The 72,089-nt window shown below is 36.4% G+C and overlaps 1 long non-coding RNA gene and 1 pseudogene across 3 annotated transcripts; both read left to right on the top strand.

Annotated features, from left to right (window-relative positions):
- The first annotated feature begins 32,249 nt into the window (after positions 1-32,249).
- On the top strand, positions 32,250-54,214 carry LOC309656501. Of its 2 annotated transcripts, XR_014261409.1 has the most exons (3): positions 32,250-35,539; positions 51,427-51,590; positions 54,103-54,214. It is a non-coding gene; the product is annotated as an uncharacterized lncRNA (long non-coding RNA). The 2 variants fall into 2 exon arrangements; XR_014261410.1 differs by having other exon boundaries at positions 51,427-54,214.
- On the top strand, positions 49,843-50,718 carry LOC309656422 (NEDD8-conjugating enzyme UBE2F pseudogene; annotated as a pseudogene). The gene has a single exon. The product of its transcript is annotated as an NEDD8-conjugating enzyme UBE2F pseudogene (transcript).
- Positions 54,215-72,089: the final 17,875 nt, after the last annotated feature.

Below are 72,089 nucleotides of genomic sequence, written 5' to 3'. Positions count from 1 at the left end.
AAAGATCTTTGCTCTTTCCAATGCAATTCCTGTTGTGCTCTTGGTTTTCCTGAAAATATAAATGAAAAATTTACATTTGTGAATGAAGAATGAAGTTAATAAATATTGATAAATCTAGCTACTTTTTTTTAAACATATTTATTGAAGTATAATTGCCTTACAATGGTGTGTTAGCTTCTGCTTTATAACAAAGTGAATCAGTTATACATATACAATATGTTCCCATTTCTCTTCCCTCTTGCATCTCCCTCCCTCCCACCCTCCCCATCCCACCCCTCTAGGTGGTCACAAAGCACCGAGCTGATCTCCCTGTGCTATGCGGCTTCTTCCCACTAGTTATCTGTTTTACATTTGGTAGTGTATATATGTCCATGACACTCTCTTACCCTGTCACATCTCACCCCACCACCTCCCTATATCCTCAAGTCCATTCTCTAGTAGGTCTGTGTCTTTATTCCCGTCTTGACACTAGGTTCTTCATGGCCTTTTTTTTTTTCCTTAGATTCCGTATATATGTGTTAGCATACTGTATTTGTTTTTCTCTTTCTGACTTACTTCACTCTGTATGACAGACTCTAACTCCATCCACCTCATTACAAATACCTCCATTTCTTTCTTTTTATGGCTGAGTAATATTCCATTGTATATATGTGCCACATCTTCTTTATCCATTCATCTGTCGATGGACATTTAGGTTGCTTCCATGTCCTGGCTATTGTAAATAGAGCTACAATGAACATTTTGGTACATGACTATTTTTGACCTATGGTTTTTTCAGGGTATATGCCCAGTAGTGGGATTGCTGGGTCGTATGGTAGTTCTATTTTTAGTTTTTTAAGGAACCTCCATACTGTTCTCCATAGTGGCTGTATCAATTTACATTCCCACCAACAGTGCAAGAGTGTTCCCTTTCCTCCACACCCTCTCCAGCATTTATTGTTTCTAGATTTTTTGATGATGGCCATTCTGACCGGTGTGAGATGATATCTCATTGTAGTTTTGATTTGCATTTCTCTAATGATTAATGATGTTGAGCATTCTTTCATGTGTCTGTAGGCCATCTGTATATCTTCTTTGGAGAAATGTCTGTTTAGGTCTTCTGCCCATTTTTGGATTGGGTTGTTCGTTTTTTTGTTATTGAGCTGCATGAGCTGCTTGTAAATCTTGGAGATTAATCCTTTGTCAGTTTCTTCATTTGCAAATACTTTCTCCCATTCTGATGGTTGTCTTTTGGTCTTGTTTATGGTTTCCTTTGCTGTGCAAAAGCTTTTAAGTTTCATTAGGTCCCATTTGTTTATTTGTGTTCTTATTTCCATTTCTCTGGGAGCTGGGTCAAAAAGAATCTTGCTGTGATGTATGTCATAGAGTGTTCTGCCTATGTTTTCCTCTAAGAGTTTGATAGTGTCTGCCCTTACACTTAGGCCTTTAATGCATTTTGAGTTTATTTTTGTGCATGGTGTCAGGGAGTGTTCTAATTTCATACTTTTACATGTACCTGTCCAATTTTCCCGGCACCACTTATTGAAGAGGCTGTCTTTTCTCCACTGTATATGCTTGCCTCCTTTATCAAAGATAAGGTGACCATATGTGTGTGGGTTTATCTCTGGGCTTTCTATCCTATTCCATTGATCTATATTTCTGTTTTTGTGCCAGTACCAAACTGTCTTGATTACTGAAGCTTTGTAATATAGTCTGAAGTCAGGGAGCCTGATTCCCCCAGCTCCATTTTTCGTTCTCAAGATTGCTTTGGCTATTCGGGGTCTTTTGTGTTTCCATACAAATTGTGAAATTTTTTGTTCTAGTTCTGTGAAAAATGCCAGTGGTAGTTTGATAGGGATTGCATTGAATCTGTAGATTGCTTTGGGTAGTAGAGTCATTTTCACAATGTTGATTCTTCCAATCCAGGAACATGGTATATCTCTCCATCTATTTGTATCATCTTTAATTTCTTTCATCAGTGTCTTATAATTTTCTGCATACAGGTCTTTTGTCTCCTTAGGTAGGTTTATTCCTAGATATTTTATTCTTTTTGTTGCAATGGTAAATGGGAGTGTTTTCTTAATTTCACTTTCAGATTTTTCGTCATTAGTGTATAGAAATGCAAGAGATTTCTGTGCATTAATTTTGTATCCTGCTACTTTACCAAATTCATTGATTAGCTCTAGGAGTTTTCTGGTAGCATCTTTAGGATTCTCTATGTATAGTATCATGTCATCTGCAAATAGTGACAGCTTTACTTCTTCTTTTCCAATTTGGATTCCTTTTATTTCTTTGTCTTCTCTGATTGCTGTGGCTAACACTTCCAAAACTATGTTGAATAATAGTGGTGAGAGTGGGCAACCTTGTCTTGTTCCTGATCTTAGTGGAAATGTTTTCAGTTTTTCACCATTGAGGACAATGTTGGCTGTGGGTTTGTCATATATGGCCTTTATTATGTTGAGGAAAGTTCCCTCTATGCCTACTTTCTGCAAGGCTTTTATCATAAATGGGTGTTGAATTTTGTCGAAAGCTTTCTCTGCATCTATTGAGATGATCATATGGTTTTTCTCCTTCAACTTGTTAATATGGTGTATCACATTGATTGATTTGCGTATGTTGAGGAATCCTTGCATTCCTGGGATAAACCCCAATTGATCATGGTGTATGATCCTTTTAATGTGCTGTTGGATTCTGTTTGCTAGTATTTTGTTGAGGATTTTTGCATCTATGTTCATCAGTGATACTGGCCTGTAGTTTTCTTTCTTTGTGACATCTTTGTCTGGTTTTGGTATCAGGGTGATGGTGGCCTCGTAGAATGAGTTTGGGAGTGTTCCTCCCTCTGCAATATTTTGGAAGAGTTTGAGAAGGATAGGCGTTAGCTCTTCTCTAAATGTTTGATAGAATTCGCCTGTGAAGCCATCTGGTCCTGGGCTTTTGTTTGTTGGAAGGTTTTTAATCACAGTTTCAATTTCAGTGCTTGTGATTGGTCTGTTCATATTTTCTATTTCTTCCTGGATCAGTCTTGGCAGTTTGTGCATTTCTAAGAATCTGTCCATTTCTTCCAGGTTGTCCATTTTATTGGCATAGAGTTGCTTATAGTAATCTCTCATGATCTTTGGTATTTCTGCAGTGTCAGTGGTTACTTCTCCTTTTTCATTTCTAATTCTATTGATTTGAGTCTTCTCCCTTTTTCTCTTGATGAGTCTGGCTAATGGTTTATCAATTTTGTTTATCTTCTCAAAGAACCAGCTTTTAGTTTCATTGATTTTTGCTATTGTTTCCTTCATTTCTTTTTCATTTATTTCTGACTTGATCTTTATAATTTCTTTCCTTCTGCTGGCTTTGGGGTTTTTTTGTTCTTCTTTCTCTAATTGCTTTAGGTGCAAGGTTAGGTTGTTTATTCGAGATGTTTCCTGTTTCTTGAGGTAGGCTTGTATTGCTATAAACTTCCCTCTTAGCACTGCTTTTGCTGCGTCCCATAGGTTTTGGGTCGTCGTATCTCCATTGTCATTTGTTTCTAGGTATTTTTTGATTTCCCCTTTGATTTCTTCAGTGATCACTTCGTTATTAAGTAGTGTATTGTGTAGCCTCCATGTGTTTGTATTTTTTACAGATCTTTTCCTGTAATTGATATCTAGTCTCATAGCGTTGTGGTCGGAAAAGATACTTGATACAATTTCAATTTTCTTAAATTTACCAAGGCTTGATTTGTGACCCAAGATATGATCTATCCTGGAGAATGTTCCATGAGCACTTGAGAAAAATATGTATTCTGTTGTTTTTGGGTGGAATGTCCTATAAATATCAATTAAGTCCATCTTGTTTAATGTATCATTTAAAGCTTGTGTTTCCTTATTTATTTTCATTTTGGATGATCTGTCCATTGGTGAAAGTGGGGTGTTAAAGTCCCCTACTATGATTGTGTTGCTGTCGATTTCCCCTTTTATGGCTGTTAGTATTTGCCTTATGTATTGAGGTGCTCCTATGTTGGGTGCATAAATATTTACAATTGTTATACCTTCCTCTTGGATCGATCCCTTGATCATTATATAGTGTCCTTCTTTGTCTCTTGTAATAGTCTTTATTTTAAAGTCTATTTTGTCTGATATGAGAATTGCTACTCCAGCTTTCTTTTGATTTCCATTTGCATGGAATATCTTTTTCCATCCCCTCACTTTCAGTCTATATGTGTCTCTAGGTCTGAAGTGGGTCTCTTGTAGACAGCATATATATGGGTCTTGTTTTTGTATCCATTCAGCCAGCCTGTGTCTTTTGGTGGGAGCATTTAATCCATTTACATTCAAGGTAATTATCGATATGTGTGTTCCTATTTCCATTTTCTTAAATGTTTTGGGTTTGTTATTGTAGGTGTTTTCCTTCTCTTGTGTTTCTTGCCTAGAGAAGTTCCTTTAGCATTTGTTGTAAAGCTGGTTTGGTGGTGCTGAACTCTCTCAGCTTTTGCTTGTCTGTAAAGGTTTTAATTTCTCCATGACATCTGAATGAGATCCTTGCTGGGTAGAGTAATCTTGGTTGTAGGTTTTTCTCCTTCATCACTTTAAGTATATCCTGCCACTCCCTTCTGGCTTGCAGAGTTTCTGCTGAAAGATCAGATGTTAACCTTATGGGGACTCCCTTGTGTGTTATTTGTTGTTTTTCCCTTGCTGCCTTTAATATGTTTTCCTTATATTTAATTTTTGACAGTTTGATTAATATGTGTCTTGGCGTGTTTCTCCTTAGGTTTATCCTGTATGGGACTCTCTGTGCTTCCAGGACTTGAATAAATATTTCCTTTCCCATATTAGGGAAGTTTTCAACTATAATCTCTTCAAATATTTTCTCAGTCGCTTTCTTTTTCTCTTCTTCTTCTGGGACCCCTATAATTCGAATGTTGGTGCGTTTAATGTTGTCCCAGAGGTCTCTGAGACTGTCCTCAGTTCTTTTCATTCTTTTTTCTTTATCCTGCTCTGTTGTATTTATTTCCACCATTTTATCTTCCAGGTCACTTATCCTTTCTTCTGCCTCAGTTATTCTGCTATTGATCCCATCTAGAGTATTTTTAATTTCATTTATTGTGTTTTTCATCATTGCTTGGTTCCTCTTTAGTTCTTCTACGTCCTTGTTAAATGTTTCTTGCATTTTGTCTATTCTATTTCCAAGATTTTGGATCATCCTTACTATCATTATTCTGAATTCTTTTTCAGGTAGACTACCTATTTCCTCTTCATTTGTTAAGTCTGGTGTGTTTTGACCCTGCTCCTTCATCTGCTGTGTGTTTTTCTGTCATCTCATTTTGCTTATCTTACTGCGTTTGGGGTCTCCTTTTCATAGGCTGCAGGTTCGTAGTTCCCGTTGTTTTTGGTATCTGTCCCCAGTGGCTAAGGTTGGTTCAGTGGGTTGTGTAGGCTTCCTGGTGGAGGGAACTAGTGCCTGAGTTCTGGTGGATGAGGCTGGATCTTGTCTTTCTGGTGGGCACGTCCACGTCTGGTGGTGTATTTTGGGGTGTCTGTGGCCTTATTATGATTTTAGGCAGCCTCTCTGCTAATGGATGGGGCTGTGTTCCTGTCTTGCTAGTTGTTTGGCATAGGGTGTTCAGCACTGTAGCTTGCTGGTCATTGAGTGATGCTGGGTCTTGATGTTGAGATGGAGATCTCTGAGAGATTTTTGCCGTTTGGTATTACGTGGAGCTGGGAGGTCTCCTGTGGACCAGTGTCCTGAAGTTGGCTCTCCCACCTCAGAGGCACGGCCCTGATGCCTGGCTGGAGCACCAAGAGCCTTTCGTCCACACGGCTCAGAGTAAAAGGGAGAAAAAATAGAAAGAAAGAAAGAAAGAAAGAAAGAAAGAAAGAGGCTATAATATAGTGAAGTAAAATAAAGCTATTATAAAGCAAAGCTATACAGACAAAATCTCACCCAGAAGCATATACATATACACTCACAAAAAAAAAGGAAAAGGGGAAAAATTAATATATCCTGCTCCCAAAGTCCACCTCCTGAATTTGGGATGATTCGTTGTCTATTCAGGTATTCAACAGATGCAGGCACATCAAGTTGTTTGCGGAGTTTTAATCCGCTGCTTCTGAGGCTGCTGGGAGAGATTTCCCCTTCTCTTCTCTGTTCGCACAGCTCCTGGGGATCAGCTTTGGATTTGGACCCGCCTCTGCGTGTAGGTCGCCTGAGGGCGTCTGTTCCCCGCCCAGACAGGACAGGGTTAAAGGAGCAGCTGCTTCGGGGGCTCTGGCTCACTCAGGCCGCGGGGAGGGAGGTGTACAGAGGAGGCGGGGTGAGCCTGTGGCGGCCGAGGCCGGCGTGACGTTGCACCAGCCTGAGGCGGGCAGTGCGTTCTCCCGGGGAACTTGTCCCCGGATCACGGGACCCTGGCAGTGGCGGGCTGCACAGGCTCCCGGGAGGGGCGATGTGGAGAGTGACCTGTGCTCACACACAGGCTTTTTGGAGGCGGCAGCAGCAGCCCCAGCGTCTCACGCCCGTCTCTGGGGTCCGTGCTGATCGCCGCGGCTCGCGCCTTTCTCTGGAGTTCGTTTAGGCGGCCCTCTGAATCCCCTCTCCTTGCGCACCAGGAAACAGGGAAGAAAAAGTCTCTTGCCTCTTCGGCAGCTGCAGACTTTTTTCCGGACTGCCTCCCGGCTAGCTGTGGTGCACTAACCCCTTCAGGCTGTGTTCACGCCGCCAACCCCAGTCCTCTCCCTGGGATCCGACTGAAGCCCGAACCTCAGCTCCCAGCCCCGCCCGCCCCAGCGGCTGAGCAGACAAGCCTCTCGGGCTGGTGAGTGCTGGTCAGCGCCAAGCCTCCCTGCGGGAATCTCTCCGCTTTGCCCTCCGCACCCCTGTGGCTGCGCTCTCCTCCGTGGCTCCGAAGCTTCCCCCCTCTGCCACCCACAGTCTCTGCCCGCGAAGGGGCTTCCTAGTGCGTGGAAACCTTTCCTCCTTCACAGCTCCCTCCCAGTGGTGCAGGTGCCGTCCCTATTCTTTTGTCTCTGTTATTTCTTTTTTCTTTTGCCCTACCCAAGTACGGGGGGAGTTTCTTGCCTTTTGGAAGGTCTGACGTTTTCTGCCAGCGTTCAGTGGGTGTTCTGTAGGAGCAGTTCCACGTGTAGATGTATTTCTACTGTATCTGTGGGAAGGAAGGTGATCTCCGCGTCTTACTCTTCCGCCATCTTCTCTCCTCCCCAATCTAGCTACTTTTAAAAAAAAATTATGTACTCAGAAAACCTACTCACAACAGAAAGCATTGACCAAGAACTCTTTATACATGAGCAGAGAATAACACATTTTTGGTGGTGTAGGCTGAGAGCAGAAAAGTTGGGCTCAGCCATGCCTTTGACAGCCAAATAAGGAGAAAATTGGGGCGAGGGGGGTCAACATCCATACCTGAAGCTGTAGATTTCCTCAGGCAGATAATTTAATTTCTTAAATATAAAAATAAATAAGATGTAATCTTTGGCACTACAGAAGCTTATAACTGAGTTGAATACATGGAAGAATACAGAGTAAAATATAGTAAAAGCATATAGGTGGGAAGAGGGATGGACGATAAGTAGAGCAAAGTAGGTAGCAAGCAAGCAGGGAAAAAGGCCCCAAATTAGTACATGGCATTATGTTTTGGAAGCACGGCTTTAAATTCTGCCTCAGAAACATGGCATAGAGGATGCTGTCCATGTGCTCCTAAGATCTCCTTCACTGGACCAGTGCACCTCCCCCCAGCTTTTGACTGTTGGCTCATGATTCCTTGCCTCTGCCAGAGCATTGCCCTCACCTGAACTGGATCTGCCTCTCTGAGGAGTTTTGCACCACAGCAAGATCCCAATGACAGATGGACTCTGGGATACAAAGATAGTACCCCTGATTCTCTTGCCTCATGGTGGAACCCTTACTCTCCTCCTGAGAGCATTTCTTTAATGCATCACTTTTAAAATAAAGATCACCTAAGGCTCTGCTTTTTGGAATCCTACCTAAGGTGATGCCAAAATGCATTATTGGAAACAGATTATAAGGACAGGGTTCTTAAGGTGACTCATTTGCTAGCAGAGTGGCAATAAAACCCCTAAAAGATAGGAAAAATATCAATAGGGCCTAGGATGCTGTAATAGCGACTGCTCAGACTTTCACCAATTACCTAGAACAGGCTGTTTATGGAAGGGAGTTCTCCAGCTGGTGCAATATTTCTAACATTTCAGAGGTAAAAAGTAAATAGTAATTATAAGAACTGTGGAACTTGATAGCTGTTGCTAAGTGTCATTGATGTACTGAAGAGAGAAAATTAGATCAATCTTGGGAGGGTCAGAAAGCTTTCTGGGCAGCTGTTTTGGACACTCCTATTGCCCACAGCCAGAGGGAAGAACAGAGACAAAGACCAGGTACAGGACCAAATTGTAAGACTGGGAGATCTGTAAAGAAGATAGAATTTTAGTCTAGACAAGTGTCCAAGGCCAAAAACATAGCCTTAATAAGAAAGGAGTGATCCTGAGACTTTAGACAGGATATCTAGGCTGATGCGCTTGAGAACCTGGAGCCCTCAATTCACCTCATAGCCTCAGTACCAGCCTGCTCTACCTCTCACCTATGGAGAGGCCTCAAATGAGTCAGATGTCTTACAAAACATTGCTTGCCCTCCTAGGGATCTGCCCCGCCTACCTTGTTCCTCACGCATAATTAGAGAATAATGTGCCACTCTTTCAGGTGAAATCATTTTCCAGTTAGAGAAACATTTGGGCAAAAATAATAATTTGAGTAAATAGCATTTCTTCTTAAAATGCAAAAATCACTGTGGGAAAGCTGACTCTTATTTATTTTACTTAGTATGAGCCATGCTAATCAGGCCATCATTAAGCAAGCCTGACTGTAAAAGAGCTTGGCCTTCTATGAGAGGAGATGAATTATACGCCAAATGAGCTGCAAGATCTGGCTAACATGTATCAGCAGGAAAAAGGAAAATATGCTCAGGAGTGTATTCTGAGAGTGCTGGAACAAAGAAAATAGACAAGAGACTGAAAAATGGAATTTTTTTTGATATGAGAATATTTTCTCATGATACAGGATTTAACATCCTGGCAAGGGGCTTGGAAAGTATTCCTAATACACTGTTGGGTTGGCCCTTAAATTCTTGGAAAATTAAATGGCCCACACTAATTGAAAAAGGGAAGCTAGAAATCTGACAGACTGGCATAAAGGATAAAAAACTCAAAGAATTGTTCATACTAGGTTGAGTCCACCATAAAAGATTGAAAACCTACAAGATGACGATTTGTCAAGATGAAAAGAAATGTGCTCGTAAGGAGGACACCAGCATCGCTGAGAACCCAGCAGTGGTCATCCTTTGTCCACAGGGCTGAGGAGGACATGCTCCCTTGTATCAGTGGGATGATAGGAACCCCGCATAGCAAAAGCCAGGTGGCGGCACTTCAGTGCCAGAAGAAATGTGGATGTAATTACTAAAATGAGCAGCAAGGTCAGAATAGCAGCCAGGGGCACCTGGCTTGCCGTGATCTGTGGAAATGCTAGTAGAACATGACGTTCTCAGGTCAAAATAGATGGCTGCCAGCAAAAGAACTGAATATAAACAGGTTCCCCCCACTACTGGAAAGTAGAGGGTGCCTTTGAAAACTTTCCTAAGCTGAAATGGCATATAGTGAAGAAGCAATCACCTTGGGGCACATCTTGCTAATGAATGCGCAGAATAAATTGAGATAAAGCACAAATGCTCACACAGTTCAAAGCTCTGTCAGTGTGGTTTCGGGGAAGGAACTTGGTGGTGCCACTCTTGCTGCTCAGGGTGCACTGCCTCTATAACAGCTCCCTGCAAAACAAACACAACGCTATTTTTGCTTTTCACCTTTTTTCGTAAAAGTGAAAATCCTCTTCAGATTTCTTTTGGTTAGTGAAAACAGGTACTAATGTCAGTCTTTTGTAAAAGTGAAGTGTCATAAAGCAAACTTTCAAAAAGTAGGAGATACCTGTATATATAAACAAAGAATAGGTAGAATGTTGCCCAATGTAGAGTAAAAATCCTTTGCCTAGTTTCTAGAATTGAGCCTGTGTTCAGATATAGAACTATTTGACTAAAGGAGAGGTTGTGTCTCCATGAAGAAAGACCTTGCAACAAGAGGCGGATGACAATGTATGCTGTTGGTACCCCTTTACTGGGCCAGTGTACTGTTTCCCCAGATGTAGGGAGTAGTGGTTTCTAAGGGCTCACAGATGCCCCTTGTACAACATGTTGGCTTTGAGGGAATGGGAGCTGTATTGCTCAGGAGATAATGTGCCCCCTGATCTCCAACTCCTGAGGCTGTCAGAGGCTACCGACTGGCTGACACAGGGTACAAAGGGCTGGCCCCCTTGCCTCGATCGGGACCAACTGTGTGGTGCAATTGATGCTCCAGGATGAAGGTGATCACCAGCTGAGACCACATCGCTGCTTAACTTTCTTACCCTGCCCTACCTTGCTTCCCTCTCTCCCTTACTCCTAAAAGTACTCCCTCAATAAATACCTTCACAAGTGATTTCACGAAAGTCACTAGTTCAGACTCTTCTTTCAGAGAACCCAACTTTAGAAACATGCTGACAGTGAAAATCCTGTCTGTTCTGGAGGCAGGAGAAGAGGCCTGATGGCATACTGTTGTACCCTGTGGGTCCCTCTCAGTGTTTAGTCCACAGCTGAGGGACAGTAAAAGTAATCCTGGCTCTCCCAGTTGATAAGAGTATGCAAGTGGTAGCTCCTCTACATACACCTTGGTTCCATCATCTGTAAAATTAAACTATTAATAATGTTTTTGGAATATTATATCCATGAAATATACTCATTACAAGACCTGGCTCAGAATAAGTGTTCAATACATGGTAGCTACTTTAATTATTTATTTTGTAATAGCTTTTACGTGCTATTTCTTCATAAGACACCCTATAAGATTTAATATTAATAATAATTATAAACATTAAATGAAAGCTTATCTATGTGTTAGGCACTGTCTTAAAGCATTTTACTTGCATCCATGTAATCGTTTCAGTTACTCTGTGAGATTAGCAATATGCATATTTATGTTTTGCATATGAGGAAGCTGAGGAATATATGGACACATGGCTAGACCAAGTTCTCACAACTGGTGACCAGTGGAAAGGGGATAATAAGCACAGACTCTGATTCCAGAGCCCATACTCTCAACCATATACTTTGCTGCTTCACTGTCACTGATCCTAATGGTGACAAAAAATTTAAGAACTAATTTGAAGGTAGATAGCATTTTTTAATAAAGAAAATACAAATATTGTGTCTCCCTTAATGCCATCATCATTTTCCTTTCAATGCTTTTTTGGGAGTATTTAATCATTTGGATAGACTACATCTGCAGCACAAAAAAATCCCAGTAAATACCTTTTATTTTTACCGTTTGGTTCCTATTGTGATGCTAAAGTGGTTTGGATGGGAAATATGTGACTATTATGTTTTATCAGAGGAAATTTGGAAACAGCTTGGCACTAAATCTGCTTATATAAGTCATATTTTGTTCTATATAGAACTTGAAACTTTACAAATTCTTTCCTATGTGAAGATTAGCTTTTCAGAACTATTTTGTATTTTGATTTGGAGGAAATTCTTTAAATAATACAGGAAAGAAAATGCCTTCTTCGCTTTCTGCATCTTTTAAAAATTTCTTTTGATGATAGAAGCTAGGAAGCTGATGGTTAAAATTATATGATACATTTGTGGTCAATTTCATATAATCAACACATTTTCCTAGTTCTAAGTATACTATTGAAGGCATAGTTGTAATAGTAACTTAGTGTATGTGCCTGCCATTATGCTAAGCAGCTAATCTGTATAGTAATACTATGAAGTAAGTATTATGACCCTCATTTTATAATGAGGAAACTAGGGGCTCTGGGGGTGCAAGGAAACCACCACAGTCACAGGGACTATGACACATCAAAGCCCATTTTCATTTTAATCAATATGTTATGCTATTTCCCTGAAGAAAAAGGCAGAATCACTCAATTTTTAAGAAATGTAGGACATGCAGTAGACATATGGAGAAGTAGTGGGTAGGAGAAGAAATACTGTATATTTTCTGGTAATTGACTGACAGGACTAAAATAATTCAGATACATGCTTGTGATGTTTGAGCAAGTTACTTTCCATTGATTTGTTAAACGATGCAACTTTAAATGCTCAAACATATAGTCAATTCAATTAAGAAAAATCAGTCAAATTGTTTGTTTTGGGGGTCGGTTTATCAGAAGGTATAGAGGTGTATTCAAAGAGCATTGCATGGAATCAAACACCTGGATTTGAATTGTGGCTTTTCTCCTTGTGATAATTCCTAACCTACTTGTGCCCCATTTTTGTCTTCTATAAAAGGAGGATAATGTTGCCTAACACTTATGGTTGTGGAGGAAATTAAAGATCTTGCATTTGGTACATGATAATTATTGCTACCATCATTATTAGACAGATTTTATATAGATTTTATGACAACCATGATTCAAGAGTTCAGTGGGGTTCTTTTTCCTATATTAATGACATTATGCCACATAGAATCCAATCATTATGATCACCAAGGTAAGTGCATTAAAGTAACTATTTAAAATAGTCTTTGTTACTTTAGTACCTAGAAAGATCTTTGTATTAGTTTCCTAGTATTGCTGTACAAGTACCACAAACTACGTGGCTTAAAACAGCAGAAATTTATTCTCTTCTAGTTCTGGAGGCCAGAAGTCTGAAATCGAGGTGTTGGCATAACGATGCTCCTTCCAGAGATTCTGGAGGAGGAGCCTCCTTGCCCCCTCCGGCTTCTGGTTGGCTTGCAGGTGCATCACTCCAGTCTCATACCTCCAACATCCCACGGCTATTTTCTATGTCCATGTCTACATTTTCCTCTTTTCATAAAAACATCAATCATGTTGGATTAAGGGCCCACCTGACTCCAGGACTCATTTTTACTTAACTAATTACAGCTGCGACGACTCTGTTCCCATATAAAGTCACATTCACAGGTATCAGGGGTTAGGACTTCATCATAACATTTGGGGGCACACAATTCAACCTGTAACAGTACTTAAGGAAAGTAAGTAACTTTTAAAAATTGTCAGTGGCTCTATTTCAGTGAATCTAGCATACTCCCTAGTCCTACGAGTCCTTGATTCAACCTGACATGAAATCAATCCCACCATTTTCACTTCCCCTCACCCCCAGACTCCCTTGGTTGTTACCAGTATGGCTGTGGGCTTCCCTCAGACCATATAGTCTTCCAGTTGCTACCTTGCATCACATACTCCCTGGATGATTCCTTTGTTTGGCATCTACTAGGATATTTTTGCCCAAATTATTACTTGGTTGTAAGAATCACTAACACAGTTGTCATGTTGTGTCATTTGCCAATGTCTGAGAATAGATTATATCTGGAGAAATTTTTATTCATCATCAAAATGATGATTTACATACCCTTAGATGATATGAAAATTTATCAATTTCCTGACATATATAAAATGCTCCACCATAGTCATATTTATATAGTTTGGAATATTATGCACTCACATGCATACTGTAGGGGATATTATTGGTAAAACCAGAGATCAGTAAATCACCATGCTGCTACAGAGCAATGTCTTTATCCATAAAGTTTCTTGTCCTTCCTTCTGTGATATCATTTTCTTATTCACTATTTGTATATGTTGTGGAATAGATGTATATTTATTTACAGCTCCCATAAACTTGCCATATTTATATAACTTTAGTACAGACTGCCTTATCAGTGGCTCAGATAATTTTTTATACTAAAAAAAGTAAATTTCAAAACTAATTCTGGAGTAATTAAAGATTATTGTCTCATGAAAATAAATTATTTAGAAATAAATTCTTTATTTTTATGTTCAAAATATATTTTTGGTCTCTCAAGCATTTTCAGTGCCAAGTGAACTATTGTTTTAGTAAACTCATCAAACAGATATCTGTACCAGCACCATGGCAAGCATTTGAGAGTTACACAGACATGTAAGTCAGGGTCTTGACCTCAAGGAGATAAGATTCTATGAGGGGAGAATATGATGATATGAACTACCAATAGCTACATACTACAAGACAGAATGAAACCAGTGCTATAGAGAGATGTGAGATGTTATAAGTGAAACAGAAAAAGTGGTTGTATGATTCAGACAGAGGCTTCAAGTAGGAGAAAACTTTGAGGGTCTTTGCAAGATAAATGGAATTTCTGAAGGGGAGAACACTTCAGGAGAAGGCACCAGCATGAACTCAAGTATTCATTAAATTCATCAAATATCTATGAAATGGATTCTCTGGGCAGTAATCTTTGTTTAGTACTGAGGTAGCTACTTAGATGAATTAGAAAAATAACTTGCTCTTAATGAATATGTAGTCTTTACAAATATGAAATTCAGCTGAAATAAATGAGAAAAAAATCTTCTAGGGGCTGGATATATATTCAGTTTGACCAAAAAGATTGAATTCACAAAATCTTAGTGCAATTTCCCACTTCATTTGCCTATCATATTGCAGCCTAGGTAGGATATTTTATAATGAAAATTATTTGTTTCAGTTTATAATGATGCTAAAGAATAATGATTCATTACCCCAAAACAGACTGTTTGCTTTATTTCTATTTATTGTTCAGTTATGTTTCAAACATGGCTCACTGTGGTGTGTTTCTTTAACTTTTGTAGTTTTTCTCTTTCTTGTCTTCATTTTCAAGTCAGAGCTAAACCATTATCCCTCAACCCCACTGTATAGTTTATTTATGTCTGTAAATCACTTTCTTCACAAATCTGTATTATTAGACATTTATTACTTTTTATATCAGTCCTTATTAGATGGTGATTTCTTGTAAGACACATATTTAGTTTCATTTGATAAGAATATTTTTCAAAAAGTAAAATATGACCCTCCTACAAATGAAAAGTGAACATGTATGAAATATTTTTATTTAACTCATTAGTTAATGAGGGAACCAGTTAAAGTTAAAACTGGTTCAAAGGGGACTCCAAAGTACAGACATACATATAGGCCATTGAAATATGAAAATGAATTTGCCAATAGGTGCAAAACTGATCAATATCCACTGGGTGGAAATTAATTTAATATCCATGGGCCAAATTGGATCTCTATGGACAAGAATTACTTTCATTACTATCAGTATTTTTACACCTTATCGAACTGTAAGATCCAACCCAAGAGAAGACTCAGATATCTATAAAATTAGAAACTTAGAAGGATCTGCTAGAAAATGCTCTACTTTCCGTTGAAAGGACACACAATCCTTTCACTCATTTCAAAGGTTTCAAGGTTTTTACAATGACACATATGTCTTTTTTACCTTTATGTGGTAGTCAGTTGATTACTTCATTGTTGAATAAATGTATTATGTTTGTTTAGCTTCTTTCCTAATAGGGTAAGGAGAATTCTACCTAAGACAAATATTAGTGTAGCAAAAGAGCCTTCAAACTGGTATTAAAAGAGTTAGAAATCTGGGTTAGAGTCCCAACTCTGTCATTAAGTAGTTATGTGATATTGGGCAAATCTTACCTTCTTTGAACTGTATTCTTTTTGTCTGTAAAGTGCGGATAATGATATGAGTTCTGAAAACTTACTTTGAAAACACAGGATTAAAAATGTGAAAATGCTTTCTAAATTATAAAGTGCTTATCTAAAAGTGAATTGTTATTTTTATGGTATTTACTATCAGGTTTTCTCTGTAGTTGTACAGCCCTTATATATATATTTTTTTTAATCCACTAGTGTACCATTAACTAGATCGCTGTGAGAATGATGCCTCTCAGGAAGAAGAAGAAGAAAAAATCTGACAAATGCTTCTGCATTTAACCCTATTTTAAACTCTATAATAATCTTAGAATAACTACTTGCTCTTTTGGAAGTTTTCCAACCTAAATACCTGAATTAAAGCTTTAGAGATTTATCTTTTTCTTTACAGAGGGTGTCATGCTATGAGCAATACTTTAAAGATGTCTAGGCCTCTAGCTCAATGTGCACTCTAAATACGGAACACTGGGATATGGTTTTTATTCTGATCTACTTTTGAAAATATTTTAGTGAAGAGAATGATTTTCATAGATTTCTTCTTTATGCCAAATTTAATAGAGGGCTTCACAGAGCAATCACTTCATTTAAAAGAGAAAATAGATTTTTGATCTCTTATACACCTGCTGGTTTGTGTGAAACACTGTTTTCTCTAGTGTACAGTTTTTATTTTTTGGCTAGTTACTAATGTGAAAGGGGTGGAGTTGATAATATTTTAAAGATTTTAAATAAAATTGTAAAGGCTCCTGAGGCAGAAGATTCATGTCGTATCCGCATGAGATACTTTTGAAGGCTTTCATCTATAATAATCCTTTCATCGTGAGGTGATGAGTTGGAAAAGGGGAGCTGATGTGAAAAGAATTCAAAAAAAGATACAATAGAAAAAAGCTGATAAATAAAAAACACTAAACCCCTGATTAGTTCACAAGCTTACTTTTAGGTCATAATATTTGAAAACCATGGATCTCTGCTTTCCTCTTCTTTCCTTTCTTCTCCTTTCCCCTGCGAACAAACATCTATACTATTTCTCAATACTGACCACAAAAAGAATAGGGGGGAACTAAAAAGTGGAAATTTAATTAAATTGTTGAGATAAAGGCATCTTAATATTATTCCATAAAAGTATTACAATAGAGAAAAGGAGTAAGAAAGAAGTTAGTGAGAAATATAGTCAATCTCTATTCTTTCCTCAGTGGATTCTAAGTGCATGTGCTACAGAAAGAAGACTCAACTTTACTGCACCTAAGCTTAGCCCTTGTAGACAACTGCCTGAACTGAGTTATCCTAATAAAGAAGAGCATAAAAAAGTGACTGTGATAGCATGTAACACAATTTTCCCTTTTGTGTCAGATTTTTAGCAGATCCTCCAGAAGTCAGTTTAGCAGGTGTGAAGTACCCTCGCATACTGAAGTGAGATTTCAGGTTGTCTGTGAAAGATGTTTAAAGAAAGTCTGAAACCAGACTATCTGCAAATCAAGGTTCATCACTCACCTCCAATAACAGAGATGGCATGGAATGTATTGGAGGTTTGATGAGGCTATTGAGAGAATCTGTTTAGAGAGTATAAGTGTATTGTGTGGTTCCCCGTTCCTTGGAAAAGAGGAAGTTAGCAGACTGGGGAGGTTAAGAGAAGTTTTGGCATCAGCTAACATTCAGAAAATATCAACAACATGTACTCCCACACATGCACAAAATTGCATGTCTTTATTTTTTATGTCTAGTTTTTTGCTAAAAAGCAACTAAATAAATTCTTTTTGGATTCTAACAGCCACACAGGACAGTACTTTTTCAGCAAATAAAAATTAGTGAATAAATTTTTGTAATTAAAAACTTACTTGAAGTGTCTAGTCAATGATAGTGATTCAATAAATATTTGTTGATTTATGAATAGATGTTGGATTTTAGATTGAACTGGCAAACTGGCAAGATAGCCCCAGAAAAGCGTATCTTCAGGGAATTAAGGAGTGTCTAATGAAGGAATTGTCTTAAGGAAGGAAGTAACCAGGGATGAATATCTAAACCGTGTAAGAAAATTGAAGTCTGCAGACAAGAATCTTGAGAAAAATGCCAGTTGCTATTAGAGTTCATGCTAGCTATCTTGGACTTATATCTGGGTCCCAGGAATAGCAGGGACTGTAAATAAAAACCAAAAGAGAAGTTTTACCTACCTCTGAAATGCATTGGGGAGCCCTCTAAAAGAATACAATACCAAGGAGAATCCTATTCTTCTTGTCTACAACTCTCTCCTCGCTCCTGTCCCTGCTCTAGGATGGCATGGACCAACACAAAGCTTTAGCATTCTGAAGGCTCAAAGGAGAGATACTGACCCTGCTGAATAGCTGAACTGATAACAGCCCCAAGTGGATGAGCACCGATGCTCCTGGACACGGTGTACTGGGGAGAAAATAAGGGAGTTTTCTTGGTGCCTAGAAGAATGTTTGGACATTGCAGAATTCCATTTGAGAGGTGCAATGTTGGGATTAGGCATGGCTTGAAGGATTTCTAGGGACTTGGCAGAGGGCTGAAGACAGCAGATTGGGGAAAGAACTGGTATAATATAGATACCTAGTTTAAAGTGGATTTACACATACCCCATAGAATGGTGAGGTATGTAGAAATACTGTTTACAGAGAGTAAGCTCAGTTATTTTGTTAGCCTGATTTTTTTCAAATCTCTCAAAGAAGTGGGGAGGTTACAGTAACTGAGTTGACCATATAAGGATTTATTTTAGCAGCATTAAACAAATTAGTTATTTTGTAAGTGCCATCTTTCTACAATATTTACATGGTCAAAATTCTATTCTATTGCAATTTCTTGTTCCACAAAAGAGGATTTATAAGGCAATGAAACCCTGAAAATACTGTCTATCTTAGCCTAATATGTCACTAGCTAGTTAAAAAAAAAAAAAAAAAAAAAATGGAAAACGGCTAAAACAAGCACCTGTGGCTCCATGCCCAGATGTTTTATTTCCCTTAAAAAGGCTGTTGGAGATCAACACCTGCATATTTTCCAACATGATCTCATTCTATAATGGGTGTTTGGTGAGTAGACTGTGGTTCCAGGTGTCATTGTCTTTCCATCCTCTGGCATTCAGAAAAGTATCATTTGCATGACAAATGAGTGCACCGATCTTGGCAAGGAAGGGCCATTCTGCTGTGGGAAGATATGCAGAAAGGGACCTGCAGCTGAGGCCAATTTAGCATAACTCCTCTCCGTTTGGTTAGCTCCTTTTGGACTTCTCTTTGTATCTATGGGGTAGAAGCCCTGAATGTATTGGTTTATATTGCAACTGTGGCAATAAACAGTAAGTTAAGAAATTCCTGCTATTCTTTGAGTTAAATCCGCTTTTATGTTAGTCAGCCAACAGAGGCTTCTGCTATATAAATGGAACACACTATTTATGAAAAACTTAAAGTGGGTCAGTGATGACATATCTTAATATTCCTCTAGTTCTTTTGAAGTATTCATGAAAATTGAAATACCAGCCACCATAGAGCTGATCAAATTTTGCACATATATAATCCATTCTTAATACTTTCCTTTCCAAAAGTCTGTACTGTAGGCTAAAGGAAAAAATAAAACCCAAACCCCCTCAAATAAACAAACAAACAAAGCACCTTTGTATCAAAAATTGAAATTGATCAGGTATGCAGGTATCGGATAGACTCTCCTCAATCTCCCACTTCTCCACCACTACTTTGCTTCAATGTAAACACACAGAACAAGATTGTGTAGAAAATATTTATGAAAATACACTCTTTTGGTCTTTCCTTAAGTGTGCAGAGAAGTGAGAACACAGCTGTTTGTAAATGGTATTTTCTTTGTGAGTAGTTGAACAAAGAAAAAAACCAGGTAAAACGGATGGAGACATACATAGTTGAGAGTTGAAACAAAGAGACTTTAAAAGCCACATTTGAAATTATAGGAAAAGAAAAAAGTCTCCAGCCAAAATGCTAGATAGATGATATTGTTTGCAATCTTCATTTATTCACTAAGTAAATCTTAGTAAACCCTTACCAAGTATAAACTGCTATTCTGGACAGTGGAAGTAAATTTCCTGTCCTCCAAGAGATTATAAACTTCTTAGGGAGAGAAAAGTTCTATATATATGAAACAGCTGACAGCTATGATTTTTTTATTATTAAAAGAAAAGAGATTCTAAAATGCTCACAAAGCAGGTTAAGTGACTTTAAGAATTTATCTATGTCCAAATTTAATTTAAAGGCCCATAAATTTATATTTCTAACCAAGATTTATTTTCTAAGTTTCAAATATCCAACTGTATACTCAACATCTCCACTTGAATGTTTCAAGGGCACATAATATTCAACATGTTTAAGAACTAAGTAGTTATTTTATAATGAAAATACCTCCTGTTTCAGTGTTTTCTGTCACACTAACTGATCCAGTTGCACAAAACAAAAATCCTGTGTTTCTTTGCATCAGTTCTTCTTCCTCACTCACATGTCTAATTCACTATCAATTCTTGTCTCTTCTGTTAAACTTCTTAAATCTGGGCATGTCTTTGTTCAATTCTTGTCTCTTCTGTTAAACTTCTTAAATCTGGGCATGTCTCATGCTTTGGTGCCACCACTCTATTCCAAGCTACGATATTCTATTATTTAGATTCTCTGTTGACCTAGAAACTGGTCTTTTCCTATCCACTTTGGACTTTTCCCCATTCTTTCTCCGTACTGCAGGAGGAGTAATTTTTTCTGAAAATACAATATAATGCGTTATCTCTCTAAAGGAAATCTTTCAATGTCTGCCATGCTCCTAGGATAAAGATCAAATTCCTTAATAAAGCAGTTCGGTTGATTTCTTAGGAACAAGTGATAGAAAAGGTGGCTCAAACTAGTATAAGCAAACAGAGGATTTTTCAACCTTGTTTACATAAAACTCTAGGAAAATGGCTCACCTCAGTCACAACTTGTTCCCCTTCCTCTATGCAGCAGAGCCTAGATGTCTTGGGCTCCTTGATAACCTCATTTGATGTTAATAAGAAACAATTATGTCATGTAAGCCACAGATATTTTGAGGGCTTTCCCCCTATAGCTTAACCTAGTGAAAACTGAATATATAATTCAGATCTATAAATAGGGTATCTATAAATATGTTATCTGCCATAACAAAACACCAAACTATGTGGCATTGGCTATAGATGCAGAGGGAAGGCAGTGAGAACACTGTTATAAGAGGCTAGAAAAAGGAAGACCACAAGATTCTATTGTGAAATATTTGGTAAAATGTTCATTTGGAAGGCAGAATATGTAACTTTGAGCTTTAGATTAAAAGGTTTTGATCAAAGTAATGGCAGCCTGAGTTGGTCATTATTTGCTCCATTTGGAAAGGTATTTCAAGTAAGAAATGAGCTCAGGAAAAACATGGTTTCCACGTAAGAAAGAAGGGAGAATACAGAAACTTAGAGACTCACAGAGTTGAAAATCCATCTGTTCTTTATCTCAGCTGTTAAAAGATTTTCAAATTAAGGTCAAACCCAAAGGTAAAAACCAAATCAAGGGTGTGGTCATAGAAACATAACCTCTGGACAAAGACTAAATCAAAGGAGTAAATGTCAAATTTTCCTTAAGTCTGATTTTCTTAAGTAGCCTTCAGTAAATCCTTTCATTTAGACAAAATTTCTTAAAGATGAGAGTGCACTGTTGTGGTCTCATGGAAACCTGATAAACACGAAGACCCTAAATTAAGCCTAGAAAGAGTGACAGAGGTATATCTCAGGAAGAATTGAGTTTGCCTATTGTCATATATCACTGACTAGGATCGAAGAGATAAAACCAGCAAACTTTTTGAGAGAGATGTATCACCAAACTGTTATGTATCTTGATTAAAAAGATTGTAAATATTCTCAATGTAAAATTTCACATCATCCCTCAACTCTCTACAGGTAAGAAAATTTGCTCAATGGCAAGGAAGGCATACCCCAATGCTACCTTCTTTTTTTGTCTTTTTATTTTATTTTGAAATATAGTTGATTAACAATGTTGTGTTAGTTTCAGGTGTACAGCAAAGTGATTCTGTTATACATATCCCATTGCCTTCTTAAACCAGGGCAAGGAGAATATTCTCAAAGGCAGAGCTAAGTACCTTGGAGTACCAGGGACAGAATTTTTAATTCTATAGGACATAGCTGGAGCCTAGTCAAATAACATTCCCTAGGTTAGGGCCAATCTCACATTTGCCCAGTGGGATTTCAGGATTTCTGAGAACGAGTGATTACTGTGAATATATATTTTTTCTGTTTCTATGTGAATATTCATTGTGATTATCCTGTCCTTTTTCCCTCACTGTGCTTTGGGTATACAGGGGAGCAGATAACCTGTATTTTTAATTGAAAGTTCTTTGATTCAAGAGAAGCTCTAACAGCATCTAATTTGTATCCCAAGATCTTGGGCTTCGATACTATTTTTACTTCAACAAAAGACATTTGAATGCTTTGGGGAGGGAGTGAATGTATATTTTCCTGCAGAATGGAAATGAATACTATGGTAGGTTGTATTATTGGTTTACCATCATTCATTCCCTTCCCACATTTGCCGTGCTTCCTGGAACCACTGTCTTTGGGCTTGGCCATGTGGCACACTTTTGCCAATTTGATATGAACATTTGTGACTTTTCACACATCTGAACACAGGTTTAACTGCAGCTGAGTGACTTAACTGGGCTCCTCTTATTCTAGTGCTCCTCCATGAACACTCTTCCCAGATAGATGTTCCTCCTTCAGCTCCGATTCTGGTTGAGAAGGCATATGAAGCCAAGCCTAGCTCATCCAAAGCAGAGCCCAGCAGAGCCACGATTGAGCTGTGCACCTCATGTAATGTATATGAGAAATGAATAGCTGTTACATTATTTAAAAAATTGTTCCTAATACTGTATAACCCAGAAAATACAGATTTCCAATATTTCAAACTTTAATAAAATGAGAAAATTGTTATAATACTAAGTGATCCCAATTATATAGAAAAATATTTAGAGCTATATGTGTTTATTACATGACAGAAAAACACTAAAATGTAAACAATGTTTATTTTTTAAATAGTAGATTTAAGAGAGATTTGGGACTTCATATTCAGAAGATCTAGATTCAATTCCCAGTTCAGCCACTTACTAGCCATATAATTCGGAAGTAAACAATTTAACTTGTCTTCCTTTAACCATATCTGTGCCTACCTCACTGGGATATTGTAGAATTAGGTAAAATATGAATGTGTATTAATATGTGTAAAAAAAATTAGCACAGTACTTCAGAGTGACCTGTAAATAAATGTTAACTATTATTATGATTGTGATTTTGATATTGTTATTATGATAATTTCCTGTATTTCCCAATTTTTTAATATTGGATATATGTTACTTTTAGTCAGAATAAAAGTCAAAATCATAAAGGTAGAAAAATTAAACTGCCAAGTTCCAATATAAAAACATCATAAAATACTAAATAGCTTCTCGATGATAAGGAATGGCACGTAGTCAAAGGAATAGTGAGCAACTAGCAGACAAGCCAGAGCAGCAGTGTGCTGTTCTGATTAACAGGATATGGTCATCAGCAAAGCTGACTGATTAATCTCCATGTATTGTAAAGAATAAGTTGAAAGTGACCTAGAAATGAGAAAAAGGACAGAGGAGTCATTGCAAAAGATATCTCTCTCTGGAAACTTAAGAACAGTCTTTGTACCCAGTGGGATGCAGTTTGATGAAGTCCTGGTTTATGTGCTAGGAAAAATACCTAATAAAGACTTGATGCCTGCAGAGAGGGAACAGGCTGAAATCTAAGCTCTTACACTTCTTTAATGGGAAACAACCCAGAGACTGTGAATTTTTAGCAGAGTTAGAGGATGTTGTAAGTATAGACACTTACAAGGTCTCTAAGATCAAAAGGGTCTTCTGAGGTCAAATCTGACAGAAACCTGCTGGGTCAGCAGTTAATAAAACAGGGCCAGGATGTTTTTATAAGAACTAGAAGTATAAATATAAGTTATAAGTATGTTCAGAATCTAAAGATGGTGGTAGAGGAATAGACATTAATTTTCATAAATCATTTTCATAATGCAATATATTCAAGAATAAACAACATATCTTTATTATACAACTTTTAATACTAGGCACTGTGAAAATAACACTAAATAAGGAGCCATAAAACCATTTAATTCGGCTCCTAAATTGCATCATGACTTTGTATGTGATACCATCTTGGGATGTCAGATGCTTCATTTATAAGAAATTATGGGGGCTTCTCTGGTGGCGCAGTGGTTAAGAATCCACCTGCCAACGCAGGGGACACGGGTTCAAGACCTGGTCTGGTAAGATCCCACATACCGTGAAGCAACTAAGCCTGTGCGCCACAACTACTGAAGCCCGCACGCCTAGAGCCCTTGCTCCGCAACAAGAGAAGCCACTGCAATGAGAAGCCCGCGCACTGCAATGAAGAGTAGCCCCCACTCGCCTCAACTAGAGAAAGCCCGTGTGCAGCAACAAAGACCCAACGCAGCCAAAAAAAAAAAATAATAAATAAATAAATTTATAAAATAAAAAAAAATTATGGTTGCTTTACATAATCTTTTACGTCCTTTTTCTTTCTAACCTTTTCGTATTCTTTAATTTCTTCAACATCTTGATACCAAGGCATATTTCACTGAACATTAATATGTAACTACAGGTAATTGATGCCTAAAAATAGGCACCTTCAAAATTGAAGTGTAATATTAAACACAGTTTACAAGTCATGTGAATGCAACTCAATGAATTTTCAAAAGTGTACAACCACGTAATCATAACTCAGATCAAGACACAGAATATTATCAGCAACCCAGATGTCCCTCTCGTATCCCCTTTGAGTCACTCCCTTTTCCCAAGGGTAACCACCATCCTGTGTTACAATAGCAGAAATTATTTTTGTCTTGTTCTTGAACTTTATAAAGATAGAATCATACAGCATGTATTTTTCTTTCTGCCTGGCTTCCTTCATTCAATATTAAAGCCATCAGATTTTAACAAGGACATTTAAAACAATAAGTAAGTAATATTTTAGTTGAGATGGCACAGATGGAAAATGGATGCTTTACTGTTAAAGTCTAAAACCTGTAATCTAAAAAGTACCATCCTCTTGCTTTGTGACCACCTAGAGGCGTGGGATAGGGAGGGTGGGAGGGAGGGAGATGCAAGAGGGAAGAGATATGGGGACATAAGTATATGTATAACTGATTCACTTTGTTATAAAGCAGAAACTGACACACCATTGTAAAGCAATTATACTCCAATAAAGATGTTTTAAAAAGTAATAAAAAAATAAAATAAAGCAGAAAGTAAAAAAAAAAAAAGTACCATCCTCTAGTAGCTGTTTTCTCACATTTTTGTAATTAATCTCAGATAAAACAAACAAAAAATAAGTTGAATTAATAGCTGAACCAAACAACTTAGTCCATTCTCTCAATTTGTATAAGCAAAGTTACACTTGTATTAATTTAAAATGCCTTCTGAAACTATTTAAAATTAAATTTTACTCAGTTCGACAAAATTCTTGACGTTTTGCTACATGGAATGTATAATATTAGGAGGCAAGAATGAGCAGAAAGGTAAAAAGAGGTGGTTTCTACTCTTAATGTAAGCTTACAAAGTATTTTAAATCATGTAATGTAAGCTTAGACAAAGTATTTGTCTAAGTAGAATACATGAATTGCCAATACAGTTACATGTTTTGGTAAAAGGTGAGGAATTAATGAACAAAAATGGAAAAGAGATCTGATAACTTGCTGGAGAGTACAGAGAAATAGTTTCAAATGAACTGGAAGATTCAGGGAACTCTAGAGAGATGCCACTGGAGCTAGAAATTGGAGATTGTGATAGATTTTAAAAGATGGAGAATGGGGGTGGGCTAAACCAGGGGATTATGCTTTCCAATCAAAGGGGACAGCCTAAGCAAAAAAAATTTATCAGTTATCTATTACTTCATAACAAACATTCCAAGAAGAAATTCCACCTGTGGATGGCAGCATCTGCTCCTGCCTAAAAGCTTCCAGTCTGCAGGCCTTCCCTACAAATGTCAGACCCACCAGCCTCTGTAATTACAAGAGCCAGTTCCTAGAAATAAATCTCTTTATATATACATATGCGTGTATGTACATGCACATGTATATACATAATTATAATATATATACATAATTTTTAAATATATTTACCTGATATACCTGACATAACCTGACCCTCCCCTGGTACTATTCCGTGGGGAAAAATGGAACACTGGGGAGCTTGCCCTTATTTTTGCCTTTCATTTCCATTATCTCAGTGAGGGAATAAAAGCTTGATTGTTACTTCCAAAAAACAAAAGCAAAACAAAACAAAAAACAAAAAAATACTCCTAAAATTAGTGGCTTAAAACTTATTTTAATACTTAGGTATTTGCACTTTGAGCAGGGATTATCTGGGGTTGATTGCCTTTGCTCCAGGAGGTTTTAACTGAGGTAAATCCACTGTCAGTATGGCTCACTGTCATGGTTGGAAGGTAGGTGCTTACAGTCTGCTGGAAGCTCAGCTGGTGCTGTAGGCCAGAGGGATCTCTGTTTGGCGGCAGTGATCCAAAAGTGAAGATTTCAAGAGAACAAGGCAAAAATGCAGGATATTTTTATGGTCTAGCCTTGGAAGTCATGTAACATCACTTCCACCATGCTGTAATGGTCTGGGTTGTCAGAAAAGCCCACACAATTTCAAGGAGCTAGTACCTAGACTCTACCTCTTGGTGGGTTAATTTCTAATTTCTAGAAAACATGTGGCAGAGAACAGAATGGTACTTGCTAGGGGCTAGAGGGTGGGGGAAATGAGGAGATGTTAGTAAAATGTTGCAAACTTTCAGTTATAAGATAAAGTCTGACCATCTATACGTATAGCATGTATAGTGTGGTGACTATAGTTGATAATACTGTCTTATATAATTGAAATTGGCTAAGAGAGTAGATCTTCAGCGTTCTCACGAAGAAAAACCAGAAAAGGTAAATATGTGAGATGGTGCATGTGTTAATTAACTAGATGTGAGAATTCTTTCACAATGTATATATAATATCAAATCATCATGTTGTGCACATTAAATACATCACAATTTTTTTTGTCAATTATTCCTCAATAAAGCTAAGAAAAGACATAGAAAACATGTAGGACAGGAGCATTTTTGTGTCCTTCTTTGAAAAAGAAAATATGCCACTGATGCCATTTCTGTCCTCTGACCAAAATAAATATCATCCTTCACATTTGTAAAATATTCTCCCCTCCTCCCTCAACCCCTCCACATTATCACTGTATTATGGAATAAACCTCACACTCAGACTTCAGGTTTGTTAGTTCCATGTGTACTATTTTTTTTTACTTAAAAATCAGTGAACTAAAGAGATGATTATGACCTCTCCATACACTCAGCCCATAATGATAGGACAGGCATAAGACAATCAGTATAGATACTCCTGCTCGAAACAAAGGGAAATAGGAGGTTCACAGCAGTCACTGGTCCATGTCAATCCTAAAACCCAACTGGGCACATACTATATCAGTTTCTTGATTATGGATAATTACTACTCTGAGTATTGTTCTCTGGGATCTTGGCTTGACTGCCTGAGATCTTATTTCATTCTTTCTTTTCCATAAAAACAAACAAACAAAAATTTTAAAAAACTGAGATTGAAACTGAGTTACCTTGTCATCTTGCTTCACGTCCATAAAATGATGGAGATTCAAAGACCTTTATCCATTTTGTACTATGTCTGTCCCTTTTAGTACAAGCTGGCAGTACTTCCACCAACATATTTCTCTTAAAGTGTTGGTGGGTTATTCTACGAATATTACTGTGATTCTCTCCACTAGACAAATCCACAACCTTATAAGGCTGTTGTGAGACAATGTATCTAAGATTCTTAGAAGCTCTGTTGTTTAGTAGAGAGAATCTGTGAATCATTTCTTTATGATCTTTAGGGGGCCCTTTGTCTGAAAGGCTCTATGAGTCCCAGACTTATATCTTTCCGAGGGCTTAAAAAGGATCCTGGATTCCCACTCAGGATTTGATGAGCCTGAGGCCCTTTCTTAATCTGAAAATCATTTGTCAAGATTATCTAAAAATGAGAAACAATTTTATTTTTTAATCCAGTACATTTTGGCTTTTTTATATTTAACAGTTTCTCTTTAGCTCATTTCTATCTTCCTACATTTTTCCAGGAGCAACAAGAAAAACACAGGCGTTACTTTCAATATTTTGACTTTAAGTGTGCTTAGCTGAATCATTAAGTACATTTCCTGTTATCTACTTTCCTGCAGGTGACGGAGTTGGCAGTCTTTCTGTCCCACAGATCTCCTTCCCTTCAATTTTTAGTATCATTTTTCTTACTTTCCTGTAAGTCTTCACCAAGAGCCTCCTTGAAGTCCTTCAGGGCCTTAGAGCTTACTAAGAGTCTCCTCAAGCCCTTCAAGCTTCTGCCTGCCCCTCAGTCCCAAAGACAATACTACATTTGAGGATTTTTAGAGCAGCACCCTAGATGCAGGTGCTAAAATCTATTACAGCTCATATTCCTGCATAATAAACCACCCCAACATTTTATTACCACTCACATTCTATGAATCAGGAATTTGGGAAGAGCCTAGATGAATGGTTCTTATTTGAGTCTTTCATGAAGCCGTGGTCAGATAGTAGCTAAAATGGAGGAGTTGGAAGCTGGTCGGGCATTTCTCTCTCTTCACACAGTCACACTGATTCTCCGTGTTTTCTCCATGTGGGGTAGTTTGGGCTTCCTTTCCATGTGGCAGCCTCAGGACTTCAGCATGAGTGTTTCAGTAAGCAAGGTGAGCAATGCATAGTCTTTTCTTACTTAGCCTTGGGGATCATACAGCATGATATCCATCACATTCTATTGGTTATAAGTATGTCATAAATCCATAGATTTAAGGGGAAGGAACTTGGATTCCACACTTGAAGGATGTGTCAAGTTTCTAGAACAGAGTTTGGCAAAGTTTCTGCAAAAGGGCAAAGAGTAAATATTTTAGGCTTTGCTGGCCACATACAATCTTTGTCACGTATTCTTCATTATTTTATAACTGTTAAAAATGTGGAAAAAATCCTTGCTTGTGAGCAGTAAAAATAAAAAGAACAAGGTGGTATAAATCTAGGCTGATTTGCTTCATACTCTGTAGCTTGGCAAGTTCCATTCTAGAAGAACATGTGGGATGAAGGATATTGTTGCTGCAGCATCTTTAGAAAATACTGTATACCACAACAATAAATATGAAAGAGACTCTCAGACAAGATGACCACTGAGGCTGGATATCAGAGTGTATAAAGTAGAGTAGAAAATTAGACTCAGTGTAAAGAATAATAGACCATGCATACTTAATAATGTTTTAATATTTTATTCTACACATTCATTATCAGTTCTTATGTCCATATTTATAAAATAGCTTCTAAGTTCTGGAGGCTGTATGAGGCATTGGTAATATACAGGTAAGACTAAGATATGGACCTTATATTTGAAGAGTTTACATTCTGTTAGAGGGACACACACATAGATACATGATAGAAAAGCATGATCAGTGTTGCAGGAAACATTTATGCAAAGTGCTCTCAGAGACTAATGAATAGAAGGAAAATTAGTTTTGTCTTGAGGGATGACTTCAAAGAAGAGGGAGTATTTGAAGGATGAATTTAAGTTATTAAGCATAGAAAGGGAAAAAAGAAAAGAAATGCAAAATAAAATAGACATGAAAATGCATGCTAGGGATTTCCCTGGAGGTCCAGTGGTTAAGACCCCGCACTTCCACTTCAGGGGGCACCGGTTCGATCCCTGGTTGGGGAAATGCGATCCCGCGTGCCACATGATGAGGCCAAAAACAAACAAAAAAACAAACAAACAGAAAACCCAACAAAACAGAAAATGCATGTTATATTCAATGAACTGTTATTAGGTTAGGATTGCAAAGTTTTGAATAAATGGTGTGAGAATAGTAAAAAAATAGATAAAACCAGATTAGGAGGGATCTTCAATAGCATGCTAAAAAGTTTGAGGCTTTTGCCCAGGATTTTCAGACCATTTATCTTGAATTCTTGGGATTCATTAGAGGTGCTCCAGAATGTAGTGAATAAGAAGATTCAAGGGGCAAAACTCTAGACCTTTCACCCTCTACCACTCCCATGCCTGCTTTGTCTCAAGAAACTCTCTTTTTATCTATGGACTTCATTGCAGAGAAAACAATAAAGAGCCATTACTAGCATGATAAAATAAACTGATAATCACTGCTATATGCAAAGAGGAGCCATCAAGTGTTTTAAAGAAGGGGAATGATGTGCTGAATTATGTTTTTTTTTAACTTTTTTTTAATTGGAGTATAGTTTCTGCTGTACAATGAAGTAAATCAGCTGTATGTATACATATATCCCCTCCCTCTTGGACCTCCCTCCCACCGCCCGTCATCCCACACATCTAGGTCATCACAGAGCACCAAGCTGAGCTCCCTGTGCTATACAACAGGTTCCCACTAGCTATCTATTTTACACATGGTAGTGTATATATGAATTATGTGTTTTAAAGTGCTATTCTGATGATCTTGTGGAGAATGTGCAGTTTGGAGGAAGTAGACCTGAAAAACAGGGACACCAGTTAGGAGGCTGGTGAGTTGAAAAAGCCTCAGTTAAAGGCAGTGGTAGTGCAGTTTTTAATAAATGCATTTAGGAAGCATTTTTCAGGTAATGCAGAAAAAAACTGGATATGAATTAAAAAGGGAAAATGTAGCCAAATAATGATTCGTAAGGTAATTGCAAAATTTTCTCTGATGCAAATAGCATAAGAAAAGCAGGTTTGGAATTTAAGGAAGATAATGAGATTCATTATGAACATATTAGGTTTGAGGTATTATCAGAACAATAATACTTAGTAAGCAGCTGAAAATACAAATTGGAGCATGAAATAAAAGTTAGAAAATCTTCAACAGAATCCAGCTAAAGACTGGAGAGCAGATGACATCCCCATAGGACAAGTGTAACAAAAAAGAAAAATGAAACAAGACTGACCCCTAGGGAGTCAATCATTTAAGAGGTAGTGAAGGAGAGTAAAAAGAATAATTGAGAAACAGAGAAAAAGGATCAGGAAAGATCAATCAAAGAATCCAAACTAAAACAGAACATGAGAATGAAGTAGAATTTGATTCAACAGAATCAAATTCATCAGAGATGAAATAATGTAAAATAACTCAAAAGAAGCCACTAGTTATTGGGATGAGAAAGTCATTAGGGAGTTTTGCAAAAAGTTTCAGTAGAAAGGTGGGGAAAGAAGTCATATTTGGTATGTAATTTCAGGGCTGTATTATCTTGGCTCATCCTGTATTTCATATTACTTGTTGGGTCAATTTATATTGACTTAACAAGTGCAGAAATTACCTCTGTTAGAAGTTCTCAAAGAAATAAATAAAATCAATGGCACAGAAAAATTACTAAATTTTAAATTGTAAAATTAAAATTTGCATTTAAAATAAATCCCTGAAATTTTTCAAGTTTAATTTCTTCATAAAAATAGGAAATATTTCCTATTTTTTCCTAAGGAAATATTGAGAGAGCATACTATATATCTGAAAAATGTACATGGAACAGTAAACACAGACATTCTGATAAAACTACTAGATTATAATGAAAGGAAAATATCCTTTAGGCCTCTAGGAAAAGTCACTTCTAAGTGAAGGAAATCAAATTATTATTAGACATTTCAATAATAATAATTTTATGCCAGAGGACAATGAAATAACACATTTAATACTCTAGGAAAGAAATGTGAGCCTGTGATTTTATATCCAAATAACTGACTTTCAAATAAAAAGACTGTGCACTGTTATAAATATACAGGTACATAGTATTTTCACAATCACTTCCTCAGGAAGTATTATTTCCATACACATTTCCTGTGGAATCTATTAAAGAATTAGATTAGTTTACTAAATGACAGAATAACATCAGCATGAGTACTGGTGATAAACATAAAAGATACATTTTCCTTCGGAACCAAGATTAGACAACGATTATAAAAAAGGACACAAGTGGTTATAATAACTATTATCAAAGAGTAAAGTATGACATACCTATCGCTCTGATGATGTAGAAAGAGTATATTCATTAAAAAATAAGAAGAAAAGTGAAAGGATCATATGAAAGGTAGAATAAACTTGTTTCAAAGTTATTAATTGAGACTAAAATTTATTATTATATATCAGATACTGTGGGAAAGGGAGGGGAGGTCTAACAGCTAATTTCCTTCTTGCTCACAGGAGGGTACAAATACACAGTGAAAGGAAAAAAAGGTCATCAACTTTATATATAGTTATTAATGAAAAGCAAATATTGAAATAAAAATAAAAACCCTCATATATAAAAATAAAGGTTGAGTAAATAAATAAACCACATAATGAAATGATTATATAAACTATATAAAATGGTTAACCCAGAACAAACATATCAATCATATCAACAAGTTCAAATGAGCTTAACTAACCTATTGAGTAAGAATATTTTCATATTGCCTGGCAAGCAGCATATTAGATAGTAAATTGGCAAAGGGATTCATTTTCTTTTTTTTTTAGGCCTCGCCGTGCAGTGTGCAGGGATCTTAGTTCCGCCCCCTGCATTGGGAATGTGGAGTCTTAGCCACTGGACCACCAGGGAAGTCTCCAAGGATTAGTCAAATAAAATATGGTATGTCCACCAATGAGACAGGGCAATAGATGGTGTGGCTGTCACATAATTAGATACAAATTATTTTTAGTTCATCTGAAGTAACCACCATTCTGAATCTTATATTCACTCTCTCCTTTATTTTATAGTATAATTTTATTGCACCTATATGTGTACTATAGAGTATATTTTTGAATTTTAATTCTTTTGATTTATTAAAAATCATGTGTTATGTCTTCCGTAGGACTTATTTTTCACTTCTATTAATGCTAACATCTATGTGGTTCTACTTCATTTGCTCCAACTGCTTCATAATAGTTGTAGCTGTGTGTGTGTGTGTGTGTGTGTGTGTGTGTGTGTACGTGTGTGTTTGTAAACTTATTCGTCCTCTTTTCCATTGCTACCCACTTTTTTTTTAAAATTAATTAATTAATTAATTTATGGCTGTGTTGGGTCTTCGTTTCTGCGCGAGGGCCTTCCCTAGCTGTGGCAAGCGGGGGCCACTCGTCATCGCAGTGCGCGGGCCTCTCACCATCGCGGCCTCTCCTGTTGTGGAGCACAGGCTCCAGACGCGCAGGCTCAGTAGTTGTGGCTCACGGGCCCAGCCGCTCCTTGGCATGTGGGATCTTCCCAGACCAGGGCCCGAACCCGTGTCCCCTGCATTGGCAGGCACTCTCAACCACTGCACCACCAGGGAAGCCCCATTGTTACACACTTTTTATTCTAGGTTTCTGCTATTGTAAATAGTTTTATTGTGGGTGGATAATCCTGTATCTAAATGAGGTAAGGAAATATTTTCACCCTTTTTCACATAGTTAATTACGTTTTCTAACTTATTTTGTCACTCGTTTGACCTGCCAACTCTGGCTTATTCCAAGTTTCATACTTGCATAGCTCAGTGTGTGGGCCCTCTATTCTGTCCCCTTGGTCTATTTCTGTCAATATATCAAAAGCTTAATTACTATGGTTTCATAAGTGCACTTCTCTGCTCTAGGATCCATCCTCCTATCTCTTCTTAGTTTCCTATTGTCTTTCAACAGATCCTCAGCCTTTCCTTGTCTTTCAGGATCTTGACACTTTTGAAGTACTGATAAGTTATTTTTCAAATTCTCTCAGTTTGGGTTTGTCTGATATTTTGTCATAATTGGACTGTGGTTATGTTTCTTTGGCAAAAATACCATAGAAATCGTATTGCATTGTATTGTATTGTACCATAGGAATGATATTGTGTTTTTCTGAGTACATCATATCATGGAGTTCATGATGATGTTTTTTACTGGTGATGTTGTCATTGATTACTTGGTGAAGGTGTCTTCTGTGGGCTTCCTCTAGCATTACCATCTATCACTTTTTAGTTAATAAATATTTGGGGAGAGATACTTTGATATGATGCAAATCCCATTTCTCCTCAAGTTTGCACTAACTTTAGCATCCATCAATAGATCTGGTTTGCAGAAATGATTACTGTGATATTTGCTTAATGCTGATTTTCTATTTTCCTCTTTCCTTCAACATTTATTAACTGAAATTATATGATAAAGAAGAGCCATCTCTTATCTCCAAATTGAGTATTTATTTATATCAGTACAGACTTGTGGATATTTCTTTTACTTTATGGGTTAAATTTCAATATTATCATTATTTATTTTGATGTTCGGACTGTTCCAGTTTGGACCATTAGAAGTGCCTCCAGGTTAGCTCCTGTGTTCTTTTGACAAGCCCTTATGTTTCTTTGAGCATTTTCGTATTTTCTGGAACCAGGCTCATTTTTTCTGCATAGTCCTGGAATTAACCACTTCTCCAAGAAGCCCCAGTTCCATTTATTGGTGAATATTTAGAAACCAAGATAGAAATGCTAGGTATGCATTTGGAGGCCATTTTGAATTTAAGAATCGCATCATATATTAAAAAGCAAGATTCACACTCACCAAAGAAAAGATGCTTTCACTCTGAGGGAAATATGGGAACTGAAAATGAGGGAGATTCAGATTTTATACACACATGAAGACCTGTTCTCATTGAGTATAATTGTCCACATTATTTTAAATATTAATTCCCTTTTCTCTTCATTAGCATATGCAGATGATCTTGTCTAAGTTAAGTTTATATGGTACAACCTCACTATAGTATGAAATTCCAGATTAGGGAAAGGTTTTCTCATCTTGGGGGAATCAGGGAAAGTTATTCTTGTTCATTGACTCTTATTGGCAATTGAGAAAAAATCCAATGTTACAAGCAAAAATTAAATATATAAACAAAATAAGCAAGGAAAGGTGGCTTTTGTTTATAATTTCACATATCCTTGGGAAGTACAGGCCTCAGGGACAAGTGGAGCTACGAGCCCATTTAAACATGTTCAGGACTCTGGCTCTGTCTAATGTTACAGCTTCTTTCTGTGTTGTTGGATACAGGTTTCAAATTACTTTTTTAGGAACTTCGCTTCTGGCAGCTGCCATGCCTCCTGTAGCATAGCTTAGTCATCAAATAGGAGCTGAATCTCTTTATGCAGCCCAATCAACAAAAGCATGAAGATGGGCTATTTGGCATGGCTTGGACTATATGCCTATCCCTGAACAAATCAACAGGGATCAGGAGATGTAAATCCACAATTAGGACCCCTCACTAGAATCATATATGGTAGAAGTGTGGGGGAAAATAGTTCCCCCCAAAATGAAATTTGGTCTCAGAGAATGAGTACTCAGAATAAAAACCAAGGTCTCTAGTCTTAGACAATAATTTAAAAAATAGCAACAAATCCATTACATGGGTGTGTGTGTGTGTTTATGTGTGTGTATTAGGGAATATTCTGTGCAAATGAAATTGGAACCTGGAAGTCAAGGAAGCACAGGAAAGCATGATGTAATCAGAGGAGCCTGGAGAGCAGAAAGTATGTGGTGTACAGGATGTACAAGATGTTAGGAGATGAGGTGTGTGTAGCAAGAATATGAAGTATGTCACAGGAGATAAGTTCATAAAGAGCTGGGTTAACAATTTATTTATTTTATTTTTTTAATTGAAGTATAGTTGTTGTACAATATTATTAAATTATAGGTGTAAAATATAGTGATCCAAAATTTTTAAAGGTTATATTCCATTTATAAGTTATTATAAAATATTGGCTATATTTCAGTGTTGTACAATATATCCTTGTAGCTTAGTTTATATCTAATAGTTTTTACCTCTTATTCCCTTACCCCTTTATTGCCCCTCCCCATTCCCTTTCCCTGCTGATAACCACTAGTTTGTTCTCTATATCTGTGAGTCTGCTTCATGAAATGCTCAGAAGTTTGAACTTTATCTTGGAGTTGGTAAGATCTATTTATATATTTATTTTTTTCTTAACTAGGGCAGTGACATTATCAGATTGCATTTTGCATTTTGCAAAGCAATCACCTTGGCAGTGGTTATTGGATGGGTCAGGGGCAGAAACTCCTGTTTGGGTGAGGAAGGAGAGAGCTCCACCTAGGGGCAATAAAAAGGGGAATAAAAGGAAAATCAACAAATTCTTCAAGCTTATTTTATTTGAAGGAAATGGTAAGTCAAATAGGACTCCTGGTTTTGGTTTGGCCAAATGAGCAAATGGTTATATTATTCACAAATAGTGTGATCATCCATCCTCATTTGCCTAAGACTGCCCAAGTCTACATGCATTGTACCTGCATAGGAATTAATTAGTGACCCCTTCACTCTCAAGTGTGTCTTGTCTTGGTCATGAGATTATTTATAGAGAGTAAGATTACAGAAGCAGAAATGGGCTTGAGGGCGAAAATAATAAACTATTTTAGAATACATGTTTGTGCTACATCCAATTGTAAATGACCATACCAATCTGATTAAATGTGCCAGTGTACTATTAATTTACCTATGTTGATTAGATCAGTTGTTTTGCATCCTGAATGAGATTTGGTTCCTAAGTGGAAATGTTTGCTTCACTTTGTTCCTTCTCTACCGACTACCTCTTTAGCTCTAACCAACTATCTTGTAAATGTACAGACTTAGGCACAGGAAAGCTTGAGTTAGAATATATGTATCGATTAGCACCAACTTACTACAATTCTTGGGAAAAACCTCACAAACTACAGTCCTAATGGTTATGGTCAATAGCTGCTTTTGCATGTGAAATAAAGCATATGTGCAGTGAACATATTTTCTAAACCAGAACCTTAGATATTTGATCTGATAAAATTGTTTTGTGATGCTTCTCAACATAAAATGCAGAAAATGAAGTAGACTATAGATAGTAAAATATTATATTTTCTGGAATTTTAATGATTTACATGGACAAAGGAACAAAATATTTGAAAAAATACATTTTCCTTGAAGTACAGGAATTATAGTCATCATAAGATTTCAGGATAATTTAGGAAATATTCTTTTATTTTTAAAATTTTTTAAAAAAATTATTTATTTATTTATGGCTGTGTTGGGTCTTCGTTTCTGTGCGAGGACTTTCTCTAGTTGCGGCAAGTTGGGGCCACTCTTCATCGCGGTGCGCGGGCCTCTCATTATCGCGGCCTCTGTTGTTGCGGAGCACAGGCTCCAGACGCGCAGGCTCAGTAATTGTGGCTCACGGGCCTAGCTGCTCCGCGGCATGTGGGATCTTCCCAGATCAGGGCTCGAACCCGTTTTCCCTGCATTGGCAGGCAGATTCTCAACCACTGCGCCACCAGGGAAGCCCTTATTTCTTATCTTAATTAACACCTTTAATGTAAATTATATTGATTTTCTTACTTTCATTTACCCTTTCACATTTCATTCTGAACATCTTCCACAGAATATAAAATGTAGCACAGTAATTTAAAAATTATAAACCCTTTCCCCTGAATTTAATTAAAAATATTTGCTTTGTTAGATTTCCTCCTATATTATGTATATACATTCCTTAGATGCAAAATAAAAAATTAAACCAGAATATCTTGAAAAGAAATTCATTTATTCTTCAAATACTTCACTCAGCTTCGGGATATATTCTTGTTTCCACAGCTATTTACTTCATAGTTATATAAATGCTTCTGCTATTTTCCAGCACAGTATTTACTGCAAAGAAAATTTGTTATAATTCTACAAATCACTTAAGAATTTTAAAAATGCAAGTATATAAATATTCTTCCTAATTTTTGCCATGTGCAAAAAAAAACACAGAACCTGATCATTCCAATGAAAAACTAATAGACATCCTGAGAAATAATGTTAAATATTCATCTGAACCCCCTAATCACTGTGAATTAGTGAACAGATACAGGATAAATTGAGCTTTAGTGATATACTATAAAAATAGTAGCTTAAGTATTTTTGGCTTTATAAAGAATGATAGAAAGTTTCCCCATGTGACTGATGGTAAATATTTTTAATATAAGAATGTAAGTTTAAGCTTCAAGAATTCATGGAGATGGGGAGATGTTAGTCAAAGTGTACTAATTTCCAGTTATAAAATGAATAATTTAATGTAATTTAGTGTACAGGATGATGATTATAGTTTAATAATATTGTATACTTGAAAGTTGCTAAGAAAGTACACTTTAAATGTTCTCACCAAAAAGCAGAGAAACAAAATGGTAACTGTGTGAGATGGTAGATGTGTTCACTAACCTTATTGTGGTAATCTTTTTGCAATATACATGTATATCAAATCAGCATATTGTATGTCTTAAACTTACACTTACTTATGTCAATTATATCTCAATAAGGCTGAAGGAAAAGAGGCAACTGAACACTCAAATTATAAATAATGCACATTTGCTCATTTGAAAAAAAAAGAATTCATGGAATGAGAATGTTGTGATTTATTTTTAAAAAGGAATAGGACCTATAAGCTGAATCTACTGTGGTTCTGATAACAAAGCTGATGTGTAGGTGGTAGGTTGTTGTATTGAGCTAAAAAGGCATTTCATAAAAGGAAGAATCAGATAGGAAAAAGAAAGAGCAGGCAGAAGAAAGCAGAGTGAGTTGACTCAGGAAATGGAGGCAGAGAAAGCCTCATGAGAAAAGACATGACAGTAAGGAAGGAGACATGACAGGAGGAAGCCAAAGAAATAATAGGACAGATTTGGGTCTGGAGAGAGTGGAAAAAACACTGAAAGTGTTGCTAAAGTGTGATTCCACATAATAACTAGTGAAAAAACCTGCTTCTGAAATGAAGAGAAATACTGGTCACATTTTTAATGTGGGCATTATTCTAGTTAATATGGTGAGATAAGATACCTGTAGCCAAAATTGTGTGCTGTAGGAGGTCATATGATTGAAAGCTACACTTTCATTAGAAACTAAGAGATTTCCTATTATATGAGAAAGACACATATATAGAACACGCAGGGCTATTCTTCCCTCCCTTTTCCATAGCAAACAGGTAATACATTGTGATCCTTTTTTCTTTGGAGCCTGGATGTGGTCTCACGACACTTCTCATTACAGTGCTTCAGAGGACCACTGCCAACCAAAGCTGGCACATGACCGACAACATCTTTCCCTGATCTATGTTGAATCTGTAAGCTTGTACTAGTCAAAGCAACATAATATAATCATATTATATGACTAGAAAGGCATCAAACAACATTGGGTTTGTCACCTGCCCACAATTGTTGAATCTTTGCATTAGAACCTTCCCAAATTCTGACCTACAGTGCGGCTAAAAACAGAACCACTGGGAGAGGTTTTATAAAGGAGAGAAAATTCTTAGGTCTAACATTTGGGCAGTTTGATGCTCTTTTCTATTTTCTTAATCTTCTTCCTAAGATGAGTATTATGGATTGAATAGTGTCCCTCCCAAATTAAGATATCAAAGCCCTTACTTCCATTACCTTAGAATGTGACTGTATTTGGAGATAGAGCCTTTAAAGAGGTAAGTTAAAATGGGTTCATTAGTGTTGGTCCTAATCCAATATGACTGCTGTCCTTATAAGAAGAGGATTAAACACAAGACAACACAAACTGAAGGGTGACCATGTGAGAACACAGAAAGAGGGAAGAAATCTTAGCTCTCACAAGAAATCAAGCCTACTGATACTTTGACGTTAGAACTCTAGCCTCCAGAATTGTGCTTTTTTATGGCAGCCCTAGTAAACTAACAAAATGAGAAACATTTCCCAGTTCAACACATCACTATAAAATGCAAAGATTTTAACTGACAGATCACTCCATTTTTATAAATTCTGCCTTCCCCCCCCCCATGACTGCTTTTTAGAGGTAAAATTGCCATGAAATCAAGCCAAGAATTTATCAAAAGCTTTGTTTTTAACTGAATGTTATGTGTAGCAGATGATTTTATTAGTGGAGTCTCCTATCAACACTACATTTTGTGGCTTTAACTATTGTATATTGTGAATTAGCAAAGCATTATCTCTTTCCTTCATTTCATTGCATAGTATATTTTTACAAAAATATAATGCATAGCATATTTATACAAAAATATAATTTTTCCCGTTCATTTTATCCAAATGTATTCCATTGTATTTAATTATCTTGCTCATAATTTTCACTGAATATACTTTCTCTTTATACAACAAGTAGTATACTAGAACTACTTTTTACCTTTCTTTTGAATTATATATTTCTTTTTGTTGCTTTTGGCTAGTTTTGAAACCTGATCAAGAACTTAAGATGCTACTTTCACATTTTGTATAATTTCATGTTTAACATTCATAGTCTGTGCATTGGTATATAGACATTTGATGATATAATTGTTGTTTCCAATTTTCTAATTATACTTTTAAGTTAATTAATAGGAAACTTGTTCATCGTTAGGTTTTGTTATTTTTTTACAGCCCCTTCCTCCTGTTCCCACATCATTAGTGGAGTTCTATATATATAGTACACTTTTCATGCATATATCTGAATATATTTTTCCCTTTAAAATCAGGTCTACAAATACTCAGATCAAAAAGATATATTCTTTCTAATAATTTTCTCAATAACTTTGGTATGTGGGTATCCTCATCCTTATTTTACAGATGTGAAAATGTGGTGAAGATAATGGGTTTATGTCCAAGAATGAAATTGCTCTTAAAAACTAGGAGTAATATCACTTAAGAATCCTAAAGAAAAAGAATTAGTCATCAAGGCACATCTGACTCAACTGGTCATATCTGTGAATCTACAAAGATTTTTTAAAATTAATAAGCTCATTATTTTTCTTGACATCCACAAACAACATGAGCATCTTCTGGCTTCTTTTCAAGCAGGAAAGATAACCCATTACCCAATGAGACACAGATATGTGTGCATATTTATACATTCAGACACACATGGACGACAATTTTAAATTCTATATCTTATCAAAACAATTGCAAATCACTCTCAAAGTAACATGCTTAGGTTTTCGAACCATCTACCATGTTTGTTTACCTGCTGAATATGCAATTAGCCTTCAAAACTCAGGTCAAGGATTACCTTTTTATAAAGCATCTTCTGACTCTCTCTGATTAGCAAGGACTACTTCTTTCTATGTAAAACTTTGTATTGTTGAACATTTGATATCGTATTGTCTGTATTTATTTGCATTACTGCATTTTATTGGACCATAAAAGCTCCTTGAGTATAAGAACTTATTCATCTTTATATGTTCAGTATTTAGCACTGTTTGGCAAATAAGTACTCGAAAATGTGTGTTGGATTAAAGAATAAATATATATGAAGTGAAGTCTCTAGATATAAGCTAAATGAATATGGTTTTTGCAGGGTTCAGACAACCTAAAAAATTGTGTGCTTGCATTTTTGCATTGAAAAGTGAAGTGTGTTAATGTCTCTTAACTGTTAAGAGATGGAGCTGGGCTATTAGAAATAAGACTAATGAGTATAATGCACATGGACCATATCTCATTTTTGCTCCCCAACACCTACTACAATAGCAATAAGGGTAAATGATTAATGGATAAAAAGATGATTATGTGTTCATTTTTTACTAAGAATATTTGCAGTTTTGAATGAGATAATATGGAGTCAATATATTTTTGAAATTGCTAAAAGAGTGTTAAATAGCAAATATAGAATATGTAACGCACTGATTTTTTTAAAAATCAAATCTCTGATTACGTAATAAACTTGTTTGCTTACCTCTCACTCTTGGTACAATTAGTATATAAGGTGAAAGAAAAAGAATACACTTATTCAGATAGAATTGTGTTTTCATAAAATAGAATTCTTTGCCAGGATTCTGAGGGACAGTAGTGTTACGACTAAGTGTACATAAGGGCAATTTAACTGAAATATCTTCCATATTTCTGATCACTGGTGGTAGTCTGGTTGGCTCATGAGCATCTACGTCCTTGCTCGGTGCTCATGAGTGTTCCTTTTGCTTTGCCAAACAATACCAGAGGATGATTTTCCAGATGGAGGATAAATATTCTTTAGTCAAAGATATAGAAAATGAAGCTAAAAAGGAAGGAGAGAACTTTATAATATAATTTCAGCATATTTGCATTTCATCATCATTTATGTACTTCACTTTCTATATATTTCTAACTAGCAGTCTCTATTTCTGCCATCAGGAATCTATGCATTGCAAACTCAGACTTGTGTAAAATGATGAAATTCTGCTTCCTGAATTTTAAATGCAAAATCTGGCATGCTCATTTACATGAGAAGAAATTTGTGGTTATGGCCAACAGCCACATTTCAGTACATTCAGAAACATATTTAATTATGAACAAAAAAGTATAATATTTAAACAAATCAAATGGCATACTTTTTGTACACAAATCAGTTGCATTTTTGGTTATTTCCTCCTATTATTATCTGACATTTATATTCTCCTTTGGTGAACTTTGTTTCCTCACTGTCTCCCACTTGCCATCATTCTTCAATCTTCGCCTGTGGATCTCTAACAATCTGGAGCACCCTTACCTTTCTTTTCTTCACTGTTCAAGTTCTCCATATTTTATAAGACTAAACACTTGTTTTCTTCTTACCAAAAGCCTTTCAGAAATATTTCAGTCCCACCTAAATTTTCTTTTTGCCCCTACTGACAATCACCTCCTTACTCCTTCTTAATTGTTTTAAATAAATATATCTTATTTCTCTATAATAATAATGAGACTTTTAATGACAAGGACTATGTCCTATAAATTTTTAGTGTTTTCCATTTCACTAAACTTAGTGGTAAGAAAAAGATTCAACAAATATTATCTGAACTGAAAAAAACAGATCTTAAAAAATGCATTTTATAGTAGAAAAACAGTTATCAAATCTTTATGACAAATGCTTTAAGACTGAGGAAGAATAAAATTGACATGGCAGTATAATAGAGGCTACTAAATTGGGAGCTGACATTGTGATCACAGAACTTGTATACCCTGATGAGGAAGTTAATATAGAACACACTCTATTTTGGTTATCTATTTCTGAATAACAAACCTCAAATCTTAAACCAACAACAGCCATTTATTGTCTTTCATGGTTTTATGATTTGTCTAAACATGTTTGGGTGGATCTTCTGTTGCATGTGGACTTGACTGGGGCTGCAATCACCTGGAAGCTATATGGAAACATCCAAGGTGGCTGACTTGCCTGTATGACAGTTTAGTAATGGCTGTTGTCTGGGAACCCAGGTGAGGCTGTTGAGCAAAGAGCCCTAGTTCTCACTATGTGGCCTCCCCCTATAGTTTTAGGGACAGCAGTGTCTCCCTCCCTATTAGTAGAGAGGACCTCTTCTCTATAGCTTTGGTTTTTCACAGAATTACAGTTAGGTTCTAAAATGGAGTGTGGCAGGTGTGTGAAAGTAGAAACCACAAATCTCTTCAGGTACAGCTTTAGAAGTTACATAGCATCACTGCCTCCAGATTCTGTTGGTTAAAGCAAGTAATAAAGCCAGACAAGAAGAAATAAGGAAAAACATGCCATTTCTTGATAGGAGGAGTGGCAAAGAGTTTTGCTGTCATCTTTAATGAAAAATAATCTATTTGATTTTCAACTAAAATCCTGGACATTCATCAGATGACTACCTAATTAGCTGATACTTTGAAGTTAGACTTTTCAACTTTTAAAAGTTAATGTAAATGACTGCACTGGATTTTCTATCTTGCAATGTTAAATTGCACTTAGATGACTAAAGTATTATTTTTAATGAGGAATATTTCATAATATTAATGTGCTTTATCAGATTTGTGTAAAGCAAGTATAATTACCTCTCTTCCTATACTTGTACTATCATATATATAACTTTTAATTTTTGTTCATTTTTTCACCTGTCCACTGAAGAAGACAAAATCCAGAGATTTCTTACAGATTGTGCATCCCAAATGGTGGTCCCAGACAACAGGTCAATCAGCAGCACATATCATTAAAAGCTAGAATGGTTTCAGGTCATTGCCTATTTTTTTTCCAGTTTGACAGACCTAGCTGACATTATTCTCTGAGATTCCCACAAAGTCTCCTAAGGTGATATGATGTTAATAACTCTGTGTGTCCCTGAAATGTTAGGATATAATCTTAGTATAGAAACCACAGAAAACTGAAAGCACCATCAGACGTTTTCAGTACTGAATTGAGAATCTAGCATAATTTATCAGAGTTAGCAGTACAAATAAAATAGTTACTTGTGGTTTCTTATAAAAAGACTACCATCGTGGCTAGACTTAGAAAAACAGTATCATTTTCATCAGCAACTACAAACCAGATACTATAAAGATTGTCTTAAATTTTCTTTCACACTGACCCTATGACTTAAAATGTACATCTTAGAGAAAAATATATAAATAGTTAAATTATAATACTTATATAATTATAGGATATATTTCTAGCTTAGGGAAACAGAATACAGATTATTAAACTACTTTTATAATTTGTACTACATTTTTATCATTCAGTTTTTTTTTAATTCTTCATTTTGAAATAAATTCAGACTTACAAAAAAGTTACAAAAATAGTCATAGGATTCTTATACGCCTGACATTCAGTCTCCCAAAATGTTAAAGTCTTACATAACCACAGTGTGATTATCTAAACCAGGAAATTAATACTGATATAATACTGTTAAATAATCTACAGGCCTTATTTAACTAACATTAATTGCCACAGGATCCAATTCAAGATCACAAACTGAATTTAGTTATCATGTCCATTTAGCTTCCTTTAATCCCAGACAGTTTCTTAAATTGAAGTCATTTCTATCTGTGTTGAGAGAATGAAAAAAGTTCCTAAAAATACATGCAATATTATCATCATTTTTCGAATATCAGTATTAATTCCCCTTTATGTATTAGGATCTGAAAAAAATTGTGAAACTGTGTTCAGTTGCTTTTTAGTCCCCAAAATAGCTTCTTACGAAGTGAGAGAGTGGCATAGACTTATATATACTACCAAATGTTAAATAGCTAGTGGGAAGCAGCCGCATAGCACAGGGAGATCAGCTCGGTGCTTTGTGACCACCTAGAGGGGTGGGATAGGGAGGGTGAGAGGGAGATGCAAGAGGGAGGGGATATTGGGATATATGTATATGTATAGCTGATTCACTTTGTTATAAGGCAGAAACTAACACACCATTGTAAAGCAATTATACTCCAATAAAGATGTCAAAAAATAAAATACAATAAAATTTAAACCAGTAAAAAAAAAAAAAAAAGCTTCTTACAAATAGATGATATCCAAGGTAACTCAACCATTTCAAGGACATGAGTTTGGCCACTAGATGACAATAGAGTCCTTTTCTTTCAGTCTTGCCCAGGTTTCCAGTTTAAGGATTACCACCAGTGGCATCTTAACCAAAGGCTTTATAATATTCTAATACTATCTGGAGATGACACATTATGCTAGAAGATTCAACACTGTACAGATCACATTGTCTTATAATTATCTGTTTTAGTGTCTGTCTCCCCTACTACACTGTGAAGTACTTAATGAATCTGGTTATCTTTTATTTATTCTTACATTCATGATATCCAATACTACAGCCAATAATATATAGTTGACTGTCAGTACATACTTAATATATATATATTGCATATATATTATATATTTATATATATATATAAATATATTATATATATATATATATCTCCATTATACCTTTAAAACAACTTTCAAACAAAATAAGGATTAATAAATTGCCAAATGTTTTATGTACACTCTATACCATTTAATGCTTTGTTTTTCAACAGAATTGAGATTTATCTCTAAATCTGTTCTTTGCAGGCTGGTTTGGAATTCTTTATTGGTCAGTTGCACCAGAAAACAGTACTTAGTAATTGTCTAGTCTTAATGTTGAAGGGTCTTCTATCTGACTCATGCAATCCTCTTGATCATCTTTTAACCAATGGTGACAATATAATCTAGGTTTAGACCAATTAAATGTAAACAGAAGTATACTGTGAGCTTCATATAGAGCTTTTGCTTTTCTTATATAGATGTCATCTTGTTCCCTTCTTTCATCTTTCCATTGAAATGAGTGCAATAAGACTCCTTTATAATGAGGTGCTACATTAGTCATCTTGTGATCATAGGAGACACAAGTGAAAGCCAAGGACAACAGCCAAGATTATAGTTCCATCTTTATTGAGCTCCTGAAGAAATGACAGCAATTGCCTACATCTGGAGTGTTTGTATATGAGATAAATAAGCCCTATATGTTTGTGCCACTGGATCTGGGCTTTCTGTTACTTAAAAGCTTGATTCATTCCAAATGGATAAAAAAGTCTGTAAGTAATTTGGAAGTAAAAGCTATTATTCTTTGTTAACCAGTTTTTAAATTCCATGAACAGGTAACATGTTTATCTTTACTTTATATTAACTTTATAGTGACTAGTAGAGAGCCTCATACATATTAGGGAGCTGAAAAATATTTGCTTAGTAAATTTATGAATGAATAATTTCTGAAATTTCTAGGTGAAGCTTATTTTAAATTGAAGTATTTTTTTGAGATGGCCATCCTTACTCAGAAATAAATAAATAAATAAATAAAGTTTTCAGGAATCAATAAAAATATAAAACAAAAGGACAACCTATTGAATGGGAGAAAATATTTGCAAATGATATGACGTGTAAGGGGTGAATATCCAACATACATAAACAGCTCATACAACTCAACATCAAAAAGACAAACAACCTGATTTAAAAAATGGGTAGAGACCTGAATAGACATTTTTCCGAAAAGGACATGCAGATGGCCAACAGGCACATGAAAAGATGTTCAACATTAGCTAATCATCAGGTAACTACAAATCAAAACCACAATGAGATATCACCTCACAACATCAAAAAAAAAAACACCCAAATAACAAATGTTGGCAAGGATGTGGAGAAATGGGACCCCTTGTACACTGCTGGCCAGAATGTAAATTGGTGCAGCCACTGTGGAAAACATCATGGAGGTTTCTCAGAAAACTAAAAACAGAACTAACATATATGACCAGCAATTCCACTCCTGGGTATATATCTGAAAAAAAGGAAAAACACTAATTTGAAAAGATACATGCACCCCAATGTTCACAGCAGCAACTATTTACAATTGCCAATATATGGAAGCAACCTAAGTGTCTATCAACACTTTATATGAATGGATGAAGAAGATGTGGTGTATATATATACAATGGAATACTACTGAGCCATAAAAGAGAATGAAATTTTGCCATTTGCAGCAACATGAATGGATTTGGAGGGTATTAAGCTAAGTGAAATAAGTCATGTATCAATGTCTTTTGGAATTAGAGTTTACTCTGGATATATGGCCAGGAATGGGATTGCAGGATCATGTGGTAACTCTATTTTTAGTTTTTTAAGGAACCTCCATACTGTTCTCCACTGTGGCTGCACTAAATTACATTCTCACCAAGAGAGTAGGAGGGTTCCTTTTTCTCCACACCCTCTCCAGCATTTATTATTTGTAGACTTTTTAATGATGGCCATTCTGACTGGTGTGAGGTGATACCTTATTGCAGTTTTGATTTGCATTTCTCTAATAATTAGCAAACTTGAGCATCTTTTCATGTGCTTATTTTCCATCTACATGTCTTCTTTGGTGAAATGTCTTTTCAGAACTTTTGACCAGTTCTCAATTGGGTTGTTTTCTAATTCTTGAGTTTTCAGAGATCTTTATATGTTTTGGATACCAGTATTTTTTATCAGCTATGTGTTTGCAAATATTTTCTCCCACTCTGTGTCTTGTCTTTTTGTTCTCCTAAAAATAATTTATTTTTCAAGAAAATAAATTTGAAGAACAATAATATAACAATTTTAAGCTGTAGTCATAATTTGTAGAGATTCTCCACAGCAATAAAACATTATGTAACTATAAGTATTTACATGACTAAGGAAATATAATAAATAATATAATATTAAATAATCCTCAACTATTTCTGGGCAAATTACCTTCCATTATTTGAAATAATTTCTGAAAAAATGTGTGCTTATGGTAGTGTTGGCTCTTGGTATTGTTGATTAATGGAGGTAAAAGAAATAAGATGCTTCCAGGGTTTTTTAGAATATAATGTTGCCATAACTGACAAATGGTTTATAGCTATGAGCTCTTCCTTGTTTCTAAGTATATACACCACAAGCAGAGGCTTGAAACTTTTTTAGTGTTACAGATGAGAGTGGGTTTCATGAACTATTTATTGATAAACAACCTATTTATTATTGAAAAATAAGGAATTCAATAATGCAAAAAGAGTTAATTCAATGTAATTTATGCCCACTGGCCCAATTATAGGTTGATTTTGATCAAGTAACTGAGAATACAGCTGTATTAGGCAGGATTCCCAGTTTCAAGCAAGCTACCTCTGGCGCATTTAAGCAAAACAAACAAGCTTTTTAACATATTCATAGCACAATGTGACAAAGATGGATAGCTATGGAACAGATTTGTACTTTCTATTCTGTCGGATAGAGTTGTTGCTGAGGAACTGCTGCAAATTATGGACTATATCTCCCTTCACCTATGAATCCATGTGGGTCTGGTGGCTGGAGCTCATCTAGGATTGTGAGGATAAGTGCTGTGTGTCACTTCATAGAATGGCTTTAAAATGGAGTAACTTCTTCATTCCCATTTGTTCTTGCTTTAACTGCAGATACTGACAAAGCCTTAAGGGGAGATAGAACATAAAGATGAAAACAGCCCAAGCCATCCACTAACTAAAATACCATCTAAGTTCAGTGAGTTGATGAGAAATAAACTTCTATATTGTAAACCACTGAAGTTTTGAGTAGTTTATTCAAGCAGCTACAGTTACCTTAACTGATATATGCATAGATTTGCTGGAATTCTAGATGATCAGGCTTGGAAAACTGGCAATGATAATGGAAAAGTAAAAGTGAAAACCACAGCCAAATCTCACCACTGAATCAGTTGGGTGAAGACACTTCTGTTTCCACAGCTAAACACTAGAAATTGTAACTTTGCCACTGGCACTGGACACTGGGTTCAGCTGCTGGCTCTGTGGCCCCTGGCACACCAGGACATTTGAAGTTGCTGCAGTCTCTGCAGCTACTATTAGAATTTGTTTCCTATCACATTTAATTTATTGTATAAATAACTTCTGACTCAAAGTCCCAGGTGAAATTGGATGAGCTTATGTCACATACAGGTGTCTAGTGTGCAATGTTGGGTGTTGGAAAAATGAGTATCTGCCCTTTTGGGCCTTTATAGTGGGAGGTGATCACCTAAATTCCTATGCTGAAGAGTCATCTGATTATTAGGTTATTCAGATATACACTAAACTAGCAATTAAGACATTAATTCTGAGAAGTATACTAGTTACCCATTACTGCACAACAGATTAATCCTAAATATGAAGGACTAAAACAATAAAATTTAGTATCTCACAGTTTCTATGAGTTAGGATTTCATGAACAACTTAGCTGAGTGGTTGTGTCTCACAGCCTCTTATGAGAGACCTGATAGGGGCTGCAGGAATCTGCTGGCTTGACAGGAGCTAGAAGATCTGTTCATAAGATGGCTTACTCACAGGGTTGTTGGTAGGGAGCATAGGTGGACCTCTTCATAGGATCACCAGGTGACCTCATGACATAGCAGCTGGCTTCCCCTGAACTACATAATCCAAGACAGAGCAAGAGAGGCAAATGCCACAATTTCTATTATGACTTAGCCTTATATATAAGTCATACACCATCACTTTTGTCATATTTTATAGGTCACACAGACAAACCATGAAACAATATCAGAGAGGACTACACAATGATGTGAATATTGGGAGATAAGGATCATGGGGAGTTATTTTTTGGACAGTGGCCACCACAGGAAGAGTGGAATTTTGTCACTATATACTTCAGCTTTCACTATAGAATTTTAATTGTGGAATCAGTAAGGTACAAATAAGAAGAGGGTATTTTATTGATCTGGGTACTACCAACTATTTTTCTGAGTTTACCTCTTTAATTGCTATATCTACCGATTTCTGGGGTTCCAGTCAATTTTGCGGGGAGAGGAAGAGCTCCTCTCAGCTCTTAAAAATGACTGCCAAGGCGGAAGAGAGAAGCCAAGGCGGAAGAGAGAAGCCAAGGCGGAAGAGAGAAGCCGAGTCCGGCCTCATTTCCGGTCCCGCCGCCTGCCAAGCCACTTCCGGTCCAGCGGCCAGAGCTGTGTGTGCATCTGAGCGTCGCGTGTCTCCGCCGCTGGCCGGGTGTGGTGTTGGGTGCCGCCCCGACTCTCCCGTCTTGCGGTGCCCAGGGCAAGGTGGCAGTAATGCTGACGCTGGCAAGCCAACTGAAGCGGGATGATGGTCGGTCTCAAAGGGTCCCTCCCGGGAGTCAGCCACAGCCTCGGACTCCACTCCGCGGGTTTCGGCGAGAGACAGTCTACTTGTTAAAGAGATTGCAGAACTTGAAGCTAATTTACCTTGTACATGTAAAGTGCATTTTCCTCAACCAAACAAGCTTCATTGCTTTCAGCTAACTGTAACCCCAGGATTTTTTGGGTTTTTTTTTTTTTTGGTTTTGTGTTTTTTGATAGATGAGGGTTACTACGACGGTGGAAAATTTCAGTTTGATACTGAAGTTCCTGATATGTACAGCGTGGTGCCTCCCACAGTGAAATGCTTGACCAGGATCTGGCACCCCAACATCACAGAGACAGGCGAAGTATGTCTGAGTTTACTGAGAGAACGTTCGATTGACAGCACCGGCTGCGCTCCCACGAGGACACTGAAGGATGTTGTTCGGGGATTCAACGCTTTGTTAAGTGATCTTTTGAATTTTGATGATCCACTGCATATTGAAGCTGCAGAACATCATTTGCCAGACAAGGAGGACTTCCAGAATAAAGTTGAAGAGTACATGGAACATTATGCCAGAGGCTAGGACAAGAAGACTGCAGCACCGTGGACTGTGCGTTATAAGTTTGTCTCCAACTGAAGCAAAAAGGGAGCCTCTTCCCCAGTCCTCGTGCTCCCCTCGGTCCCATTGGGTCCTCAAGTCCTGTGACCATGTTGTCCTGAGGAAGAACCTCTTCATGACTGCCCATTGTAGATGGAGAGTTCTACATAAATACAGCAAGAGAATTTGTTTGGGGTTCTCAAGAGTTGTCCCCTTACCTTAACATGCTTACTTTTTTTTTTTTTTTTAATTTATTTATTTATTTATGGCTCTGTTGGGTCTTCGTTCCTTGTGCGAGGGCTTTCTCTAGTTGTGGCAAGCGGGGGCCACTCTTCATCACGGTGCTCAGGCCTCTCACTATCGCGGCCTCTCTTGTTGCGGAGCACAGGCTCCAGACGCACAGGCTCAGTAATTGTGGCTCACGGGCCTAATTGCTCCGCGGCATGTGGGATCTTCCCAGACCAGGGCTCGAACCCGTGTCCCCTGCATTGGCAGGCAGATTCTCAACCACTGCGCCACCAGGGAAGCCCAACATGCTTACTTTTTTGAAACTGTACTGTATAGGCTGGTGGTGAGATTCTCGAGAAGTTGTAATGAACTCAGAATTGAGGCTAGAGCTTGCTTCTTTCTCTTCTCCCAAAGTCAGTTCCCTGCACAGGTCATGCTAATGATGTGCTCAGTGTAGCTCACAGATTGGCGATCAGAAACCCACTACAAACTGTGATTGGATGCAAATTCTCTTAGCTCCTTCCAGAAATGTTAGCCTTGCCTAGATGTCGTGAAGCTTCCTAAAATGCATAACCATTCACTGTAGATCACTTACTGAAATGTGTATTTTATTTAATGTAAGTATGTTTTGGAACAGATTTGTAATTTGTACGATTTAGTGCTTTAATTATTTTTTTCTATTCTCAATTTAGTTTTTATTTTCATTGTATAGAGCAGACAGAAAGATGTTGAGTCAAGCAACTATTGAAGAGAAATACAAAGAAAATATGAAAGAAAAAAATGACTGCCAAAAGCATTGCTGATAATTTCTATACCTTCATATTTCCAAGGCAGTATCAAGCAAATGTGCTGGTAAGAACTGGTAAGAATGAAGAGGTAAGATGAGAAGTTCATGCTGTTCGGTTGTCTGGATGAAAGTTAAAGCACATCATTTAGATGCCAATGCCTGAGGGAGAAAAAAATTACAGAAATATGCTGAGTATCCAAAAATAATGATGGACATTCAGGACCAGGATGGAACGCATGTATATTGGGAAAATACCAGCAGAGGAAAGAATGCATGGTTGGAGTAGATAACAAGGAAAAGTGCAGAAGGATATAAGGCATAAAGTGGAATGGGGGAACAGATCATTTAGGGTTTTATAGGCAATTATAAAGACACTGGATTTTACTTTGATATAATAATATTTTGGAGGGATTTAAGTAAATGAAAAACATTTAAAAATAGCTTAAGGAATAAGTGAATGCAGAGAAATAGAATAAGAAGATAATGCAATGATAGAAGCAAGAAATGATGGTTGGTTGAACTCTAATAATATCTCGGAGTTGGTGAGGCTGGATCAGATACTGGATATATTTTGATGGTGCATATGATGTGAGGTATGAGAGAAACAGATAAGCCACAGATGATATCAGGAGGTTTGCCTTGAGCTCCTAAAGTAAGGGAAAGTTTTTTTAAGAAAAACCTTCTTTTATTAATGATGGGGAGGATCAAGAGATTGGTTTTGAACCTGTTACATTTTTTTTAAGGCAAGCTAAACATCTGGGGAAATTTTGATTAGGCAGTTTGATATACCAAACCTGGACATACTGAGGTGTAGAGGAAGAGGATGGAGAATCAGAAAGGAGACTGGGAAAGAGACAGGGTGGTGTCTCAGAAGCCAGCTGTAGAAAGTGAGTCAAGAGAATGGAACCATTAAATTGTACTAAAGGGTTGAATATGGTGAAAACTGAGTTTAGTCATTGTGACCACTAACGACCTTGACAAGCTTTGTTTTAGATGAATAGAGACTACAATCCTACTGGAGTGAGATCAAAGAGAATGGGAAGAAATGAATAAAAAGTAGCAAGGAGATATACTGCAAAGGAGAGTAAACAAAGGAATGATGTCTGTAGAGGGATGGGTGGGGATGGGGGGAAAGAGAGGGACAGGGAGAGAGAGAGAGAGATTTTTTTTCCCAAGAGGGAGAACCCAAAGCCAAGTAGAAGTGACTGGTACCTAATTAGTTTGTGGAATTCAGACGCTTTATTTATACTTATTTAATCCTTCCTTGGTTTTCTTAGAGGGATAGTTTACATGTAACTGAATTTTCATGCCAAGCAGCTGAGACAAAATAGAAGTAAGAAGAAGATTGATTTTGTTGAAAAATTATAAGAAATCTGCAGCTCTACTCTCTTAGAAAACTCAGAAATGCATGGTATATAGTTAAAACCTTAAATTTAAATACAAGTCTTAAAGGTCTCAAAGTTTTATTCATATATTTGTCCATCAAAAACGTTCTTTTGGGGACAACAGATTTAGTCTCAGGGTGAAACAAATTCCACTGGCTGCTGGCACAGAGTTTTTCAATCTGTGCGCCACTGGACCTGGTGTTTTGGTAAGGAGTTCACAAAATCTAGTATAAGCATTCCATTGTCTGCAGACCAATAAATGAAGGCATTGTACCTTTAATATGTGACATAAATAAAGATATCATCCAAATCGAAAGATTGGGAACCACAATTTAGGGCTATAAAATATGCATATCTATCTCATTCTTGAGTCTATAAATTCATCCAACCATACTCTGAGTTTCTAATTTTGTGCAAAGCAATGTACACAAATAAAAAATGTATTAACCCTAAACAATTGTAATTTGCATGTTGTACCTTAAAATAGGCTTTCAAAGTTATTTGAATAGTTTTACTGGGATCTGATAGTATCTTATTTCTGCAGGAGACAAATTGGTTAGAGACTGTATCTTGGCTTGTATAGCAATTACTTTTTAATCAGTTAGAAGTTGACAATTTACTACACTTTCTTACTTACATTACCTTGGTTTTGGAGTCAGTAATAGCAACAAGATACCTTGATCAGGAAAATCCTGGTATTTACAGTTGAGGTAATAGCAAAATAAGATAGTCCTTCTCTGATAAAAATACATGCAAAGCAGCTTTTTTGTCTTACACAGTAGAAAAATAAGAAACAGGCTAGTTCCCTTCTCTTTGTTCCCACAGCTTTAGAACTGTTTACCCACACACAATATAAACCAGATTAGTTTCTGATTACATAGAAGGTGATTCATGCTATTTGGGGGATTACATTATATTTTTAGGATTATATCATATTACAATATGTTTTTATTGTGAACATTTATACAGGAACATTATGGAATAATGAATGACTATATCCTAAAAAAATACAATACACATTGACTTAATTCCTTGAAAATACTTTATAATAAGCATTTCTTATGATTTATAGGGAAATTTGTAGTTTCTACATTTAATTTATTCTTTAACTCACTATAATTTGGATTCCTTTCTTAGCATCCCACCACCTAAATAGCTTTTAATAAAAGTTGTCATTGAACTACTAACTCTGTCTGTCTTTCTCTCTGCTTTTTAGGTTTTAACGTCCAGGGAATCTGTCTGGCATTTTAAACTTTATGCACAATTCTTCCTTCTCAGACGCTCTCCTCTCTGGGCTTCTGTGACAATACAGCTTTTGGATCTCTTACCTTTCTGAGTCATCTTTCTCAGTTTCTTATTTATTTATCTGCTTGTTTGATTTTTTTAATTTTTATGCTCTTTGTTCATTGTTTGTTTGTTTATACTCTTTCTTATCCTGATCTTTAGATATTTTTTACTCTGAAGGCTTTTGCATTCAGGTGACATCTTAAAAAAAAATTTTTTTAAAACTCTACCAGTACAGTATTTCTTAACTCTGACTTTGCATTACAATCACCTGGGGAGATTTTACAAAACAGGATTGCCTGGCCGCCCCCCACAGAGATGTTGCTTCAGAATTTCTCAGGTAGATCCTGGGTGTTTTTATTTTTTTCAAAGCTCCGTAGGTAATTTTAAAGTATAGCCAGATTTGAGAACCAGTGCTATTTACATTCTACCGGAGTGATCTCATCCACTCATAAAGCTTCAACTACCTGCTCTACACAGAAGATTTATAAATATGTATCAGCAGCTCTAGCTTCTCTCCTGAGCCACAGGCTTGTTATAGATAATTGCTCAGTTTGCATTCCTTCCTTTCTTCACTTCCTGAATGTTTTTGAGTGCTACCAAGTGCTAGGTGCTCTGCTAGACATAGGATTCAGAAATGAGCTAGATATTGTTCCTGCCCTCAGGGAATTTAAGTAATATATGAAATAAAGACAAAAATAGACAACTAAGTACTGTGTTGTCATAGCCATGACAGAGGAAAGACGAGAACGTAGGATATACACCTAACCCAGATTAGGCAGACTTGTAGAACTCGGGGGACTTTTGTCTCAGGTATGTACAGAAGATAAAGTATGTCTCGAAATATGGAAATATATTTTCCAGGTGTAAAAGATGGTGATATGGGGAGAGAGAGGATTATTCACAGAAATAGGGACAAAGAAAACTGGGATATATCTGGGGAAGTACACATACAGCTTTCTGTGGCAGAACTGTCTCCTCTTCATGATTTCCCATTAAAATAGTTCTGCTAATTTTATAACTAAACTTCATAGAACAATTATATCTATCAGTTAAAGGGTCTTGGTGAAAACTCATACAAGAAAAAAATGTATATTTATGAACTCAAAAGCAAAATAATATGCGGGAAGTTGCCAGTTATATTCTAAAACATAATTGGTAGAATGTTAGATATCTATTCATGTGTAGATGTTTTAAAAACCACATTGAATATAAACGGGGGACACACATCTTCACTGCTACTAGACCTGAGAAAGGCAATCACACTCCCATATGCAGTCTGTGATATTCTCTGTCACTGTGTACTGTCATTGTCTTGAATATTTCAACTGTTTCTTTCATATTTAGCTTTTGTTTTTGCCTAGAGTTGTATAATAAGTCACAAAAGTTTTTTAAAAAGTTGAAATAAAATTCATACAGAAGGTAGCAAGGGGCATGACAAAAGGGATTAAAATGGAAACACTACAGCACCATACAAAGAAAATCAGTAACAGGAATATGAACATAACTGCATTTTGCAAATCTCTCATGCGAGAGCATCAACCATGTGCCCTGATGATTTACCAACCTTTTTTGTGATAGAGTTCTTTCAGGAGCACCAAAATGATGGAGACTATCAGATCCTCTGAATCTGATAATTGGTCTAAAATATTCCCTTTATCACTCAACTATTCAGCGTCATAAACTTTCTTTTACAAAATTTTGGGGTTATAATTCATGTATCATGCCATAAACCCACTTATGGTGTACAATTCAATCATTTTTATTATATTCACAAAGTTGTGCAACCTTTAATCACCACAATTTTAGAACATTTTCACTACCTCAAAAAGAAAACCCGCACTACTTAACCCCCAACTCCTAAGCCCTCATCTCCCCAACCCTAGGCAATAACAGATTTACTTTTTGTCTCTATAGATTTGCGTGTGTGTGTGTGTGTGTGTGTGTGTGTGTGTGTGTGTGTATTTCATATAAATGGAATCATACACTCTGTGGTTCTTCGTGACTGGCTTCTTTCACTTTAGCTTGTTTTTAAGGTTCACCCATGTTGTAGCATACATCTGTATTCATTCCTTTTTTTACATCAAAAATTTGGTTTATTTTTAGTGGTCTCATAACTATTTTAGTAAAGTTGATTTCCATTGGAATCCAATGAATTTAGCTATTTTCCTGTGGTAAAATACATATAAGATATACCATTTAACCCATTTTAAAGTGTACAATTCAGTGGCCCAAGTGTATTCACAATGTTGTGCAACCATCACCACTATCTTGTTCCAGAACTTTATCTCCCCAAATGAAAACCCGTTAAGTAGCCACTCCCATCTCCTTCCCTACAGTCTCTGGCAATCACCGATCTGCTTCTGTCTCTATGTATTTGCCTATTCTGGATATTTCATATAAATGGAATCATTATAATATGTGACCTTTTGGCTCTGACGTCTTTCATTAATTTAATTGAATGTTTAATGATGTTATTCTGAGCAGGGACCTGTGGCACCACAGTGAACTGTAACTTGTAAATGGACAAAAGAAGATTTACAGCAAACTTCTCATTGCACAAATTGGCTTTTAGCAAAAGAAAAAAAATGCTTATTGAGTTTGTGTTATGTGCTAGTAGCGAGGTCTAAGCACTTTGCAAGTATTTTTCCATCTTTATTGAGCTATAATTGACAAATAAAAATTGTATATATTTAAGGTGTAAGACTTGATGTTTTGATATATGTATACCTTGTGAAATAATCCCCACAATCAAGCTAATTAATTACCATGGTAACAATGGTAATTGTCCATTACCTCACATAGTGACCATTCCTTTTTGTGGGTATGTGATCTACACATTTAGCAAATTTCAAATATACAATTACAGTATTGTTAACCATATTCATACTGCTCTACATTAGATCTCCAGAATTTATTCATCTTGCATAATGAAAACTTTGTATCCTTTGATCATCTCTCCCCATTTCCCCTTATCCCCAGGCCCTGGCAACCACCATTCTACTATATGCTTCTATGAATTTGACTATTTTAGATTCCTCTTATAACAGAGATCATACAATATTTGTCTTTCTGTGTCTGGTTTATTTCACTTAGCATAATGTCTTCTAGTTTCATCCATGTTGTCACAAAGTTCAGGATTTCCTTTATTTTTAAAGCTGAATATTATTCCATATCTGTATAATATCACATGTATGGATATACAATGTTTACTTTATTCATTCATCAGTTGATGGACATTGGTGTTGTTTCCACCTTTGGGCTATTAGGAGTAATATTGTTATAAACCCATGTATCTGTGGTCAACTGATTTTCAATGAGGGTGCCAAGATCATTCAATGGGAAAAGAATACTCTTTCCAACAAATAGTCATGAGGCAACTGGATATCCATATTCAAAACAATGAATTTGGACCCGTACTTCACACAAAATAAAAAAGTTAACTCAAAATGAATCAAAGACCTAAATATAAGAGCTGAAACTAGAAAACTCTTGGGAGGAAAAATAGGTGTAAGTCTTATGACTTTGGATTAGACAAGGACTTCTTAATTATGACATCCAAAGCACAAGCAACAAAAGAAACACAGATAAGTTGAACTTCACTGAAATTAAAAATTTTGGCTCAAAGGGAACCATCAAAAAAGTGAAAAGTTAACCCTCAGAAGGGGAGGCAATATTTACAAATCATATAATTGATAATGGGATATTACCCATTATAAATAAACAATTCTTATAACTCAAGACAAAGGACAAAAACCCAATTTAAAAATGAGCAAAAGACTTAAATAGACGTTTTTTTCCAAGGAAGATACACAAATAATTAACAAGTACTTGAAAAGATACTCAACATCATTAGTCACCAGGGAAGAGTTTTAAAACCACAATGAAATACCACTTTATACCCACTAGGAAGGTGATATTTTTAAAAAGGAAATTAACAAGTTTTAGCAAAGATGTGGAGAAATTGGAATCCTAAATCCACTGTTGGTAGGAATGTAAAGTGGTACAGCCCCTGTGGAAAACACTTGATATTTCCTCAAAAAGTTGATAAAGTTACCATATAATCCAGCATTTCCACTTGTTGTAATTGCTACCAAGTACACCAAGACAATTGAAGACATATGTCCATACAAAACCCAGCATCATAAACTTTCACAGCCAGTGACAAACTGTGTCTGCTTCAAGTCTCCCTCCTCAACATTTTTCATGCTTCAATTTTCTTTCTCATTTGGGAGTAAAAGTTCTTTTTGTGGAATCACTTAGCTTTTTTATTGAATATATTTAATGTATTTTGGTCTAACAAAAATTCATTTATTTGTGTTTTGGTTTTGCCTTGTTTATTGTAAATGATAACATTTATGGCCTGACATACAAACAATATGTGTTATTGCATAAAAGTCAACAACTTGTTAACAAATATATTGATTTTTAGCAATAAAATGGAGATATTTTAAGCATTGTGCATCCTAACACTATCAACTGTTATATGTTTTATTACACTTTTCAGAAATTGGTTAGGGATTTTAGCTTGATAACCAAATGTTGATTAATTTTTTCATTGGGAAATGGGGCCCTGATTGGCATTTTCATACATTGCCTAATTTTAGGGAAAGGATTACTGATGTTATGTGAAAAAAGCAATGCCTTTATTTCATTGTGCCCAGAAAACAGTGCTTCAAGGTGCTGGCCTGTTGATAAAAGATGTAGACAGGTTTTAGATCATAATGAATTGTATCTACCATGATAAAATATATATATATATATATATATATATATATATATATAAAGATGGCTTTCAAAAGTCTTTGAATGATCTTAGTGATATGGATTTGTTTGAACTTGGAAAGTTTGTTCTACTGTCAGTGTTGAGACAGGATGAAAGGGGCAATACTGGAGGTACTGGGAGTAGCTAAAAGACTATAGTGGTAATCTGTGCAAAAAATTCTGAGAAATTTTACAGAAGCAAAGAAAAGGAGGATAGGAAGTAGGTGACACATTTTAGAAGTGTTAAGGAAGTAGACTCAAGTGTACAGGAGGCCGACAAAGGGTGAGCATAAAATATTAGTGTCCAAACTGGGATAATTTTCAAAGTTAAAGTGGCCACTATTGTTAATTGCACTGTGTAAGCATACATAGTCTGTGTGTTCTGAGGAAAACAGAGACCTATAGCTATCCTAATAATGTATCATGGAAAATAATAATAAGAGAAAACATTTCACAAGAACATGTACGTGTCAGGCATCATGGTAAGTATATTCCATAGGTCCTATTACGTAATCCAAATACCTATCCCCTGCTTATGCCCACTTTACAGATGATAAACACATCAGATAAGTTAAAAACTTTCCAAAAGTGACATCTGAACAGCTGCTTTTCTGATTAGGAAGCATATTCCCTTAATTTTTGCATTATTGCCCTATTATTCTGAATTACTGATAAAGGAGTATCTCTTCCTGAAAATAACATGCCCAGACAAAATGAGTAATAATATCTTGACAGATGTAATTGGTCCTCATCATGAGGAGGAGGTAAGGCTCTTGTTACATTTTGGGGTAAGGGAGAAATTTATTTGGCACCATATGATCCATATGAGCTCTTCTTGGCTTCCACTTGCTCAATTTTGATGGGAAATGGACAAGTGTAGCAACCCCAATTGGAAAAGAGCATGGTGACAATGTGCTCAGATCCCTCATATCAGGCCACCAGGAAAATAATCGGAAGGCCCCTTCCCTAACACAGTCAATAGGAGAGACAAGTGAAGTGGACTTTCTCCATCTTACTCCAAAAGAAAACCCCTGGAGGAAACTTGGAAAAGTCAGTGGGACAAACAGCAGTGCCCACCACTGTAGCTGGTCTCTATTGAAGCCACAAATAACATTAATCATCTTCCTCCTGTATACCCAGTCCAGACTTCCCTCACCCTCAGCACCTCTTCTGGTCTTGAAACTGAGTGGGACCCTGTGGGGCTCCTGGGTACAAATCCTTTCCGTGTCCCCCATTTTTTGTTTTTGGCTGCACCATGCTGCACGAGGGATCTTAGCTCCCAAACCAGGGATCGAACCCGTGCCCCCTGCAGTGGAAGCGCGGAGGCTTAACCACTGGACCGCCAAGGAAGTCTCTGGTGTCCCCCATTTCTCGTTTGTAGGAAGTAGGCTTTATTCACTCTCTTTGACTTTCCCTAAGTTCCAAAGGGCAGATTCAAACAGTAGCTAATCAGGGAAGGGAGGGGATGCAGAAACTAGGGGGGAGCAATCAAGAAACAATAGTGCAGCCTTGGGGCAGTATCCTTGTTCCTCCTTGAGGAATATACATAACAATATCTTTGAGTTCTTCAGCAGGAACTAAGGCCCTCACCCAGGTGGAGGATGGTAACTTCAGACTGAGCACAAGATTCCTGGAACACCACCATGTTACATCACCACCAACTGGTCAGAAGAAAGTCATACACCCTGCAGCCCTCACCCCGGATTTTGCGTTCCTTTTCTGGGCCCTGTGGTGACCATCCCGTTGGACCTCCTGTTTGGCCCTTGTCTGTTTCAACTGCTCACAAAGTTTATCTCGGACAGGCTCCAACATTTTCAGACTAAGTTGTTGTTACTACAAGGGTGGAAGCCGACTTCGGACATGAAATACCTCAGTTTAGATAAGGTAGAGAGAGACTTCTACTCTACTAGCCAGGATGGCACCCACTTCCAGGAGGAAGTAGTTACAGAAGAAAGAGACCTCCGCCCCAATTCCCAAGAAGTATCTTGAGTATGAAGTCTCTCGGTGGGGGGGAGTTGTTAGGGAAGCATTGACTGAAAACACCTGCCCTGGCCAGCTTGCATGGATTATTTCACAACAGGAAGTCCCGATAAGGAATATGGAACTGACCAGCTGCAGCCAACCAGAAGAATTCGGGAGGGGCCAAAAGCAGGGAGGAGAAGCCAGCCCATATATATCTGGCCAACCTCCCAGAAACCCTCTTGCTGAAAACCACCTTGACTGAGAGATGCGTGCGCTGCCTGGAAGGGCCTTGAATTGGACCACATATAGGCACAGGCAAGATGATTGGCCAGAGACAACGCAAAAAGACTAACCCCACCTCCATAAAACCCTGAGACTGTGAGGCACTTGGCAGAGCAGTCGTCCTGGGTTCCGCTACCCTGCTACTCTCTGCTCCAGAGTTCTCTGCTTTGTCAGTATGTGTGTCTCCTCGGACAATTCATTTCCTAGTGTTAGATGAGAATCCACTCTCGGCCCTAGAAGTAGTCGCCCTTCCCGTAACAACCGCAGATATAAAACCTAGACAGAATGCCCAGAGCAACTGTTTGAGGATTTGAGAAGTAAAAAGTAGCAGGGGAAGAAAAACCAGGACTCAGAACCTGAGGTAAGTATACCTTTGTTTTTATTTTACTTTGGTATGATCTAACCTGAGCTCAGTGTAGCCTGAAGCACAGACATGGCCACCGGAGCACAGACAGGAAGAGAGCCAAAAAAAAGCAAGCTAGTTTTGGCTCGAAGAGCATAGAAAACCCTCATTTTTCCATTCTTTCCTTTTCTCAATTCCCTCTCACCCTAGGCCCACAGCCATCCTGTGGCGGCAGTGGCAGCCCTGTCAGCAGGATTCCTGAGGAACCAAAATTCTTAAAGAGGGAATCTTCCTCTGATCAGTGGAACTGTAGCCCCAAGGGGTGGGGCAGGGGACGTGAAACCCTGTTAGTGTTTTTCTTCTCTGCTCTCCTGCTGCTTGATCCCAAATGCAAATGCAGCAATGGAAAAGCATGTCAGTGGGGTAGTAAGCTGCAGGTTTCTGACTAGAATAATGAAAAAGGGACCACTAGAAAACCAGAAAGTACTGGAGAGACTGTGGAGAGGGGGTGGTTCTGGGCAAGCAGACCCCATGAGCTGTGTATGAAGTCCTGCACTTACTCCTGTGCTGCACAGGCAGAGACCTGATCCTCATTAGAATATCAAAGACTGGAGAACTGGACTAAGAGACCATCTGCTGGCCAGTGGTAGAGCTCATGTGGGAGAGACCCAAATAGTCCATCAAAGCTTTTGAACACTGAGGTGACATCGGAACCACAGCCTACAGAAGGTGGTTGGAATTGTGACCAGAAGAGGCTTTGTATTTTAGAGGAAAGAGAAATTCTAGTTAGAAGATGAAATGGATACTCAAATCCACAAAGCACTATATTAGACACAAGCCTGTGATAAGTATACAATTTGTTCAAATGGCCAACTGGATTAGGTGCCTGTTGATACCAAGCAGGGCCCTGGGGGGCTCCTGGGCACAAAGCCTTTCTGTGTCCCCCATTTATTTGATTACAGGAAACAGCCTTCATTCAGCCTCCATGACCTTCCCGGAGTTCCAATGGTCAGATTCAAGTGGTTGCTAATTAGGGAACAGAGGGGATGCAAGACCACGGAGAAACAAACAGTCAAGAGAAACAGGAGTGCAGCCTTGGGGCAAGGTCCTATTTTCCCATACACAAAACAATATCTTTGAGCTGTTTTGCAGATACTGAAACCTCCTCCAGGTGGGAGAAGTTAACAGTTAATGATGGTATGCTGCACACAAGCATGTAGACCCCAGACCAGTTGGAACCTGAAGGTTGATGATGCTGACTCCTACTTACCTCCCCACGAACCCATCAGAAGAATATCCATGAGCTGATCACACCCTCTTTGAACCATCACTGTAAAACTTCTCACTATCCTCTGCAAGTGGGGACAAAGTTTTTTGAGACAGAAATCTTCTGTGTCCCCCTTTGCCTGGCAAAGTAATAAAGCTATCCTTTTCTATTTCACCTAAAACTCTGTCTCCAAGATTCGATTTGGCACTGGTGTACAGAGAAGCTGAGCTTTCGGCATCACTGTCTTTAAACAGATAAAAGAGATTTATACTTGCATCCACTGTCAAAAATAAGCCAGCAATTGTAGTGCTGTCAGAAAAGTGTTTAAAGGGAGCTCCCTGGTGGTCTAGTGGTTAGGACTTGGCACTTTCACTGCTGTGGTCCGGGTTCAATCCCTGGTCAGGAACTAAGATCCTGAAATGAAAGCCTAGTGGCACAGCAAAAAAAAAAAAAAAGTGTTTAAGCAGTAACATAAGAAACATCAAAACAAAAAACAAAACATCACATCTGATCTGTTAATTTTTTCCAGATGTTTATAATACAATTTTATGAAATACGTTTAATAATTGAAATCCTAGAACATCAATGTATTTTAAAATTACAGGTCAGATTAACTGTACTAAACTCTTAATCCTAGAGGTTTGTGTTGCATACTTCCAAAGATTTAAAATTTTTTTTAAACATAAATATATATTTTTAAAACAAATCTTTCCTTGTGAGTTATATTTTGCTTTTTAAGTGCAAGTAAATAGTTACTAATTAATGGTGCTCAATTTTCTTTTTTTAATTTTTTCTAAGAAAATATTAGAGGAAACACTAGATATTAATTGCAGAACTGAATGATTTCCCAAGGAGAATAGTTATTTATTCATGAATGATAAAACACAAATTATTTCTGGCACACTAAAATAGGGCTTACATTTGAACTTTAGCTAAGAGACAAAGAATTTTCCCTTATGAATCTAATTATAAGTGTCATTTCAAAAACTACTTTTACTTCTGCTTTGGCTTAGTGATAATTTTAATTTCTAATAATTGGAGTATATTTAAAGTTTCAAAAGGTAAACAAGATATAGGTTTAGCTTTCTCATTTTATAAGTTAAGGATGCATTCTACTGATCCCTTTTCTCACACTCACCAAAGAGGAAAAGAGAACACAATATAATTGATACTTGGTGAGGAATTAAATAAAATTATCTTGTTCAGGTGCCTTATTTGTTGGGATATGTTTTAATACAGTTTCAGTTTCTTTAATGGCTTTAACCTATCCAGATTTACTATTTCTTCTTGTTTATATTATGATATTGTTTATTTTTGAAGAAAAACATCTCTTTATATATTTTAAGATGCTTAAATTTAAACAATTGTTATATTTTAAATGTAACTATATCTGTACATAACATCTTTTTTATTACCAATATTATTTCATAAACAGTCTGTCCTCTTAGTCTGTCCTCTTTAGTTTTAAGTAGTTTGCCAATTTTAATTCATCTTTTCAAAATCTATGTTTATTCTTTGTTCAATTTAATGTGCGATTTTACCTTATTATTTTGTTCCTCACTATGTTTTAATGAATTATTTTCTCACTGTTACTTCTTGAATCCCACTTCCTCCTCCTGACTTCATTTTTCTTTTTGTTGAAGGGATAATTTGTGAGTCTAAATGTCTTAAAATGTCTTTATTTTGCATGTACTCTTAACAATAATTTTATAGTACGTATTGTGTCTACAGTTCTATTCTCTCAGTACCTTTCTCATGGCATCTACATTTATTTTCTGGTAATTTGGGGTATTTTCTTTAATTCTTCATGTTCACCAGTTTTTCAATGATATGTCTAGATACTAGCTGAAAAAAAACTCTATATTTTGTGGATTTTTCAACTTATGAAATTTTTCAACATATGGGATTTTTCTCTCATAGATTCTGGGAAAGGCACACCCACAACACACACACTGTCATTATCTCATCAAATATCACTTGTCTCTGCTTCTTTACTAGACTATGTTGAGACTTCTTGCTCATCTTCCATATTTCTTAGTGTCTCTTAATTATCATTCATTATTTACCTTTTCTATGCTGCATTCTTAGAGAGTTTCACCAGTATAATGTAATCAATAAATTCTCTTTAACTATATGCAGTTGTTAAATTATTTTAGTTGTTATCAAGTTTATCTTATATATATATATATATATATATATATACACACATATATATATATACATATATTTATGTTGGCATTTTTACTATATTTTTAATTTCCAAAGTTCCTATAAAAATTTACCTTGTTTTCAATTTCATAACTGCCCTTTAACATTTAATAAATTCTAGTTGTTTATAAACATTATTTCATTATTTATCTATGTAAGAATTATAGAGTTGCTCTATTATCTTCTTTTTTTGACATTTTGTTCAATCTGTTGAAAGTCTTTCATGGAAGCAGATATTCTTTTGTGTTTGGCATTTCATGTTTAAGAGCTAATCTGCTGAGCAAGCCCCTTCCTGTATTGTGATTGGGTTTTAGGCAAACCCTGGTCCTGTGGAATGTGTAGTTCTTTAGTTAGAAGCTTTGCTTGTGACTATGGGTGGTAGACTTTTAGGTTTTGGTCCCATATGTTCACAACTTGTACAGTCCATCAGAGCTCTTGAGTCATCTTTTATGTATGAAAAACACAAATCCAGCTTTAGACTTCATGAGTGGATGCCAATTATAATTTCCTGCCAAATGCAAGGTGTTTGTCTTCTGTCCTCAGCTGGCCTTAGAATTCTTATGCCATATGTCTCACTCACCATAGTGAGTTTCATTTTTATTTTTAATCAAGATATTTCTTTCTTATTTTTAAACATGGCAATGTGTTTTTTAACCTGACAATGTTTTTTGTACAAGTATAATTTGTGTACCATGAATGTACTCATTTTTTTTTTGGCCATGCCATGAAGCATGTGGCATCTTAGTTCCCTGACCAGGGATCAAGCCCGTGCCCCCTGCAGTGGGAGCATGGAGTCTTAACTACTGAACCACCAGGGAAGTCCCTGAATGTACTCATTTTAAATGTACAGTTCATTGAATTTTGACAAATGTATACACAATCAAGATATATAATAGTTCCATGACCACATAAATTTACCTCAAGTCTATTTTTATTTTTAATACAAGTTTAAAAACAATTTCAAACTGTATAGAAAAGTTGCAGGTATAATACAAATAACTTTCTTTCCTAAACCATTTGAAAATAAATTGCCAAACAATGCCCCATCACCCTGAATATGTTGTGGGTAATTTCTTATGGAACCACAATACAACTATCAAAATCAGAAAGTTAACACAGAACCACAATACAGCTATTAAAATCAGAAAATTAACACTAATCAGTAATTACATTACTAAATCTAATCTTCAGACCCCACTCAAACTTTGCCAATTATTACAATAATATCCTTTACAGCAAGAGGATACAGTTGAGAATTATGCTATTTAGTTATCAGGTCTTTACAGACTCCTTCAGTCAGAAATTGTTCTCAGTCTTACTTTGCCTTCTATGACTTCAAAATTTGAAGGTACAGATCAGTTATTCTGTAGAATGTCCTTTGATTTGGTTTTGTCTCATATTTTCTCATAACTTGATTTAGATAACGCTTCATTGACAAGAATACTAGATGAGTGATGTGTATTCTTCTCATTGCATTTTATCATTTATACACAGTTTCGGGTTATCTTAGTACTGTGCTGTTCACTTTGATCTTTTCATTAACAGTCATGTCTTATGGTTTCCTCCATTTGCAAACATTTTCTTTTGCCCTTTGTGATTTTTATGTATTTTGTGGAGAGATACTTTGGAATAACTCATTACTCATACAACTCTCAATTTATTCATTTATTTATTTCAGTGTGGATGCACGTACCCTCATTTATTCAATACATAATGATTTACTTTTAATTTTGTTACTGATATTGTCTCAGAGTTGGCCAGTTAGAGAAAGCTCCTTTAAACTGGCTGTTTTGTCCTCTTGGCATGTCTCCATTTTATTTTAAGCAGTTGTTTGTTTTCTGGCACAATGAATGTTCCAGGCTCATCTTGTAATCTCCCTGTTGTACCCCTGGATTCAGCCATTTCTCCAAGGAGCCCTCGTTTCATTTACTGGATAATGATATTTATAATCCAGCATGTGAGTACTCTGTGTGCTCATTGCTATGGGGGTTTCATCTACACAAGCTCCTGTCCTTTAACCTAAAATACCTGTCTCCACACGGCCTCCAACTCGTGTCACTCCTTTATTTTTTTTAACATTTTATTGGAGTATAATTGCTTTACAATATTGTGTTAGTTTCTGCTGTATAACAAAGTGAATCAGCTATATGTATACTTATTCGTGTCACTCCATCTTTCTCCTTAATTTCACTTTTAGACATTTTTAAAGTCTATATTTTCTCTCTTCCTGCTTTAATCTCATCTTGCTTTTAATCTCATTATTCTACTTCACAATTTAAATCAGCCTCCTACTTCGGTTTTCATGTTGTAGTCCTTAACATTACCATATTGTTCTTGAACAACGTATAAAAATGCAAAAATTATCTCTGAGAAAATTACTATGGCTGCTAAAATTATGAGCTATTCTAATCTACTTATAATATATGACATCCCAATATATCAAAAGAAAATATTCTTAAAAATGCAAAAATATTGAGATATAAGAACTTTCAAATTAATTTATTTACTTCTGGGCTTAATAATACCTTTTAAAATTTAAATAATATAAATGGAAAAAAATGATAATTATTTTATATCACACATCATATAATACTAATAAGATTGTGATACTAGTTGCTTCCAATCTACTCAACTTTTACAAAATTATGTTAGGAAAGAATTTTAACTTTGATTAGGTAGAGTGCAAAATTTAACTTAAATTTTGATATCAATAACATTTTTTTACTTTCATACTACATTGTCAATGAAAAAATAGGTAATTTCTATTCATGGTAAAGGAAACCTCTTGTAGTGTCTTGAAAACCTTCAGGAAAAAGTCATTCATGGGATAGCTCAAGAAAAATATACAAAAGGTACAATGTATTATAAATTTACAAAAATATGAGTGCCAGAACAGATGATTTTAATAAGACTGACTTTATCTAGATGAATTTTGAAGCACCCAAATTTAAAAATATTTGGTGAGAATACTCAAGCACATTTATATTTCCCTTGTTGAAAAGACTGATCACATCCTGGAAAGGGCTAATATTGTCTGGTTCACAGATTTAACATCCATATATTTGCCTGGAAGCAAGCTGTGTAAGCGTGCTTCATTATAACTGGTAATTAGATAGCTGGCAAAGGATAGATAACCTTGCAAGAAAAGGAAACACAAAAGAGATTTGAGGCTTGTTACCAACACACCCCAATCCCAAGATTCACATTCATGGTAAAATTTGGTGCTTTATAACTACACTAGCAAGTTAAAGATTAGTTATTTTACAAATACTTGTTGAGCACCTACTATGTCACTGTGCTAGTTGCTGGAAGGGCAAAATTGAATAAGATTGAATAACATACAGTTGCCCTCAAGGACTGACCTTATAATTTAGTAGGTTTAGTGCTTATAAATACACAAACAGCACATTTCATTATCAGTTTAGAAGCACTGGGATAAGGATATGTTTAGGATGTCTTCCCACTGATGAAGACAATACCCATCCTGAGGGGACCACACTTTCATACACAAGTCATTTTGTGTGAAGATGTCATCTTTTTGCCATAGATGCTCCTCTATAGTGATTTATGCCTCTACATCTTAGATATAAGTCTGCTCATGTGACCTGTCTATAAAATAGGTGGTTGAATTTAGACATCAGTACTCTGTATAAGATGTGGATATATGATAGACTTTTAGTTGTAGCTATTTGTTTTAAAATGTCTTCTCACTCTTGAAACGTTGCAGTAGATCAATCATGAAAGCACCTGGTCAGTTTTGATGTGGCAGTTTACATAGCCATGCCTGCTTGACTGTTGCATTAAATCACAGCCTCACTCAACTGTCTGAGGTGGGGAATCCAAGAATCACTCTCCCTAGTATTCTGAGACAATTAGACATTGCAGCCTTCAGGTAGAACTGCTATCCATCTGGCCAAGAGAGGACAGTTTGGCTCCTTCTCAACCATCTGGATGCCATATATCTTGCTTGGAATAATGAACACCAGTAATTCTTTCCTCTCCTCTTTGACTAGGGACATTTCCCTTTCCTAATAAGGTCTCTGAAGGATTGGGAAGCAATTTTCTGTAAGCAAAACTAATCTACATTTTTTTTATTATTAATATATTGGAAAAACGTTTTCAAAAGTACCTGTATTTTCTCTTTTTGCTTTATATGTCTGTTTCTCATTTTATTGTTTGGAACTTCAGTAATTTTCTTATTATTTGTATAAAATTTAACATTTTTAAAACTTTACTGAAACATATTTTACCTGTCATATTATGCATACACATCAATGGCTTTTGGAATAAATTTACCAAATTGTACAAATATCACCAGAAATCAGTATTAGAATAGTTTCATCACCCCATAAAGATCCCTAATGCCCATTAATTGTTAGTGCTCACCCTGCTACCCTGCCCTACTCTAGACAACCACTAATCTATTTTCTGTCTATAGATTTGCCTTTTCTGGATATTTCATATAAATTAGAACCAAGAAATATGTGATGCCTTTTATCTGGCTTATTTCACTTAGCATGTATCAATAATTTATTCTTTTTTATTCACGTACTTGTTATTTTATTTATTCTAAATTTTTGGTTGTTGATCTTTTTCTTTTCCTTTTTTTATTGAAGTATAGTTGATTTACAATATTGTGTTAGTTTCGGGTATACAGCATAGTGATTCAGTTTTATATATATATAAATATAAATATATTTTCAGAATCATTTCCTTTATAGGTTATTACAAAATATTGAGTATAGTTCCCTGTGCTATACAGTAGGTCCTTGTTGGTTATCTATTTTATATACAGTAGTATGTATATGTTAATCCCAACCTCCTAATTTATCCTTCCCCCAACTCTACTACTGAACAATATTCCATTGTAAGGGTATTCCATTGATTTGTCTATCATTTTACCAGTTGATGAACATTTAGGTTGCTTACAATTTTTGACTTATAAACAATGCTGTTAAGAGCACTCATGTGCAGGGCTTCCTTGGTGGCGCAGTGGTTGAGAATCCGCCTGCCAATGCAGGGGACACGGGTTCAAGCCCTGGTCCAGGAGGATCTCACATGCTGCGGAGCAACTAGGGCCATGCGCCACAACTACTGATCCTGCACTCTAGAGCCCGTGAGCCACAACTACTGAGCCTGCATGCACAACTACTGAAGCCTGCACACCAAGAGCCCACGCTCCACAACAAGAGAAGCCACCACAATGAGAAGCCTGCGCACTGCAGCGAAGAGTAGGCCCTGCTTGATGCAATTAGAGAAAGCCCGAGCACAGCAATGAAGACCCAACGCAGCCAAAAATAAATAAATTAAATAAATACATTTAAAAAAAAAGAACATTCATGTGCAAGTCTTTGTGTGGATATGTAAAATTTAACATTTTTTGAAATGGTGTTGATGTCATCAATTTGATAACATTTGAATTCAAAATGCAATTCTTTTTTTAGGCCGTGCTGTGTGGAATGCTGGATCTTAGTTTCCTGACAGGGGATTGAACCCATGCCCCATGCATTGGAAGGACAGAGTCTTAAGCACTGGACCACCAGGGAAGTCCCAACAAGTATGTTTCTTTATTGTTCATATGGTTATTGTGAGGATCAATGCAATATATAAAATGGAATTACTGTTTATTTTTGTTTTTGTGTTTTTACTTTTCAGTACTTGCCTCTGGGTTTAATTATAAATTGGTATTTACAATTTTTTAAAAATGTTTCCCTCATTTCTCATAATTTTGTGTTATTGTACACTTTCACTGCCTTCATGGAAAGTTTCTGTTTTCTATCACTGTTTATGCTTTTCATACCAAAAATCCTGTTCCTTACTGTTTTCAATGTCTCCAAGGTGAATTTTATAATTATTTATAATAATTTTGATATATTTCAAAAAATAATTCCACTTTCAGCTCATCCTGCCATCTCCTCATGAATCTGTTTCTATCATTTTCTACCTTATTTAGTCTACCAAATAGATACTGTCTCAGATTTTTATCTTTTTATATTATTTGAGCTTTCTGAGTTAAGAATCCAGGCCATCACTTATTCGACTACTCAGTATCTCAATTTTCTATCTGTAAAATGAGAAAATAATAATAATAATTATAGTAATAATGCCTACTACATTGATTCATAGTCAAGAATAATGACAAATTACTTTCCAGATAGAACAGGACATGGTACAAAATACATGCTCAAAGGAGAATAATCTAGGCAAAATACTACAGTTTTGCCTTTGGGAATCATTCTTTACCTAAAACTGGATGTACAATACCAAATAATAAAAGAATGATTTAACTTCAGCCAGAATTTCAGCTCTTGCTAGGAAAGAAATTAAGTTTTTTGAGTACCTGAGGTGTCCCTGAGCTATATTAGGCTCTTTGGATATTTTAAATAATTGAATCTCATTTCACTGTAATGTAACTTACACAGCCTTTTCTCCCTCACTGAGGAAACTAATGTTCAGAAAGATCAAGAAACTTTCTGAAAGTCACACAGCTATGAGAATATATGTGTGAAACTGGATTTATAACTTAGATCTGTTAAAACATAAAACCCATGTTCTTTTCACTATATTACACTAACATTTATTATAATAGTTTAGATAAAGCTTATCTTTAGTCAATCACTTGACATAATCTTGTGGTTTTATTTTACAATTTTTTACATTTTCTCTGGTTGAAAACAAACAGATATTGTGGATTTCATTATGCCCTAAAAATATATGGAAACATGGGGTGCCCACCTTATCCTGTCTCATGGATGCCAAGCCAAAGCCTTCCTATTGCATCCTCCAGTGACCCATTCATTTCCCGAGAGCTTTCTCTGGTGGATGTTCTTTTTTTTACAGGGGAGTTCTAAGGAGTTAGTTTCCCTGAGAGCAGTCTTCGAGCACTAAATTTCTTCCCCTTCTGATGTGAAAATGGTGAAGGGTACTCTATATAATCTCTTGAGCTCCCCAAGGCGCTTGAAACTAAAGTACAAAGTGAGAGTTTACTTATTAGTATTAATTAACATACTCTTTTATTACCTTTTTTCCTATCCTTGTTGCCCCACCGGTGCTTCCTGAAATCAGATCCTCTCCCAAATAAACTCTGTGTGCT

This window comes from Balaenoptera physalus, assembly GCF_965194825.1.
Source record: "Balaenoptera physalus genome assembly, chromosome: 1".
In the NCBI taxonomy this organism is placed as follows: Eukaryota; Metazoa; Chordata; class Mammalia; order Artiodactyla; family Balaenopteridae; genus Balaenoptera; species Balaenoptera physalus.
Note: the sequence above shows the minus strand (reverse complement) of the source record. Positions and strands in the feature narration are given on the sequence as shown.